The sequence below is a fragment of the Triticum aestivum genome, chromosome 5B (genome assembly GCF_018294505.1).
Source record: "Triticum aestivum cultivar Chinese Spring chromosome 5B, IWGSC CS RefSeq v2.1, whole genome shotgun sequence".
NCBI classification, from domain to species: Eukaryota; Viridiplantae; Streptophyta; class Magnoliopsida; order Poales; family Poaceae; genus Triticum; species Triticum aestivum.
The window spans coordinates 520989398-521061335 of record NC_057807.1 but is presented as its reverse complement, the minus strand read 5'-3'; the positions used below and the strand labels follow the sequence as shown (position 1 = coordinate 521061335).

The window sequence follows — 71938 nt, the reverse complement described above, 5'->3', positions numbered from 1 at the left end:
TATTACTAAACAGGAACAAAAAGCAAAGAACAAAAATAAAATTGGATTGCCTCCCAACAAGCGCTATCATTTAACGCCCCTAGCTAGGCATAAAAGCGAGAATAGATCTAAGTATTATAATCTTTGCTATTCAATTCTTCAATAGAACACTTATAGCCCTTAGGAGTTTCCCTCTTTTTAGTAATGATTAAACTCCTAGGCAAGAAATCAAGAAATTCTTGTGTAGCAAAAAGTTCCTTAATGATAGCGAAAAAATTGGGGTGAAAACTTATTGATTTGAGATCTGCATTTCCCTTACTAGAAGATTCACCCTTATATTTAGGAACATACATTAATTTGAAATTTTGGTAGTAGGAGGATTTCGAGTATTTTTCACGGAAGAAAAGGCAGATCCTAAGTTGGTAAAAATATTCTCAAGTTTACCGATTCTTGTGGAATCTTGTTCTATTCTTTCGTTAACTATAGGTTCCTTTTCTTTAAAAAAATTCAGAGTAACTCCAACCTTAGATCCATATTGGGTAATTTGGTTGTGGATCTTTTTATCCAAATTTTCAATTAACTCTACAGTGGCAACTTTATTTTCAATAATTTCAAGCCTTTGCATCACATGTTCCAAAGTTAAAATAGTTCCATTAACCAAAATAGGTAGTGGACCAAACAAATCTATCATAGCATTATAAGAATCAAAAGTATGGTTATCCAAGAAATTCCCTCCGGTAATGATATCAAGAATATATCTATTCCAAGGAGTAATGCCTACATAAAAATTGTGAAGAAGAATGGAAGTAGATTGCTTCCTAGTAGATCTATTCTGAGCATTGCAAATTCTATGCCAAGCATCTTTTAGATTTTCTCCCTCCCTTTGTTTAAAATTAAGAACTTCATGATCGGGAGTACTAACAATAATAGAAGGACTAGCCATGACAACGAACGGCAACACAAGAAGCATGCGAAAAAGAGGCGGACGGGAAAGAGAGGGCGAATAAAACGGCAAGGGTGAAGTGGGGGAGATGAAAACGAGAGGCAAATGGCAAATAATGTAATGCGAGGGATAAGGGTTTGTGATGGGTACTTGGTATGTCTTGACTTGTGCGTAGACTCACCGGTAATGGCACCAGAAATCCTTCTTGATACCTCTTGAGCATGTGTTGGTTTTCCCTTGAAGAGGAAAGGGTGATGCAGCAAAGTAGCGTAAGTATTTCCCTCAGTTTTTGAGAACCAAGGTATCAATCCAGTAGGCGGCAACACGCAAATCCATCGTACCTACACAAACAAATAAGAACCTTGCAACTAACATGATAAAGGGGTTGTCAATCCCTTCACGTCCACTTGCAAAAATGAGATGAGATAGAGATAATAAGATAAATTTTTTTGGTATTTTTATGATATAGATTGGAAAGTAAACATTGCAAAATAAAATAGATCGGAAACTTATATGATGGAAAATAGACCCGGGGGCCATAGGTTTCACTAGTGGCTTCTCTCAAGATAGCATAAGTATTATGGTGGGTGAACAAATTACTGTCGAGCAATTGATAGAAAAATGCATGGTTATGAGAGTATCTAGGAATGATCATCTATATAGGCATCACGTCCGCGACAAGTAGATCGAAACGATTCTGCATCTACTACTATTACTCCACACATCGACCGCTATCCAGCATGCATCTAGAGTATTAAGTTCATAAGAACAGAGTAACGCATTAGGCAAGATCACATGATTTAGAGGTATAAACTCAAGCAATATGATATAAACCCCACCTTTTTATCCTCGATGGCAACAATACAATAAGTGCCTTGCTGCCCCTTCTGTCACTGGGAAAGGACACCACAAGATTGAACCCAAAGCTAAGCACTTCTCCCAATGCAAGAAAGATCAAACTAGTAGGCCAAACCAAACTGATAATTCGAAGAGACTTGCAAGGATAAAAAATCATACATAAAAAATTCAGAGGAGATTCAAATATTGTTCATAGATAATCTTAATCATAAACCCACAATTCCTCGGATCTCGACAAACACACCGCAAAAAGAATTAGATTGAATAGATCTCCAAGAAGATCGAGGAGAACTTTGTATTGAGATTCAAAAAGAGAGAAGAAGTCATCTAGCTAATAACTATGGACCCGAAGGTCTGAGATAAACTACTCACACTTCATCGGAGAGGCTATGGTGTTGACGTAGAAGCCCTCCGTGATCGATTCCCCCTCCGGTGGAGCGCCGGAAAAGGCCCCAAGATGGGATCTCACAGATACAGAAGGTTGGGGTGGTGGAAATAGGGTTTTGTGGTGCTCCTAGATGTTTTCAGGGTATGTGAGTATATATAGGTGGAAGAAGTCGGTCAAGGGAGCCACGAGGGGCCCACGAGGGTGGGGGCGTGCCTCCCTACCTCGTGGCCGCCTTGTTTCTTTCTTGACGTCGACTCCAACTCTCCTAGATTGCGTTTGTTCCAAAAATAACTCTCTTGAAGGTTTCATTCCGTTTGGACCCCGTTTGATATTCCTTTTCTGTGAAACACTAAAATAGGCAGAAAAACAACAATTTGGACTGGGCCTGCGGTTAATAGGTTAGTCCCAAAAATAATATAAAAGTGTATAGTAAAGCCCATTAAACATCCAAAACAGGTAATATAATAGCATGGAACAATCAAAAATTATAGATACATTGGATACGTATCACTTCACCGGCAAAGAAACTCATCAGATTCCCTTATGTTCTCCTGAAACACATTTACTGGATGATGACTGGGAATGCCTTGTTCTGTACTAGTCCCGAATCAAGAATGTGGTAAGGTCTATGAGCTCATTTCTATTTTTAAGTACTATATTCTTGCGTCTTACTGTACTCTGTTCATGTAGAATAAGTGCCTAAACCTGAAGAACAATTGTTCTAATTTAAGATTCCATTGCTATCATGCATACTGCTTTGCTCTTGTATCACTGTATTTACTCATACAAACTTATTTTTAAATTGAAGGATCCAATCGAAACTCAAATGGCACAGCAGGTATGTTCACGCATGTTTGTTTAACAGGTTTGCTCTTATCAATAGCTCTGTTGATTTCAATTTCAATTGTGTATACAGTTGACTTCTCATATCATGCACATTACTAGCATCACAACAGAGCCAATAGTGTTGTTGTACATGTAGACCCGTGGTACTCATCTAAAATCTTGTTGTGCCATGTAGTTTTCCACGCTTTGTATTCTTTCATTGCTGCTTTGTCTTGAACTGATATTATTTGAACCGTGTCTCTATTTTGATTTGGCAAGACAATGCAGTGACCATAGGACATAGATATATGTTTGTTTGATGCTTTTATTATGTACTAGTACTTGGCAATAGAAGACTTGGTAGTTTAATCATGTCCACCTTACTAATGAACTGGTTCACCAATATGAGTTTCATATACTAGTACATGCTAAACCTGTTGTGTCTGCTTGTTTCTTCTTTTAGAATGCTGACAGAATATTGGGGAAGAGTGCCTTATTAAGCAATGGTAAAGGAAGTAATGAGGATAAGGTTCAGGATAGTGAGACATCCTTGTTGGTATCCAACAAAGCTGATAAAACAGCTAACGAAGACTATCTTGAAGACAGTGAGACAGCCCCAAAGTCCTGTCTTGGTTTAATATTCGAGTTACTGGCCACTACCGCTTGCACAAGCTATTCAAACTCACTGTCTGAATCAGTTCGGTTTCTTGAGTCTCAACTACAAGTTGAAAGACATTGATCAGCTGTGTCACGACAAGAAGCGGAAGGACTGCGGAAGTCCCTGGAGCATTCAGATGCATACTTTCTGGTGCAACAGCAAGTGTTGGAGGATTTTAGTGCCAAACAGGACAAAGCTAGTAAGCTCGCTAAGCTTATTGCCAGCATGGTGGATACCCAGGATAACATTTCTTGAGCTCTTTTGAAGTTGTTTCATTTATGCTCTTGTTTCGCTGCCGCGTTTATTTGCACTGGTGGCCAATTTTGACGGCCAGTGTATGTAATATGCTGCTTTGTTCCCTATATTTGCACTGGTGGTGAACTTTGATGCGCAGTGGATGTAATATGTGTAATAGCGGTAATAGGCTAGCGTTAGTTGCTTGCTTATTTATTTCCTTGTTGTATTGTTTAGTTGTTTGCTTGTAGAAATTGTAGTTCTTTTTCCATGTTTTTCTAGTGGCCACAATAACCTATTTTTGATAACTAGGCCAAAATAATCATGGAAACACATGGACTATTGTAACCATGGGCCTCCTGCGGGCCATATGATCCATGGGACTTCTACGGGCCATAGGATCCATTGGTCTTCTATACGGGTCGTAGGATCCATGGGCCTTCTACAGGCCATAGGATCCATGGGCCTTCTATGGGCCATACGATCCATGGACTTTCTACGGGCCGTACGATCCATGGGCCTTCTACGGGCCATAGGATCCATTGGTCTTCTACGGGTCATAGGATCCATGGGCCTTCTACAGGGCATATAATCATTTCGCCAATCATGGGCCATACTATTCGTGGACCATAACATGCAGTTAATAGGTCGTATTTGATAACTCTAAGAAAACAACCCAACGGGTTTTTTTGACATGAAAACGGCCCAACATATTAACAGGCCACAAACGGGCTGACTGTAACCACGGGCTGAATTTGGCCCACAAGCAGAAAATGACATTAACAGGTCGTAAGTAACCGAATGCAGGAAATGAGCCCAAGAATAAATGGGCTCTGAGAAGGATAAAAGATAGCATGGCTGGAAATGGCCCAATGGAATAATGGGTCGTTAATGGGTATAAAGTGATACACTATTTATTACGGGCCAGTTTCACCACGGGCCTTTAATGTGCCAAGAGTTACAAAGGGCCTCATATGGGCCGAAAGACGTCATGGGCCATACATGGGCCGGAAGTTAAAACGGGTTGGAATCATATTGGACGGCCCAGCTGACGCTACTGGGCCTAATTTGGATAGGTCTTAACGGGCCCTGGGTTAGTGGGTTGTAAATGGGCTATATGCAAACAGGCTTTCCGTGGGCCGGCCCGCCACCTTTTAACCAAGTCAAACGGGATGGCCTTTTCACAGGAATGGGCCGTGCCACATGTCGACGTATCATAGGCGCCTTCGGTCCAATGAGTGGATGACATCTGTCCTAACAGTGAGCCGACACGTCTTTCCTCCAGCTAATGATGATTTTACACGTGGAAAATCCCCATTGATCTGGGCTGTTAACGGGTTATCGGATCCAAAACCGGACCTGATAGCTTCACGGCATTCTTTACGGTGGATGCCACGTGTCAGTCACGCTTGACGAAAGCACTTATGTGACACGTGATTTATCGTCATGGAAGTGGACACTTCCATGATGATAATTTTGATAATGTCATGGAACACTTCTACGACAGCACATGTATGACTATCTTGATTCCGTCATAAAATCATCATGGATGTACATGCATGACAAAAAACGCGACCTTCTATGACAAACATGTATCATCACGGAAGTGTATTTTTTTTGTAGTGCATAGGCTTCGCCATCTCCTCTCTCCTTCCTGGCACGTCGTTCTTCGCCAACCACTTGCTCTCCAGGATGATGTCCTCGGTTCCTCCGCATCTTGGACGACCTGGACCCCATGATTATCTCGATCCCACCCCGTCTTTATCACTTTGTCAATTCATATGGCAATAGCTAAACACATCGTTCGAGTGCAGAAGTAATAACTTTTTTGAAAAGGAGAATGTACCCCCGGCCTCTGCATCTGGACGATGCATGTAGCCATTTTATTAATTATTCATGAAGACCATACAAAGTAATACATCAGTAAGCACGGAGCCACCATCTGGGCAACACTTGTTGCTACTCCTATCCCCTTGATGAAGGGGTGCCGAATGTCCGAGCCAAATATCAAAAAGACATCGCACCAAATCCTAACATCTAAAGCCGGATGCCCCAGCCCAGCTACATCCCACGAACTGGGTCACACACCAGACTAGCGCACTCACAGAGGCTGCCGCCGCCATCTTCCACCGGTCCATCTCCATAGCAGGAACTAACGCATCGACCTTGCATGGCCTACCGCCGACGCCACCATGGTGCCAGACGCCACCATCCTGCACGTATTCATCCACACGCGCCCATCACCGTACCTCTGCAGTGCCATGCCGCTGGGATCTGCCATTGGCCTTGCGGTAGATGTACAACGATCCTCCTCTTGTCCCCTCCATCCATCACGTGCTCCAAAATGATGCCCCCATGAGGGACAACAACATCGAAGGTGCCATCATCGTCTAATCCGGTAGGCCCAGATCAAGGGTTTCCCTCGGATGATGTGGACATAGATACCATAAATACATCTACAAATATTACACGAGACATCATTGACACAGTTGCACCTGGACCTATGACTAGAGCACGTGCGAGAGAAATAAATAATCAGGTTCTGTCCCTCCTTTGTACTTATTTAACTAATGAGAATATGATGTTACACTCATGTGTCAATTTTCTTGTACTCAGGAGAGAAAGTGATAAAGAGTTAGAAGATGAAAATCATTATGTCTTGAATCTACAAGCAGTTGTGCTAATTGCATACATGGGCTCAACCGAACCATCCATCATGCATGCTATGTCTACAAATAACAAGTGCAAGAGAAGCAAAGAAGGATTAGATTTCATGGACCAGAATAGGCCACGTGTCCTTGGATTTCTTTTGGCTGCTTCGGAAGTACACGCCGGCCCATTGCATCAATTGGATTCGGCCTTACTTGAAGGAGTCCACATTGGACACGACAGTGCGCAGTGCCGACCGACAACCATGGCGCCGTATTCAATAAATAGTTAGCGTTTGTTAGGGTTTAGACTCGGGTTTTGTTTAGATAAGTTTAGGTATTGCTACTTTTCTTTGTCTTCGCTCGTAGCGGCTAGTGCGACCGTTAAGACATCTATAGGAACCCCAATTTGTGAGATCTATTCATCTAGAATATCCGCAATTTAAGATTGCTTGGCTATTATTTTCTTGCATGTTCTTCGATTTGCTTGCAGGAAAAATCCTTCGTGGATAGGTCGATCGCGCCGTTGGCTCGGTCGATAACGCCGTGGAGTTGGTTTAGCGATTGTCATGGATATCAGTCGTGTACGGTTCTCCCTGTACGGTTGGTAGCCGGATTGTGAGGGTCAAGTCCCACCCAAAATCGTAGTTATCTCCCTCTCATCAAAAGATCGGGCCCCAGTTCACATCAAGTGGTATCAATTTTCAGGTTCATCGGTGAGAGATTTACAGTTTTATTAGGTTAGATTATTTTTCAGTCCTACAACCCACAAAAAAGCCAAAAAAATAGATTAGTTCATCTGCTGCACCTATCTTTTTAGCCTTTAGCAATTTTTGCATCTAGTATTTGCTTAGTTAAATTTTTGGTTACATTCATCTAATACTAGTGCTGGTCTAGATTAGTCCGAGAGGAAGTTGTCTACTAGATCGAACTTTGTTTTTGTCCAGCGTATTTTCCGCCGCACGCTCCTCTAGTCCTCTGTAATCTGGAAAGATACAGATAAAGGCAAGATTGCATCGATTGTTTCTAGGTTTGCAGATTCCTGCATGCAATCTAACACCGCATCGGTTACATCTGCTGTCCTATATTAAAATAAACAATCCTTGCTTTCCGCGCTTCAACATAGTACTGCGCGCACACCCCAGCCTTGTGCCGCTAGTGCCCAAGCATATCGTTTCCATCAGGACATCCAATACTTGATTCATACCACCGCTAGAAGCCCACGTCCCATCAGCAATCAATTTTTCTTTAGTGGATTAGCTATCATCTTTGGCACGTGACTTCTGCTTGCTACCGGCTTGAAAGAAAAAAGTAGGAAAGAGAAGAAAAAAAAGAAAAAAAGAAGAAAGAAAAAAGATAGAAAAAGAAGAAAAAAAAAGCAAAAAAAAATTTGAGAAACAAAAAAAAGATCAGGCCGACTAGCATATTTTTTGGACTGCTTTATTCTATTAGCTACTCTGGACATTATTTTTGTTGTGGTTGGCACTCCATCTATTATATCTTTTCCAGCTTTGTCATACACTTATTTGTACTTCACTTATATCTAGATACTTAGAGTTGTCACATATTTTCACCGGCTTCCACTCATTTGATTCAGTATCTGGGCTTAGATTATTTTATCTCTTTCTAGTCGACTGCCAGCACTAGTTAGGAGTTTGAGCAATTATTCAACTTGCATTGCTTTTTGCTAAATTGTGCCACTGATATTGTGAGTTGAGAAACCTTTGCCAAGCTATACTTTTTCCTACCAATAAGTACAGGTCCCGACACTACTGATTCCTGGTTATCGCTCCATCCAATCTTCATCGGTCGTTTGAAGCCAACTCCAACGCGCCGATCACCACCTGTTGCATTGGTAAGAACAAGTAAGAATTTGATACTAAGCTTGAGTGTGAGCAATTTTTCTTCACCACGTCCTACTAGTTGATAGGGATTATACACTTTGTGTTTTTTCTCTTTCGCTAACAATGGCACAGGATCAAGCCACACTTGAGGGTCTCACCGCGGATGTGAAAGTCACCAGCGAGCGGCTCGCCCAACTTGAGGGTGCTCAAATTGTGGCAGAAGAGAGGCTCAAGGCCATTGAGGATGCACAAGGTGTTGCCAACACACAACTACAGGACATCTTGTTACGTTTGGACGAGCTGCGGACTACACCCCATGTCAACAATAACGTTGTTCCTCACAATTCCATGGGTGTTGCCGCTACTTCGCGAGCTCGACGTGTGCCAATGGGTCATCCACATCACCCCGCTACTGCCACCGATGCTGCCACCATAAACCAGCACCCACAAATTCCTCCTCGCGTCCACGAGCGACATGGGGACAACTACGAGGAATATTCTGGTGACACCCAGGACGACCGCCACAATGACCGTGCTCATCAACAACTATGTTTCAACCGTCAAGGTATGGCACGAGGTCTACCCAGGTATGATGTTAGAGATTATGAACACTCTAGTGCCAAAATCAAATTTACTATTCCTGCTTTTAATGGTAAATATAATCCAGATGTTTATCTTGACTGGGAACTTTCTGTTGAACAAAAATTTGCATGTCATGATATTCCTGAGAACCAAAGAGTTAGGGAAGCCACTAGTGAATTTACAAACTTTGCTTCCATGTGGTGGAGTGAATATTGTCGTATTAATGCAAATAATATACCTACTACTTGGGATGCTTTAAAACGAGCTATGCGACAGCGTTATGTTCCTTCATATTATGCTCGTGATAAACTAAATGAATTGCAACGTTTAAAACAAGGTAGCAGCTCTGTAGAGGATTATTATCAAGAACTACAAACTGGCTTAGTGCGATGTGGATTAGTTGAAACCGACGATGCTATGATGGCTAGATTTTTAGGTGGTTTGAATCGTGATATTCAGGATATATTGGACTATAAGGAGTACAATTCTATTACTTGTTTGTTTCATTGTGCTTGTAAAGCTGAAAGGGAAGTACAGGGATGACACAACAAGGGACGAGGTAACTTTTCTGCAGGTCGTCACTCATCATGGACACACTCTCCAACTATCCCACCCACTACTGAGGCAACACCACATATCTCGAACAATGGTGCATTCCCAACAAGTTCAAAATCAGCTCCACAATACTCTGCGGCTTCGAAAGCAATATCTCTAGCACCCACCACCTCATCTGGACTCACAAGAGACATGAAGTGTCATATATGCAAAGGTGGCAGGCACTTGATGAGGGATTGCCCAAATAAACGTACATTCATTGTGCGACAAGATGGTGAGTACTCCTCCGCTAGTGATTTGGATAAAGAGACACATGCCATGCTTGCTGCTAATCATGCAGGTGACACGGAGGAGCATGAGGAGATACACATTAATGTTGATATGGCGGATCAATACCCTAGCCTTGTAACCACGCGAGTACTTAGTGCCCAAGTTGGGCATACTGAGATGCCTCAACGCCATAATCTTTTTCAAACTAAGTTTGTTGTCAAAGGGCATTCTGTTCGTGTGATCATTGATGGTGGAAGCTGCAATAATTTGGCGAGTATTGAGATGGTAGAGAAGCTTTGCCTCACCACTACAAGACACCCCCATCCATATTACATCCAATGGTTCAACGACTATGGTAAGTTGAAGGTAACATGTCGTGTCAGGGTCCATTTTACACTTGGTTTGTACCATGATTTTGTTGACTGTGATGTCGTTCCTATTCAAGCTTGTTCTTTATTGTTAGGTCGACCTTGGCAATATGATAATAGTTTCACCCATCATGGTAGAACAAATTCGTATACTCTCGCGTTTGAAGGAAAAACCATTAACTTGCTTCCCATGACCCCCGATGAAATAATTAATGATGAGAAGGCTAAATCATCGGATCGTACTACCTACACTATGCTTGCCATCAATTTTCAAATTTTTCCATTCAATATCCCAACTTGTGCTCTGGATATACCGTGCGCCCAAACAGTTAATTTGCATCCATATCATTCATATATAGACTATGTGTGGGATAAAATTTGACATGATATTCATAGTGGTGTTATTACAAAATTATCACACCCTGATGCGCTAATGCCTTTGCAACCGCCAATATGTGTTGCATCTATTTTTGCTTTGCTCTATGATGTGTTCCAGATAAATAAAAGCCGAGGACGGCTTTGTTTTCAAGAAAGGGGGGATGATGTGGACATAGATACCATAAATACATCTACAAATATTACACGAGACATCGTTGACACAGTTGCACCTGGACCTATGACTAGAGCACGTGCGAGACAAATAAATAATCAGGTTCTGTCCCTCCTTTGTACTTATTAAACTAATGAGAATATGATGTTACACTCATGTGTCAATTTTCTTGTACTCAGGAGAGAAAGTGATAAAGAGTTAGAAGATGAAAATCATTCTGTCTTGAATCTACAAGCAGTTGTGCTAATTGCATGCATGGGCTCAACCGAACCATCCATCATGCATGCTACGTCTACAACTAACAAGTGCAAGAGAAGCAAAGAAGGATTAGATTTCATGGACCAGAATAGGCCACGTGTCCTTGGATTTTTTTTGGCTGCTTCGGAAGTACACGCCGGCCCATCGCATCAATTGGATTCGGCCTTACTTGAAGGAGTCCACATTGCACACGACAGCGCGCAGTACCGACCGACAACCACGGCGCCGTATTCAATGAATAGTTAGCATTTGTTAGGTTTTAGACTCGGGTTTTGTTTAGAGAAGTTTAGCTATTGCTACTTTTATTTGTCTTTGCTCGTAGCGGCTAGTGCGGCCGTCAAGACATCTATCGGAACCCCAATCTTGTGAGATTAATCCATCTAGCATATTCGCAATTTTGAGATTGCTTGGCTATTATTTTCTTGCATGTTCTTCGATTTGCTTGCAGGAAAAATCCTTCGTGGATAGGTCGATCGCGCCGTTGGCTCGGTCGATAATGTCGTGCAGTTGGTTCAGCGATTGCCGTGGATATCAGTCGTGTACGGTTCTCCCTGTACGGTTGGTAGCCGGATCGTGAGGGTCAAGTCCCACCCAAAATCGTAGTTATCTCCCTCTCATCGAAAGATTGGGCCCCAGTTCACATCATCGGAGCATCATGAGTGGGCTGCCACGACCTGCAACAACGATGCCTCAAGAAGGGAATGACGTCACAGATGCCGCCATCGTTCTCCATGATCATAGTCGGTGCGATTTTCATCGGAAGTCATGGCCCCTCGATCTCACAACTGACTGGAACCGTACGGAGCTTCACCGTGAAGACGAAAGCCGCCGTCAGTACACCGGCAGGGAGCCTCCTGCCGCCCCTCACCGGTCCCTCCACACGCCGCTGGTTAGAAAAACCACACGGGGGCGGACCTGGACGGGGCTCTAGATCCATGACTTCCGCTGCCACCCATCTCCGGGCACAAAATCCACCAAGGGGAAGAGCACCATGCTGGCCATGGATCTGGCCGCTGCCGCACAGGCAAGGGGCGCCACCCTACCTGCTGCTCGCGGATCCAACATTGGAGTCGCCCCTGTCGCCTCCGGGAGATCTTGCAGCACCACCTGCCCTAGCGCTTTTGCGTCGGGCCCGCTGCCACCACGGACTTGGCCGGCGGCAGTGGCGGCTGGAGAAAAGACAGGAGGGGCCTAGCGGCGCTAGGGTTTGGGCCCCTTGGCGTCGCCCAGGGAAGGCGACGCGAAGGGGTGAGAGACGCGTGAGATGTGCTTCTGTTATGAAAATAAGTTATGTCACGGCGGAGAGGACAATGCAGAAGTAATAACTGATGTACGTAATGTCCTTGATCATAGCAAAGGGCAATGCACATAAACATTGCTCATCATCAGTGCTATGTTCCATTGCCCATGATCAGTGCTATGTTCATGTGCAATGAACGTGCCAATGGGGCATTGAACATCCCGAGCTCAACCTACAGTGTACGTATGTCCAAGATCCATCCATGTTGTGCTACTTTCATCCTAGTTCATCTGTCTCATCTTTTCTTCCAGCAAACTAATTAGCATATTGTAATTGTAATGATGGATATGTATAGGAAAAATATAGAGAGGACAAAGAGAAGTTGAATGTGGGAAGAAGTTGAAGATGGCATGTGGGTCCGTTGAGAGTAGTGTGGGATCCCATCCAAGATCATTCTTTTCACGATGTGGCAAACGAGCATTTAGCAGAAATCAACCGGCATAGACCGGATTAGAGAGTATGAGGTGTCAAATTCAGGGATTTTGATGTTATGGTTTGTTTCAGACCGAGCATACGAATTTAAGGTTTATTTCATACTCTTTGTTGAAAGAAAGGGGTTTCCCCCACCCCATTTTTATTGATGAGGTAACAGAGAGAAACATAACAACCTTGTTCTAGCATATCTACCAACACACCTTCGCAAACTTCCCAGGCAACCAAACGAATGTCTAGAGAAACACGCAAGCAGACCTCAAACTATTATAGATAGTACGAAACTGAAATAGCAACATCTTTTCCAAGCATTATTACAGACCCCAGAAGCAGGAGGACGAGGATGACTCATCTCACAGCGGGGCGGAGGTCATCTCCATGCGATCCGAAGAAGTTCCTGCGGTGCTTGCCCAATAGCAAAATGCAATGCGGGAGTAATGTCGCGTGCATGTTGTCGCATAGGACCACCCATGGAAGAAGGCCCCCCTTAGCTTGACAAGAAAGCCATTCAAAGCTTTTCTTGTACGTCCCAGAAAACAAAATTCATTCCGCAGTTTCCAAATGCTCCACAAGGAGGCGGTGATGATCATATTAAGCATAGGTTTACTCTTATGTAAATGCTAAACAACACAGATTTCATCAAAACATGTCATTGCTTAAATCTGGAAGAAGTTTGAAACCAAGGACCAAATACATTTGGCTACCACACATTCAAAGAACAGTTGTAGATCTGACTCATTTTCACCAGAACAAGCAAGAAATGTCATGTACATGCCTTCTTTTAGCCAGGTTGTCTCTAGTCAAAACTTTGTTGTACACACAAAGCAACAAAAAACATGAATGTTTTGGGGGCAGAAAACTTTCCAAAGACTATCTCCAACAGAAGATACCACACCCCCTGTCGTGGTTTTGTCACAACAGATGTCCTTGTGAAAGGCCTAAGTCTGGAGGCCATCACAACTAGGTGGTCGCTTGAACAGGGTTGATCGAGAACGAAGGACGCAAGTTTACCTAGGTTAAGCTCCTCACGATAGAGGTAAAGACCTACTTCCTGCTTGATTGATACTGTTGGAGATCTCGATTACAAGGATGCGGATTCTCTAACCTAGCTCTCGAGAGACTGCAAGTTAAGTCTTTTCGTCCTAGGGGTTCCCCTTTATATAACAAGTTGAGTCCCTAGGTTTACAAAAGAATCTGGATCATAATATCTAACTCGTGCCCTACTCTAGTTCCTATCTGTCTTGTCCTCCAAGTTAGGGAATCTCTTATCTGGGTCTTCTTTATAAGCCAACCTACTTACTTCTTCATGAGTCGGCCCGTCGCTGGGTTATGTTATGGGCCCGTAGCCCCTTCCTTGTTGCGCCACTTTGACCCCGGCAACAGGATGACCCATAGTGCCTTCAAGCCTTTGCCGGATCATACCCTGAGCCGGGTCTTGGTCGTGGGGAATATCCCCAACACCTTCCAAAGTTAATGGCATTAGAGGAAGTTTTAACAGATCATTTCCCCCTTTTGGATCCAACATCCAACTGGGAAAATCAGGTGAGTTTATTTAAAACTGAAGGACGTGTTTATGGTGTGATTATTCTTGGGTTCTCGCCGCGTACGTACCCCTCCCTTGGCTTTTTTTAACCGGGCTATCCCCTTTCCATTACTTAGAACGGAAATACAAATATCCAGTGCAGATAACGAGACCAAGAACAGGGAGAAGGGGAGAGCGAGTTCAATGCACTGCTAGGAAACCCACTGCAATCGCCCGCCGTCCGCACAAGTACTATGGGTGAAAATCTAAGCAACACCATTAAAGCACTAGTCCTATTACAAACCAGGCTGGATAACCAACAAAAGCAGAAGCAATAGTTATTCAGATACTAAGGAGTGAATCCACTCAATGAACAACTACCAAAAGGAATGTCGCACAACGAGCATTGTAACTTCACTTTCCGCCCTTGGACGCCTCACATGCCCTCATCAGCAGCAATGTCCCACTGTGGATCATCTCTGCACCCGCTCGAAGTTGCTTGACGTCGTCTCCCATTTGTAGACCTGCCTGATATAAGAGGAAATAAACCACCATAAAAATGATCTCAAAAGGAGTTTTGATGATTTTCTTCTCAAAGGTGGCTTTGTTACGAGCGAGCCAGATAGCCCAAGTAACTACTCCCAGCGCCACAGTATAAAAAGATTCATAACCTAGCAAGAAAGAGTGACACCAAACAAAAAACTGCCAGTAATTATGAGGACACAAGTCTGTCCCGAGGGTGACCCCCTATCGAACGCCAGACCACTTTAGCAACATCACAATCAAAGAACAAGTGGCGGGATGTTTCAATTTGTTTTTAAAAGTTTTTTTGTAAAAGGAACACACAAGGTTCCCAGGCCATTTACGTTGGTGCATCACCTGCCTAGTGAGCATCGCATCTTGAGACAGTTGCCAAAGAAAGATTTGGATCTTAAGAGGGAGCTTGGCTTTCCAAATCCATTTGTAATTGCACCCAGTGATGGGTTTTTCTAGCCACTTGTACATGGATTTAGTAGTGAACTTACCAATTTGATTCAGACTCCAGTAAAGAGAGTCTCTGTCATCTGACAGATTCATATTATGAATATTAGCTATCATCTTAGACCATTGCTCTTTAAGTTCGTCATCAAGTCTCCTATGAAATAAATTAGTACAGATCACAGATTCTAGTTTGTCTAAAGTGCAGTCCTGATTCACACAAATGTTGAACATGCGTGGGAATTGGTCCATGAATGGAGGCATCCCATTGATCGGATCTTTCCAAACCCGTGTCAGGTTACAAGACCCTGTATGGATCTTTCTGCCAATCATATATAGATCCTTAATCTTAAGGAGATTTTTCCAGCAAGGTGAATCAATGAAGCGGCGCCTGACAGTTGCAACTGTCTAATTACGCAGATATCTTGCTTTCACGATATCTTGCCAAATCCCTTTCTGAGTGTCAAGCTTCCACCACCATCTGAGCATCAGACTGATGTTTTGTTTGCGCAAGTCTTTGATACCAAGGCCACCCTTATCTTTGGACCAGCAGATTTTGCTCCATCTAACTAAATGATATCGGCGTTTCTTATTGCATCTCTACCAGAAAAATCTCCTCCTATGTTTATCAAGTTTTTCCACAAAAGTCTTGTTCATCAGCCACATGGACATGTGGTAGAGCGAAAGTTGCGTGACCACTGAGTCCAGCAGAGTGTGTCTCCCTCCCATGGAGGCAGCATTGCCAACCCATGCATCAAATCTAACCAGATATTTATCAACAATAAACTCCCAGTCCAAGTTCCTGAGAGCAATAAAACTCACTGGCATACCCAAGTATTTAAGAGGGAAATGACCAATGTCACAGTTAAACAACTCAGCATATGCCTCATTAATTTGATCACCACCACCCCCTCCCCCCCCCCCCCCAACAGTCAAGATCTCACTTTTATGAAAGTTTACTTTGAGCCCGGACATCATTTCAAAGGTGTACATGAGGAGTTTAAGATTCATAGCTTTTTCCATGTCATGTTCCAAACAGATGATCGTGTCATCCGCATACTGTAACACCACTACCCATTGGGAATCAAGTCAGCGGCTAACCCACAATAAGATTATTTTCCTGGGCATTTTTAATCATTTTTGTCAGGCGTTCCACATCAAGATTGAATAGGAAAGGTGAGTGGGGTCCCCCTGACGAACCCCCTTGGCACTCTGGAAGTATGGACCCACACAGTAATTATGTTTTATGCTGACAGTGCCATTGCAGAGGATTTGCTCGACCCAACCACACTATTTTTTATCAAAACCTCGAAGTTTATGGCACTCAAGCAAGAAGTCCCAGTTAACTTTGTCATAAGCTTTCTCGAAATCGAGATTAAGAACCACCCCCACCCTATTTTTGACATGGGTGTAATAATTGAGTAAGTCATGTAGGGCCAGAACCCCATCCATAATGCTTCTGCCTTTCACAAAAGCTTCTAGAGTAGTATAGATGGCAACAAAGACATGTGTGGCAGGGTCCAAGTCCACGGGAATGTTTTATTGGGCAGGCAAAGGCACCACCGTGGTGTACGCGCACCTTGACCCCTCACCCCTGACCGTTGTTCTGCCGTGTGGAAAACCTACACCACGTTGGTCACACGCCCTACATTGGAGACTGGACTCGACCATTATGCTCCTTGCTTCGATGTGATCATCATCTCCCATATGACCTGAATAAACTAGGTGACGACACACGTTGGGCAGGGCCGGCCCACCGGTGTGAACCCAGGACCCAAATCCCGTCATTGGATCGGCCTCGTCGACACCCCTTTTCAACCCATACATCACCCCAACCCCACCGCACCCCATCGCACCACACGGGAGAATCCCCCAACCCAATCGGAAAACCAAACCCCATCCCTCTCCGGCTCTCCCTCCCAAATGGAAAATCAGAAGGGGCCACGGCAGCAGTGCAGGCGCCGCTCCAGTCCAACGGAGGCGAAGATTCCAGCTCACTGACGAACACCCCCCATCGCTCTCTCTCCCTGCCCCCCCCCCCCCCGGGCCTCGCCGCCGCTCCCGCAGAGATCAAGCGGCCACCTCACCTCACCGATCATTCTTCCCATCTCCGGCAGCAGAGTAAATTGCAGAGAAGTACCACAATTGGGGCATTGGAAGCAGATTGGTACCGAGATTAGTAATTTTTACGTGTTAGTACCAAGATTGGGGCGAGCCATTGCAAAAAAGACTAAAAGTGCGTTTTATATGTATTGACAGAGAAACTGACCGGTTGGGCCCGCCCGTCAGGCACCACGCTGGCCAGTGCGCGCGTGCCCGCGCGCTGACTGGGCACTGACTGGGACGAGGCCTTTATAGTCTCGCTGGTCCGGACCGAGCCAGAACCCGACCCCGACCCGCTCGCGTTCTTCTTCCTTTCTTCTGCTCTCTGCCTCGCCGTCGCCTACACCCGCCACCGCCGGCTGCCACACCACGCTGCCGCATCCATGGTTCTGGAGGACGAGAGCAGCGATGACAACTCAAGCCTCCTGTACATGTACTCCGAAACCTCCACCGATGGGCTGAACCAGGTAAGTTACTCCATTGGAGCTAGGGTTAGGGTTAGGTTTAGAAATTTTGGGGATTTTTCATGTGTAGGTAGTCTTTGTCTTGAGGATTTTGTTTGATTTTCTTTGTCCTCGTGCTCTGCACATGATGGTAACTTGGATTTTGCTTGGGCAGGTGCCTTTCTCACTTGAGGACCCGGATTACAAGGGCCTTGAGCTAGATCTGATGGTGTTCTGCGAGAAGCATGGGAAGCCATCAGAGAGGCTTGTTGCATTTGAAGGAACAATGACTGGGAGAAGGTTCTTAGCATGTGCAGAGCCGGTATTTTTCTTGCCTTGTTGATTATGCACTGAATGTGTTCATTGAAAGTGGCAGAGTCTTGTTTTCCACCTGTCATTCAGTTATGTGCATGCTAAATTTGTTAGTCATATGTGCCATATTGTAGTCCTCATTGTGGGAATGCTCATTATTAAGCTCAATGGACTGCATTTGTGCTAAAATATATGCTCTTGTTGTGTGCACATGCTATTTATTGACACTTCATTCCAAATGCAGTGTTGCTCAATATTCAGTTCATTGCAGCCAGTTAGTTCATTGCAGGCTAGTGTTGTGTATTTAGCTGCGCAAAATAGTTCACATTGTATTGCTTATTACTGTTGACAGTAGGTAGTCTCAATGGTAGGAGTAATGGTGAGTACTCAGTAATGGTAGTGCACATTTAGGATTCCATTATATTAATGGTCAATTTTTAGCAACTGCTGTTGCTTAGCACATGGCGGCTTAGCAAATGTTAAGTTGAATGGAGTGTTACTCTTCTGCCTGGAAAATATATTGATCAAATGGCTGTGCAAATTCAGTTAATGTCAGTGCCAACATTAGGTACTGCCATGAAGTAACTGTTGGTTAGTCCTCTTAGTAGTTGTATTGTACTAAATGTTGCCCTTCTAATTTTTCCAGGAAGGTCAGAATTGTGGGTTTGTTCAGTGGGTTGATGAGCAGTGGCCCCCAACAATGGAGAATGCACTGTTGAAGCTTTGGTCAATGGTTGAAGAGAGCAAATGTGCTAAGGTGAATGATAATCTTGAAAGGGCTTTAACTATTCACCATTTGACAGAAGAAAAGAACAAGATGGATGCAGACTATGACAAGTTGGTGAAAGATGTGCATCAACTTGTGGATATCTAGGCTGATAGGGTTGTGGATTTCAGTTATCTGCAGTCCAACCTCACATATCAGCAGGAATGCAGAGTTGAGTTGATTGCTGGTATGAAGGCAGAAATGGCGCCAAAGAAAGATGCAGCTGCAGAGAAGGTTCAACAGAAGTATGAAATCCTGTGCAACCTGACAAGTGCTCAAGCAACTGTCATCCAAAACCTCAGGTTGAAGAATATGAAAGAGAAGGAATTGCTGAGTGAGGCTGGGATGAATTTGGAGTTGAAGAATGCAGAGTTCACACATTTTGAGGAGAAGCTCACCCAAGAGAAGCTAGAGTTGAAGTTCCAGGTTGCTGATCTGCTAAAGCTCAAGGAAAACTATAATGAAGAGAAGCAGATGCAAGAGTTTAAGATTACTGAGCTCATGAAGGCACGGGAGAAGCTGAAGGAGAAGATCAAGGGGATCCAGGCCATCTTGCAGAACTAAACAAGATGAATTGAGATTAGTGGGCATTGTAGACCTTTTGGCAAAGATGGATGTGCAATGACCTACTAACTTAGAATTATGGTTGTGTAATGTATGGTTCTAGTACTAATTGTGAACTCTGGTTGTTTATGTACCGAGTAGTTATGCTATCCATCTTTTTGTGAGAAAAGGATGGATTGTGCATTTGAACTCCACTATGTAATGTGAACAATGGTTGTGTATTCCTATAATGTGTTGAACTCCAGTTAGTATCGTTTGCTTTCAATGTTAGACTGAAAATGATGACATAGTGATGCTTATGTTAGACTGAAAATGATGACATACTGATGCTTATGTTATACTGATGGTTAAATGCTTAAATGCATTTGCAAAAGGAATAGTTACATATGTTAGAGTGATGCTTAAATTCTTAAATGCATTTGCAAAAGGAATAGTTTGTTATGTTACAAAGTTGATGGCTTTAGGTTGTTTTGTCGACCCCGAGCCACCCTAGACCAAAGTTGATGGCTTTAGGTGGTTTCGTCGACCCTGAGCCACCAAAACCCAAAATGATGTCTTTAGGTGGTTTCATCGACCCCGAGCCACCCTAGACCCTAGTTGATGGCTTTAGGTGGTTCCGTTGACCCCGAGCCACCCTAGACCCTAGTTGATGGCTTTAGGTGGTTCCGTCGACCCCGAGCCACCCTAGACCAAAGTTGACGGCTTTAGGTGGTTTCGTCGACCCCGAGCCACCCTAGACCCTACTTGATGGCTTTAGGTGGTTTCGTCGACCCCGAGCCACCAAAACCCAAAATGATGGCTTTAGGTGGTTTCATCGACCCCGAGCCACCCTAGACCCTAGTTGATGGCTTTAGGTGGTTCCATCGACCCCGAGCCACCCTAGACCCTAATTGATGGCTTTAGGTGGTTCCGTCGACCCCGAGCCACCCTAGACCAAAGTTGATGGCTTTAGGTGGTTTCGTCAACCCCGAGCCACCCAAGACCCTAGTTGATGGCTTTAGGTGGTTCCGTCGACACCGAGCCACCAAAACCCAAAATGATGGCTTTAGGTGGTTTCGTCGACCTCGAGCCACCCTAGACCCTAGTTGATGGCTTTAGGTGGTTCCGTCGACCCCGAGCCACCAAAACCCAAAATGATGGCTTTAGGTGGTTCCGTCGACCCCGAGCCATCCTAGACCCTGGTTGATGGCTTTAGGTGGTTTCGTCGACCCCGAGCCACCAAAGCCCAAAATGATGGCTTTAGGTGGTTCCGTCGACCCCGAGCCACCCTAGACCCTAGTTGATGGCTTTAGGTGGTTTCATCGACCCCGAGCCACCAAAACCCAAAATGATGGCTTTAGGTGGTTCCGTCGACCCCGAGCCAACCTAGACCCTAGTTGATGGCTTTAGGTGGTTTCGTCGACCCCGAGCCACCCTAGACCCTAATTGATGGCTTTAGGTGGTTCCGTCGACCCCGAGCCACCCTAGACCAAAGTTGATGGCTTTAGGTGGTTTCGTGGACCCCGAGCCACCCTAGACCCTAGTTGATGGCTTTAGGTGGTTCCGTCGACACTGAGCCACCTTAGACCCTAGTTGATGGCTTTAGGTGGTTCCGTCGACCCCGAGCCACCCTAGACCCTAGTTGATGGCTTTAGGTGGTTCCGTCAACCCCGAGCCACCAAAACCCCAAATGATGGCTTTAGGTGGTTCCATCGACCCCGAGCCACCCTAGACCCTAGTTGATGGCTTTAGGTGCTTTCATCGACCCCCGAGCTGCCAAGACCCAAAATGATGGCTTTAGGTGGTTCCGTCGACCCCGAGACACCCTAGACCCTACTTGATGGCTTTAGGTGGTTCCGTCGACCCCGAGCCACTCTAGACCCTAGTTGATGGCTTTAGGTGGTTCCGTCGACCCCGAGCCACCAAAACCCAAAATGATGGCTTTAGGTGGTTCCGTCGACCCCGAGCCACCCTAGACCCTGGTTGATGGCTTTAGGTGGTTCCGTCGACCCCGAGCCATCCTAGACCCTAGTTGATGGCTTCAGGTGGTTCCGTCTACCCGAGCCACCAAAACCCAAAATGATGGCTTTGGGTGGTTCCATCGACCCCGAGCCACCAAAACCCAAAATGATGGCTTTAGGTGGTTCCGTCGACCCCGAGCCACCCTAGACCCTAGTTGATGGCTTTAGGTTGTTTCGTCGACCCCGAGCCACCCTAGACCAAAGTTGATGGCTTTAGGTGGTTCCGTCGACCCTGAGCCACCAAAGACATAGACAACATATCAATAACTTTAGGTGGTACTCATCAACATATCAATCATAAAAAGGACCATTTTGAGTATTCCATTTTGTGTACTCATCAACATATCAATCATAAAAAGAACCATTTTGAGAATAGACAACATATCAATAACTCCATTAATATATCCAGCATATCAACATATCAATCATAAAAAGAACCATCCAAGCTTGCATAATATAATGAGTACTCATCAATAACTCCAGCATATCAATAACTCTAGCAACATATCCAATAATATATTGAGTATTCATCAACATATCACATGAAGATAGTCCACTCCAGGCATTCACTCATAAGTTGCATCCACATCAACAAAAGCCATGTATGGCATTGATTCTTAAAGTACACAACCAAAGCAAAGATGACATTGTATCATAGGATGCAAGAACACACACATGAAGTATCTAGTTACCACTTGCATAGAAGTAGCTCCCCCATCCACTATGTCTACCACCAGCACCTCTCCCAGCAGTAGATGTGGAGGGACCAGATTGCCTTGGGGCAGAGAATGAACTTCTCCCTCTCCCAGCACCTCTTGCAGCACCTAGTGCAGCACCTCTACCAGCACCTCTCCCAGCACCTCTCCCAGCACCTGCAGCTGCAGCACCTCTCCCACCACCGCTCCCAGCAGCTGCAGCTGCAGCACCTCTCCCAGCACCTCTTCCAGCTATTGGTGTTGTTGTAGGAGCTGCATGAGAGGTTCTTGCTGCTGGTGTAGTAGCAGCAGCACCACCATTGGAATTCCTTGCAAGAGGCTTGCATAAACAAGAAGGAAAATGAGTTAGTACTTAAAAAAATGGAATGTACAAGAAGTAAAACATGTTACTACTTATAAGAGGATTACCACATGTGTGTTCTTCCTCAAAGCCAGCTCAGGCTTCAACTGCTTGAGGCAGCTTGTGTACCTATGTCCTTGCAGTACGCAATTGCCACATGTTATAGTCCCCATTCTTGATGTGTCCTTAGGCTTTGGAACTTCAAATTTCCCCTTGATCCTCTTCTCTTTCTTTCTTCCTCTCTTCACTTTAAATGCAGGTGGGTCAATGTCTGGACCAGGGGTCTTTGTCCAGTCATGCTCACCAGGAACTGGATAGATCATTGGTTCATAAGCTGCCACATAAAATTCTTTCTTGAAGAACTTGCTGACATAATCCTCTAGTTTTCTTTTGCCCTTGTTTATTGTTGAGATGGCATGGTTACATGGGATGCCACTAAGGTCCCATTTTCTGCACCCACATGTGTGCATTTGCAAGTTAACAGCATGGGTTTGCTGCCCACTTGTAACTTGCCACAAGTCCACACCAGCTTGAATTGGTTTGCAATATTTGGCCCTCTCCTTCTCAACCTCTAGCTTCTCACTATTGAAGGAAATGTGCCCTAGAGGCAATAATAAAGTTATTATTTATTTCCTTATTTCATGATAAATGTTTATTATTCATGCTAGAATTGTATTAACCGGAAACATAATACATGTGTGAATACATAGACAAACATAGTGTCACTAGTATGCCTCTACTTGACTAGCTCATTAATCAAAGATGGTTATGTTTCCTAACTATAGACATGTGTTGTCATTTGATTAACAGGATCACATCATTAGAAGAATGATGTGATTGACTTGACCCATTCCGTTAGCTTAGCACTTGATCGTTTAGTATGTTGCTATTGCTTTCTTCATGACTTATACATGTTCCTGTAACTATGAGATTATGCAACTCCCGTTTACCGGAGGAACACTTTGGGTGCTACCAAACGTCACAACGTAACTGGGTGATTATAAAGGAGTACTACAGGTGTCTCCAAAGGTACATGTTGGGTTGGCGTATTTCGAGATTAGGTTTTGTCACTCCGATTGTCGGAGAGGTATCTCTGGGCCCTCTCGGTAATGCACATCACTATAAGCCTTGCAAGCAATGTAGCTAATGAGTTAGTTACGGAATGATGCATTACGTAACGAGTAAAGAGACTTGCCGGTAACGAGATTGAACTAGGTATTGGATACCGACGATCGAATCTCGGGCAAGTAACATACCGATGACAAAGGGAACAACGTATGTTGTTATGCGGTTTGACCGATAAAGATCTTCGTAGAATATGTAGGAGCCAATATGAGCATCCAGGTTCCGCTATTGGTTATTGACCAAGAATAGTTCTAGGTCATGTCTACATAGTTCTCGAACCCGTAGGGTCCGCACGCTTAAGGTTTCGATGACAGTTATATTATGAGTTTATGAGTTTTGATGTACCGAAAGAGTTCGGAGTCCCGGATGAGATCGGGGACATGACGAGGAGTCTCGAAATGGTCGAGACGTAAAGATCGATATATTGGACGACTATATTCGGAGTTCGGAAAGGTTCCGATTGATTCGGGTATTTTTCGGAGTACCGGAGAGTTACGAGAATTCGCCGGGGAGTATATGGGCCTTATTGGGCCATACGGGAACAGAGGAGAGAGGCCAAAAGGAAGGAGGCCTGCGCCCACCCCCCGCCCCTCTGGTCCGAATTGGACAAGGGGCGCAGCCCCCTTTCCTTCTTCCTCTCCCCCTCTTTCCCCTTCTCCTACTCCAACAAGGGAGGTGGAATCCTACTAGGACTAGGGAGTCCTAGTAGGACTCCACACTTGGCGCGCCCCCTCCTAGGGCCGGCCTCCTCCCCCCTTGCTCCTTTATGTACGGGGGCAGGGGGGCACCCCATGACACACAAGTTGATCTACGGATCGTTCCTTAGCCGTGTGTGGTGCCCCCCTCCACCATATTCCACCTCGGTCATATCGTCGCGGAGTTTAGGCGAAGCCCTACGCCGGTAGAGCATCATCATCGTCACCACGCCGTCGTGCTGAAGGAACTCATCCCCGACACTTTGCTAGATCGGAGTCCGGGGATCGTCATCGAGCTGAACGTGTGCTGAACTCGGAGGTGCCGTACGTTCGGTACTTGGATCGGTCGGATCGTGAAGACGTATGACTACATCAACCGCGTTGTCATAACGCTTCCGCTTACGGTCTACGAGGGTACGTGGACAACACTCTCCCCTCTCGTTGCTATGCCATCACCATGATCTTGCGTGTGCGTAGGAAATTTTTTGAAATTACTACGTTCCCCAACAGTGGCATCCGAGCCTAGGTTTTATGAGTTGATGTTATATGCACGAGTAGAACACAAGTGAGTTGTGGGCAATACAAGTCATACTGCTTACCAGCATGTCATAGTTTGGTTTAGCGGTATTGTTGGATGAAGCGGCCCGGACCGACATTATGCGTACGCTTACGCGAGACTGGTTTTACCGCCGTTCTTTGCACACAGGTGACTAGCGGGTGTCTGTTTCTCCAAATTTAGTTGAACCGAGTGTGGCTACGCCCGGTCCTTGCGAAGGTTAAAACAACACCAACTTGACGAACTATCGTTGTGGTTTTCATGCGTAGGTAAGACTGGTTCTTGCTCAGCCCATAGCAGCCACGTAAAACTTGCAACAACAAAGTAGAGGACGTCTAACTTGTTTTTGCAGGGCATGTTGTGATGTGATATGGTCAAGACGTGATGAGATATAAGTTGTTGTATGAGATGATCATGTTTTGTTGAAGTTATCGGCAACTAGCAGAAGTCCTATGGTTGTCTCTTTGTTGCATAAGATGCAAGTGCCAAATAATTACTTTACTTTATCGCTATACGATAGCAATAGTTGCAAGAGCAATAGTTGGCAAGACGACCATGTGACGACACATTGATATAGATCAAGATGATGAAGATCATGGTGTCGTGCCGGTGACGATAGAGATCATGACAGTACTTTGGAGATGGAGATCAAAGGCGCAAGATGATCATGGCCATATCATGTCACATATTTTGATTGCATATGATGTTTATCTTTTATACATCTTATTTTGCTTAGTTTGACGGTAGCATTTTAAGATGATCTCTCACTAATTATCAAGAAGTGTTCTCCCTGAGTATGCACCGTTGCGAAAGTTCTTCGTGCTGAGACACCACGTGATGATCGGGTGTGATAGGCTCTACGTTCAAATACAACGGGTGCAAAACAGTTGCACACGCGGAATACTCAGGTTAAACTTGACGAGCCTAGCATATACAGATATGGCCTCGGAACACGGAGACTGAAAGGTCGAACGTGAATCATATAGTAGATATGATCAACATAGTGATGTTCACCATTGAAACTACTCCATCTCACGTGATGATCGGACATGGTTTAGTTGATTTGGATCACGTAATCACTTAGATGACTAGAGAGATGTCTGTCTAAGTGGGAGTTCTTAAGTAATATGATTAATTGAACTTAAATTTATCATGAACATAGTCCTGGTAGTATTTTGCAAATTATGTTATAGATCAATAGCTCACGTTGTTGCTTTCATATGTTTATTTTGATATGTTCCTAGAGAAAACTGTGTTGAAAGATGTTAGTAGCAATGATGCGGATTGGATCTGTGATCTGAGGTTTATCCTCATTGCTGCACAGAAGAATTATGTCCTTAATGCACCGCTAGGTGACAGACCTATTGCAGGAGCAGATGCAGATGTTATGAATGTTTGGCTAGCTCAATATGATGACTACTTGATAGTTTAGTGCATCATGCTTAACGGCTTAGAATCGGGACTTCAAAGATGTTTTGAACATCATGGACCATATGAGATGTTCCAGGAGTTGAAGTTAATATTTTAAGAAAATACCCGAGTTGAGAGATATGAAGTCTCTAACAAGTTCTATAGCTAAAAGATGGAGGAGAATCGCTCAACTAGTGAGCATGTGCTCAGATTGTCTGGGTACTTCAATCGCTTGAATCAAGTGGGAGTTAATCTTCCAGATAAGATAGTGATTGACAGAGTTCTCTAGTCACCATCACCAAGTTAGTAGAACTTTGTGATGAACTATAGTATGCAAGGGATGATGAAAATGATTCCCGATCTCTTCGTGATGTTGAAATCGACGAAGGTAGAAATCAAGAAAGAGCATCAAGTGTTGATGGTTGACAAGATCACTAGTTTCAAGAAAAGGGCAAAGGGAAAGAAAGGGGAACTTCAAGTAGAATGACAAGAAAGTTGTCACTCCCACGAAGAAGCCCAAAGCTGAACCAAAGCCTGAAACTGAGTGCTTACACTGCAAAGGAAATGGTCACTGGAAGCGGAAATGCCCTGAATATTTGGTGGATAAGAAGGATGGCAAAGTGAACAAGGGTATATTTGATATACAGGTTATTGATGTGTGCCTTACTAGTGTTTATAGTAGCCCCTGAGTATTTGATACTTGTTCGGTTGCTAAGATTAGTAACTCGAAACAGGAGTTACAGAATAAACAGAGACTAGTTGAAGGGGAAGTGACGATGAGTGTTGGAAGTAGTTCCAAGATTGATATGATCATCATCGCACACTCCCTATACTTTCGGGATTAGTGTTAAACCTAAATAAATGTTATTTGGCGTTTGCGTTGAGCATGAATATGATTTGATCATGTTTATTGCAATACGGTTATTCATTTAAAGTCAGAGAATAATTGTTGTTCTGTTTACATGAATAAGACCTTCGATGGTCATACACCCAATGAACATAGTTTGTTGGATCTCGATCGTAGTGATACACATATTCATAATATTGATGCCAAAAGATGAAAAGTTAATAATGATAGTGCAACTTGTTTGTGGCACTGCCGTTTGGGTCATATCGGTGTAAAGCGCATGAAGAAACTCCATAAAGATGGATTTTTGGAATCACTTGGTTATGAATCATTTGATGCTTGCGAACCGTGCCTTTTGGGCAAGATGACTAAAACTCCGTTCTCCGGAACAATGGAACAAGCTACTGACTTATTGGAAATAATACATACCGATGTATGCGATCCAATGAGTGTTGATGCTCGTGACAAGTATCGTTATTTTCTGACCTTCACAAGATGATTTGAGCAGATATGGGTATATCTACTTGATGAAACATAAGTCTGAAATAATTGAAAGGTTCAAAGAATTTCAGAGTGAAGTGGAAAAATCATCGTAACAAGAAAATAAAGTTTCTGCGATCTGATTGCGGAGACGAATATTTGAGTTACGAGTTTGGTCTTCAATTAAAATAATGTGGAATAGTTTCACAGCTCACGCCACCTGGAACACCACAACGTTATGGTGTGTCCGAACATCGTAACCGCACTTTATTGGATATGGTGCGATCTATGATGTCTCTTATTGATTTACCATTATTGTTTTGGGGTTATGCATTAGAGACAGCTGCATTCACATTAAAAGGGCGCCATCTAAATCCGTTGAGACGACGCCTTATGAATTGTGGTTTGGCAAGAAACCAAAGTTGTCGTTTCTTAAAAGTTTGGGGCTGCGATGCTTATGTGAAAAAGTTTCAACCTGATAAGCTTGAACCCGAATCGGAGAAGTGCGTCTTCATAGAATACCCAAAGGAAACTGTTGGGTACACCTTCTATCACAGATCCGAAGGCACAACATTCGTTGCTAAGAATGGATCCTTTCTAGAGAAGGAGTTTCTCTCGAAAGAAGTGAGTGGGAGGAAAGTAGAGCTTGATAAGGTAATTTGTACCTTCTCCCGAATTGGAAAGTAGTTCATCACAGAAATCAGTTCCAGTGATTCCTACACCAATTAGTGAGGAAGCTAATGATGATGATCATGAAACTTCAGATCAAGTTACTACCAAACTTTGTAGATCTTCCAGATTAAGATCCGCACCAGAGTGGTACGGTATTCTTATTCTGGAAATCATGTTACTAGACCATGATGAACCTACAAACTATGAGGAAGCGATGATGAGCCCAGATTCCGCAAAATGGTTTGAGGCCATGAAATCTGAGATGGGATCCATGTATGAGAACAAAGTGTGGACTTTGGTGGACTTGCCCGATGATCGGCAAGCCATAGAAAATAAATGGATCTTCAAGAAGAAGACGGACGCTGATAGTAGTGTTACTATCTACAAAGCTAGACTTGTCGAAAAGGGTTTTTGACAAAGTTCAAGGTGTTGAATACAATGAGATTTTCTCACTCGTATCGATGCTTAAAAGTTTGTCCGAATCATGTTAGCAATTGCCACATTTTATGAAATTTGGCAAATGGATGTCAAAACTACATTCCTTAATGGATTTTTTAAAGAAGAGTTGTATATGATGCAACCAGAAGGTTTTGTCAATCCTAAAGGTGCTAACAAAATGTGCAAGCTCCAGCAATCCATCAATGGACTGGTGCAAGCAACTCGGAGTTGGAATATACGCTTTGATGAGTTGATCAAAGCATATGGTTTTATACAGACTTTTGGAAAGGCCTGTATTTACAAGAAAGTGAGTGGGAGCTTTGTAGCATTTCTAATATTATATGTGGATGACATATTGTTGATTAGAAATGATATAGAAATTCTGGATAGCATGAAAGGATACTTGAATAAGAGTTTTTTTTCAAAGAAAGACCTCGGTGAAGCTGCTTACACATTGAGCATCAAGATCTATATAGATAGATCAAGACGCTTGATAAGATTTTTCAATGAGTACATACCTTGATAAATTTTTGAAATAGTTCAAAATGGAACAGTCAAAGAAGGAGTTCTTGCCTGTGTTGCAAGGTGTGAAGTTGAGTAAGACTCAAGACCCGACCATGGCAGAAAATAGAAAGAGAATGAAAAGTCATTCCCTATGCCTCAGTCATAGGTTCTATAAAGTATGCTATGCTGTGAACAGACCTATTGTATACCTTGCTCTGTGTTTGGCAAAGGAATACAATTTTGATCTAATAGTAGATCACTGGACAGCGGTCAAGAATATCCTTAGTGAAGACTAAGGAGATGTTTCTCGATTATGGAGGTAATAAAAGAGCCCGTCGTAAAAGTTACAACGATGCAAGCTTTTACACCAATCCAGATGACTCTAAGTCTCAATCTGGATACATATTGAAAGTGGGAGCAATTAGCTAGAGTAGCTCCGTGCAGAGCATTGTGGACATAGAATATTTGCAAAATACATACGGCTCTGAATGTGACAGACCCGTTGACTAAGCTTCTCTCACGAGCAAAACATGATCACACCTTAGTACTCTTTGGGTGTTAATCACATAGCGATGTGAACTAGATTATTGACTCTAGTAAACCCTTTGGGTGTTGGTCACATGACGATGTGAACTATGGGTGTTAATCATATACAGATATGAATATTGATGTTAAATCACATGGCGATGTGAACTAGATTATTGACTCTAGTGCAAGTGGGAGACTGAAGGAAATATGCCCTAGAGGCAATAATAAAGTTATTATTTATTTCCTTATTTCATGATAAATGTTTATTATTCATGCTAGAATTGTATTAACCGGAAACATAATACATGTGTGAATACATAGACAAACATAGTGTCTAGTATGCCTCTACTTGACTAGCTCATTAATCAAAGATGGTTATGTTTCCTAACCATAGACATGTGTTGTCATTTGATTAATAGGATCACATCATTAGAAGAATGATATGATTGACTTGACCCATTCCGTTAGCTTAGCACTTGATCATTTAGTATGTTGCTATTGCTTTCTTCATGACTTATACATGTTCCTGTAACTATGAGATTATGCAACTCCCATTTACCGGAGGAACACTTTGGGTGCTACCAAACATCACAACATAACTGGGTGATTATAAAGGAGTACTACAGGTGTCTCCAAAGGTACATGTTGGGTTGGCGTATTTCGAGATTAGGTTTTGTCACTCCGATTGTCGGAGAGGTATCTCTGGGCCCTCTCGGTAATGCACATCACTATAAGCCTTGCAAGCAATGTAGCTAATGAGTTAGTTACGGAATGATGCATTACGTAACGAGTAAAGAGACTTGCCGGTAACGAGATTGAACTAGGTATTGGATACCGACGATCGAATCTCGGGCAAGTAACATACCGATGACAAAGGGAACAACGTATGTTGTTATGCGGTTTGACCGATAAAGATCTTCGTAGAATATGTAGGAGCCAATATGAGCATCCAGGTTCCGCTATTGGTTATTGACCAAGAATAGTTCTAGGTCATGTCTACATAGTTCTCGAACCCGTAGGGTCTGCACGCTTAAGGTTTCGATGACAGTTATATTATGAGTTTATGAGTTTTGATGTAACGAAGGGGTTCAGAGTCCCGGATGAGATCGGGGACATGACGAGGAGTCTCGAAATGGTCGAGACGTAAAGATCGATATATTGGACGACTATATTCGGAGTTCGGAAAGGTTCTGAGTGATTCGGGTATTTTTCGGAGTACGGGAGAGTTACGGGAATTCGCCGGGGAGTATATGGGCCTTATTGGCCATACGGGAATAGAGGAGAGAGGCCAAAAGGAAGGAGGCCTGCGCCCCCCCCCTCTGGTCCGAATTGGACAAGGGGCGCAGCCCCCCTTTCCTTCTTCCTCTCCCCCTCTTTCCCCTTCTCCTACTCCAACAAGGGAGGTGGAATCCTACTAGGACTAGGGAGTCCTAGTAGGACTCCACACTTGGCGCGCCCCCTCCTAGGGCCGGCCTCCTCCCTCCTTGATCCTTTATATACGGGGGCAGGGGGACACCCCATGACACACAAGTTGATCTACGGATCGTTCCTTAGCCGTGTGTGGTGCCCCCCTCCACCATATTCCACCTCAGTCATATCGTCGCGGAGTTTAGGCGAAGCCCTGCGCCGGTAGAGCATCATCATCGTCACCACGCCGTCGTGCTGACGGAACTCATCCCCGACACTTTGCTGGATCGGAGTCCGGGGATCGTCATCGAGCTGAACGTGTGCTGAACTCGGAGGTGCCGTACGTTCGGTACTTGGATCGGTCGGATCATGAAGACGTACGACTACATCAACCGCGTTGTCATAACGCTTCCACTTACGGTCTACGAGGGTACGTGGACAACACTCTCCCCTCTCGTTGCTATGCCATCACCATGATCTTGCGTGTGCGTAGGAAATTTTTTGAAATTACTACGTTCCCCAACAACTATAATGGGGTGTTATGTCCATCTAGCTATCTTTCCACTCTCCCTATTCCTATGCCACCTCATCATCTGCTTATCCTTTATTCCATCACACATTGTCCTAATTGGTTTCTTCCTAACATCTAGGACATACTTGTTGAACACCTCAGACAAATTGTTAACTACAAGGTCAGTCTTGCAGTTTGTGTCAAATGCATGCCTTGCCCATGTTTTCTTGGGTATTTGACAAAGCCACTCCCAAGCTTCCTCACATTTAGCTCTAAAGTCATTCATTGCAATGTTAAATTTGTGTTCACTATATGCATAGGCAGCATTATCCATACACTTCTTCAGATCTTCCCCCCTAAACCCAGCATTTTGGAAGTTTTGCATAGATATGCCTAAGGCAGAACCTTTGGTTGCAATTAGGAAAGACAACATTGGCTGCATTTAGTAGGCCCTGGGACACACAATTAAACTAGATAAGCTACTATATAGCACAAAACAACCATATAGGAACAAGGACATAAGATGCAAGCACATACCTTTTGTCTATCTGACATTATTGTATATGGACCAAACTGTCCCTCTTCTCCTCCTAGGCAGATTTTAAGTTGGTGTAGAAACCAACACCAGTTAGGTGTGTCCTCTTGCCCAACAATACCAAATGCTAGTGGGTATATATTGTTGTTGCCATCTCTACCAGTGGCAGCAAGTAGTTGAGCAACAGTAGTTAACTTAATGAAGCACCCATCAACACCTGAATGAGCAAGCAAATTCAATATTTAAAACATTCAAATGCATTTCAAGATGAAACAATATGTAACTAATGCACAAGGTGAACAAACTAACCAATGAATGGTCTGCACCCCTTGAGAAACCCCTCCCTTGCTCCATTGATGCAATAGAACATAGCATGGAATCTTGGACCTGGATGGGGGATTTTTTTCAGTGGGTGTTGGAGTTACAGTAGTGACTACTACTCTACTCCCAGGGTTTGTATACATCACTGTCTGAGCATAGTCTTTCAACCTAGGGTATTGCTTCTTGTGGTCTCCTAGCACAGCATCAATAGCTAGGTTCTTTGCTCTATATGCCATTGACTTGGGCACATCCACACCATACTTCTCCATGCAGGCATCAATCAAAGTCTGAATGCCAGTTGTTAGATCAGATCTAAACAGTGACTCATACTTCTATGCAAGCCACTTGGCACTTACCCTTGTTGTCTCTGTACTAATAGGGCAAGTGTGCTTAATTCTCATCTTCTTAATTACAAAAGTAGTTTCACCTTTTATAACTGCTGCCACCATAAAGAAGTTGCAATGTTTTTGGTTGCATTCTACAATTATTCTTTGATCTGAGTTCCTATGATATTTGAAGTTTCTACCTTGAGTGATGTGTAAGTTCAACAAAGCCTCTCTGAATTGATGTTGATCCAAGAAACACATCTTTAGACATAATTGCTCATGTGGTGCCTCCATTTTCTCATTGTACCATTTTCTAGGAGGCCTCTGCTTTGCTCTGCTCTTCCTTTTCTTTGGCAGCACAAATGACAATGGCTCAAAACCATCATCATCAGCCTCCTTCAACAATCCTTTCTCTTCTTCATCAGATGAAGTTTTGAAATCAGGTTCCTCCTCTTGAACTACACTTGAATGTGTCCTTGTTGTAGGCTCTCTCCTAACTGGAAGCTTCTGTTTCTTCTTCTTCTTCTCTTCATGTACAATTACAGTTTCTTCATCCTGTGAAACAACTTTGTCATCTTCATCCATTTGAAAAGGTTCCTCAACCTCTGTGTCACCCTCATAATGCACCAATTCTTCCTCCTCAGATTCTTCATCATTTGTTTCTTCCTCTTCTATTTCATCATACTCTCTTTGTTTCTTTCCCTCAGCCATCTCTATGTCATCAGCATCACCCATATAAAAAGGTGGTACATCACTGTCATCTTCACCTTCACAATCAGAACCACCACTGCCATCATATCCCTCTTCTTCTTCTATTTCCAAAACAGCTTTCAGTTTTCCTCTTACATTCTTGCTCTCTTGTGTGCAAACACCAGTACCATGAGCTACACTGCAGCTGCTACTCTGACTTTCAAAGGCAACTCCTTCTTCATCAACACATAGATGGGTGGCTCACTGAGATCATATAACACAGGCTCTTCATACACACCAGTGGATAATTCTTGCCTCTCAAACTGGCTGCAAGGAGGTGGACATGCCCTCACTAGCAAATTTAAGACCTTAGACTCCTCAACCTGCTTCTTTACTAATTGCAACTCAGCATTACACTCTACCATCTCCAATCCTTTCTCCCCTAAATGTGGATTCTCAATGTGAAATAGCAGATCATATTCACTAAATCCTTGGGTTTCCATCACTGCAATCATATTCAGGTATGTTACATCTGAACTGCAGAGCTTCAGCTCAAACATTTCTGAAGCATCAAAATAGAACCTAACATCCAAAATGTCATCATACAAACTGCAAAATGAAATAACAACCAAAAATGGTTAATAAACAATTTTACTTAGCAAATAGGCTAACATATAAACAAAGCTTTGTTTAAGTTAACATATAAACAAAGCTTTGTTTAAGTTAACATATAAACTAAACAATTACTACAAAATCAAACAATGTAAACAACTATCTCAATACAACCCTAATTACAGAGTGGGTACTTAACTCACAGCAAACTGATGGTTTGTATTTTCAGATAAGTAGTTAACAGAATTGTCCACTAATGGTGCTCTGCTCTAGTTAGGACTCATTTAATCCACTATGCTTCTCTGCTTTGCTCTGCTCTAGCTAGGTAACACCTAATGCTGCTCTGACAATTTGGACTAAGAAATAACAATGTAATCCACTAATGTTGCTCTGCTCTGCTCTAGTTAGGTAACACATAATGCTGCTCTGCTTTAGTTAGGACTCATGTAATCCACTATACTTCTCTGCTCTACTTAGGACTAGCAATTAGAGTGCTAAACATGCAGGCAGTAAACCCTAACCCTAATCCCCAATTTCAGTTTGCAAGAATGGAACAGTGGAACACTTACAAAACACCACCGAAGCCATGAGTCCAGTGATGGGCGGTGCTAGGGTTGGCCACCCAAATTCGCGCCATCTTCAGCCTCTGCTCCATCGACAACGCCGCTCCGCAAAATCTTCGTCCTCGCTACTGTACTCCGAGCTGGAGTAGCCGCCACTGCCATCGAGGCCTAAGCGGGGGAGGTCGCCGCCGCTCGCATCGCCCCGGCCATCGCCGCCTGCCGGAGTCGCCGAGGCCATCGTCGCCTAGGGCACAGCAGCCGCGGGGGAGAGGAGGGCGCGAGGGAGGAGCAGCCGCGGGGGAGGTGACAACGCCTAAGCAGTTCGATCCATGGCTACGGCGGCGTGGTGTGGCGGGTGGGGAGGCAGCCGCCGGCGAGGGCGCGAGGAGAAGGAAGAGGGCAGAGCGGGGTCGGGGTCTGGCTCGGTCGCACCAGCGAGACCTAAACGGTGCGAGCCGGCCTCGCCCCAGTCAGCGCACGGGCACGCGCGCACTGGCCAGCGTGGCGCCTGACGGGCGGGCCCAACCGGTCAGTTTCTCTGTCAATACGTATAAAACGCACTTTTATTAAGTTTGATGCTGACAGTGCCATTGCGAAGGATCTGCTCGACCCAACCACACCATTTTTGATCAAAACCTCGAAGTTTGTGACACTCAAGCAAGAAGTTCCCAGTTAACTTTGTCGTAAGCTTTCTCGAAATCGAGTTTAAGAACCAACCCCATCCTCTTTTTGACATAAGTGTAATTGAGTAACTCATGTAGGGCCAGCGCCCCATTCATAATGCTTCTGCCTTTCACAAAAGCTTCTAGAGTAGTATAGATGGCAACAAAGACATGTGTGGCAGGGTCCAAGTCCACGGGAACGTTTTATTGGGCAGGCAAAGGCACCACCGTGGTGTACTCGCACCTTGACCCCTCACCCCTGACCGTTGTTCTGCCGTGTGGAAAACCTACACCACGTTGGCCGCACGCCCTGCGCTGGAGACTGGACTCGACCACTCTGCTCCTTGCTTCGCCGTGATCATCATCGCCCAGCTGACCTGAATAATAAACTAGGCGACGACACACGTCGGGCAGGGCCGGCCAACCGGTGTGAACCCAGGACCCAAATCCCGTCATCGGATCGGCCTCGTCGACACCCCTTTTCAACCCATACATCACCCCAACCCCACCGCACCCCACCCCACCGCACGGGAGAATCCCCCAACCCAAACGGAAAACCAAACCCCATCCATCTCCGGCTCTCCCTCCCAACGGAAAATCAGAAGGGGCCACGGCAGCAGCACAGACGCCGGTCCAGTCCAACGGAGGCGAAGCTTCCAGCTCACTGACGAACGCCCCCCGTCGCTCTCTCTCGCTGCGCCCCGGGCCCCGCCGCCGCTCCCGCGGAGACAGAGCGGCCACCTCACCTCACCGATCATTCTTCCCGTCTCCGGCAGCAGGATAGATAGATTGATTAAATAGCGACGCCGCGGCCGAGCACCACCAACGCATATATTTTCTCCTTTCCTTCCCTCCATCCTCCCCGTAATAAAGGCGCGAGCTTTTTAAGCCGTGGGGGGGTGGAGACGTGGAGTCTAGCTTGCCTGCTCTGCTGCCGGTATGGCCGCGGCGGCGCGGGCTCTGCTGCTTCTGGCCCTCGTCGCGGCGGGGGCGGAGGCGCTGAGCCTGGACGTCCACCACCGGTACTCGGCGACGGTGCGGGGGTGGGCGGGGCTGCGCACCGGGCCGGCGCCGGGCACGGCCGAGTACTACGCCGCGCTGGCGGGCCACGACGACCTCCGGCGCCGCTCGCTCTCTCTCGCCGCCGCCCCCGCGCCGGGCGGCGGGCCCTTCGCCTTCGCCGACGGCAACGACACGTACCGCCTCAACGCCTTCGGATTGTAAGCCCGCCCCTCTCATCACCATCGTCGTCGTCAATTCATCGTCTCAATGATCCCCAAGAGAGGAGAGATTGGTAGCGATAATAACGCACCGATCGATCGATCGATTGGAGGAACTAGGAGGAGGTTGCTGTCACCCAACCCAGACGGCCAGACTGTCTGGCCATCTTTTTCCTCTCGCTTTTGTGCTAAAGAAGTTTGCGGTGGTGGTGGTGGTGGTTGGCTTTGGCTGTGCAGCTTGCACTACGCGGTGGTGGCGCTGGGGACGCCGAACGTGACGTTCCTGGTGGCGCTCGACACCGGCAGCGACCTCTTCTGGGTGCCCTGCGACTGCCTCAAGTGCGCACCACTCTCCTCGCCAGAATACGGGGTACGTACCAGTACCACCTTCATCTTCCTCCTCCCGCTTCGATTCGACGCCATTGCTCTGTTAATTTCTTACGATTCGACCTCGTGTCCGTCGATCCCAGAGATATTTCCGGGGGCTAATTAGTTAACTACCAGAAGATTACGGTAGTATTAGTTGTTGCACTTGCATGGTAGAGATGCAAAAAGTTGGTACTGCTACTACTAGTCGACATGCTTGCGAGATGGAGTTGTTGCGAGCATAATTCAGGGAAGAAAAGTGAAACAATCACGGAAGCACCACACGTACCGTCCTGCTTTAGGGAGGCCTCTGCCGGAGCATGACAGCCTCAGCTGGGGCCTGCCTCATGGAGCTTAGAAAACACTACTACTACTACTACTAACCCAGGGCTTTTGGCCCCTCTCTTTATGTTCTTGTACTGTAATCTTGTTGGAGGTTGAGATTGATGGCTCTTGTGACAGTGAAAATTATTTACGCTTTACACACGTTTGCTGAATCATGGTATCCTAATTGACGACCCTTGACAGTAAAAATTATGCATGTCTCTTCTTCATGTTCTTGCTTAATAATGTGTTAAATGTAACCGCGTTTCAATGGCGAAATTTTGAGCAGAATCTGAAGTTCGACGTGTACAGCCCGCGGAAGTCGAGCACGAGCCGCAAGGTCCCCTGCAGCAGCAGCCTGTGCGATCTCCAGACTGAATGCAACAGTGCCGCAAGCAAGAGCTGCCCCTACAGCATCGAATACCTGTCGGACAACACGTCGTCCAACGGGGTGCTCGTCGAGGATGTCCTGTACCTTGCGACCGAGTCCGGGAAATCCAAGATCACCCAAGCCCCCATAACATTCGGGTATGTCCCTTGTGATCTAGTACATGACAATGCGCAATTCTGAGTCACTGCTCACTTTTCTGTGCTGAATTTGAATTTGAATTTGAATTTGAATTTGTGTGCATTGTTAGCTGTGGACAGGTCCAGACGGGTTCATTTCTAGGCAGTGCCGCGCCGAATGGCCTGCTCGGCCTCGGCATGGACAGCAAGTCAGTGCCGAGTCTGCTGGCGAGCCAAGGAGTCGCCGCCAATTCCTTCTCCATGTGCTTCGGGGAAGATGGTCATGGCAGGATCAACTTCGGGGACACGGGAAGCGCCGACCAGCTGGAAACTCCGCTGAACATTTACAAACACAAGTATGTCTGTTTTCATTTCTCACAGTTTCACAAGCAAACAATATAGGTCTCTGACCTTTCATGACTTCTATTTCTGCAGTCCATACTACAACATTAGTATCATAGGAGCTATGGCGGGAGGTAAAACGTTCAGCACAAAATTCAGCGCAGTCGTGGACTCCGGTACCTCGTTCACAGCTCTCTCCGACCCAATGTATACCGAGATTACCAGCGCTGTAAGTAGATTTCCCACATTATACAAGTGGTTCCACAATGTTTTATATTTTCACAGTGATTTTCATATATATTCATTGACGTTCTAATTCAGTTCGATAAACAAGTCAAAGAAAAGAGAAATCAGGCCGATTCTTCGTTGCCTTTTGAATATTGCTACACCATAAGGTAAGTTTGTCTAGCAACAGTGCATGATATGTTGATATGTGAGGCACATTTTTACAAACCACTGCTCCTTTGTATCTGATGGATATGCTGCTGCTCTCTCCAGTGCCAAGGGAGCTCTTAGTCATCCGAACATAAGCCTGACGGCGAAAGGTGGCAGTATATTCCCTGTTAATGATCCGATAATCACCATAACGGACATTTCTTCGGTAAGAAAACTCGATGCATATAATTTCATCCAGCCATGTAAGCTAGCTGGTGAATTTAATCTTGCTGCTCTTTTATATGGAACAGAGCCCTGTTGGCTATTGCTTGGCTATTATGAAGAGTGAAGGTGTTAACTTGATTGGGGGTGAGCTCCTGTACTCTACACTGTTGCACTATCTAAAGTTGCCTTGTGCTCTGTTTTTTTATTAGATTCAGTCTGAACCATGGTAGTGACAGTTGAGGTGTGCAAAGAACCAAATTAGATTCTCTCTAACCCATCTAGTTTTGAGTTCCTGGATGGAGTTGTTAGCATGTGTTAGTTGCAAAGAACCAATGATTAATGAATAACTACTACTTTTCAGATGCCTTTGCTCATTTTCAGACCCGCTTTGCTAGCTTTATTTGTCAGTTTTATGTCCTCTTATATGCTATAAAACCTAGATATTTCAGCACTAACTATCCATGGGCAACATCTTTGTTAATAGCATTGTGCCCATAAAGGTTGTACGTACCTTTTTGCCTTGATGTGTCCTAAACCTCCTCACCGTCGATAATCCACGTCATCGTTCTTACTGCTGTCTGCTCACTTCCGGTGCAGAGAACTTCATGTCCGGGCTCAAGGTAGTGTTCGACCGTGAGAGGCTGGTCTTGGGATGGAAATCTTTCAACTGTAAGTACCTCGACTCGACATCCCCCGAAGCGGTTCTTCAGTTTCAATTTTGGTTACCGAGAAATATGCCCTTACACACCATGCCTGTCATCGTCATCATGAACCAGGCTACAGCGTCGACCACTCGAGCAAGCTGCCGGTGAGCCCGAACCCCTCAGCCGTCCCTCCGAAGCCCGCCTCCGGACCAGGCAGCTCAAACCCCGAAGCTGCGAAGCGCCCTTCGCCAAACATCACCCAGATCGACGTGGCCAAGCCTTCGTCCGGCTCGTCGGTCCACTTGCATTTCAGCAGGACCTTCTTCGCTGCCATCTCTCCACTGCTCCTTGCCATTCTTTGATCCCACCATTGCCTTGTATTGGTTTGAAGTTGACATGGATATACATGATCACACGCTCTCACACTCTTTTTTTTGTAGTTGCCGTAGGAGTTGGTACAGTACAGGATAGAACACACAGGATGAGTTGAGTTGCGTAGGTAGACGTAGGCCATTTTTACTTTGATTACTTCAGGTGTTGATAAGTGTACACTCGCAATAACGCGCTCCGCCGAGGGGTTTGTGACGAGATGGACGCGCATGTATATGTAGTGAAACCACAGAATAATGATCATACTCACTGTCGTATACTTTCGTGCATGCTGCTGTCTACTGTTTCTTTCAGCTACACAACTGTATCAGGTACTCCCTCTGAAGAAATATAAGAGCGCTTAGATCACTAAAGACGCTCTTATACTTCTTTATGGAGGAAGTAGGTTTGAACTTACATGGAGTCGAATCAATCAATTATGGAATCTCCCTGCACCGTGGTATTCATGATGCCAATGAGGGGAGCGTGTTTATTCATAGAAAAAGAACTTGTGGCACTTATCATTTGGGAAGGAAAAAACTGCCGTTTGTATAGGACTTCTAATTCTAAATTGACTGAGAAATTTTCATTTTCAGAGCGAAGTTCCTGGATGTGGTTCCATGTCCGATTAGGAAGTTGAAAGTTCCACTTGCACTTTTTGAAGGTTGCATGCAAATTTAGGTTTGGTAATAATGTGCAGCTGAACCGAACACTTGGACACTTCATGAACAATTTTCCGCTTCACGGCATACAGTTCTACCGACTTAGAAATAACACTCTCTCACGCAGATCAGACATAGCAAACCCGATGTATTTTTAGTGTCGATGCTTACGCATATCGAGCTCAACGCATATGTTCTTAACAAGCTGTACTTTTTTGGGAACCATGTTACAAGGTCAGTTTCCATGGGGAAAAAAACTTGTGGGATGGACAAGAACAAACGTAGATGGCTTCTTCGAACAGGTAAATGGGATGGACGAACAATTGGAGCCATCACTTTTAGAAGTGCTTGCAAGCACTCACGTTTAGATAAATTAACTGTTGTTGTACACAGAGGAGCTGATGTGGATGCAACGGTCGCGGATAGACTGGTTTGTAGAAGTGCATACTCTAGTCGATGCAATCAAAAGACCGATCTGATGGAAGAGATCTCCGTTAGGCCTAAAGGTGGACCAAAAATGGGCTGCAATTTAATTTCGTCAGCCAGGTCTTAAACTCAAGACCTCTTGACTCCAAAAGACCGATCTGATGGAAAAGACTAGGCAATACATTTATAGCCAACATGGTTGAAGGAAGAGGATCGTAACACACAAAAAATTGATGCAAGATCAGTATGGCGTGCTCGGAAGAATAGAATCAAAAAGCTAGAGGATGTGAATGGTACTGTACACACGGGGATCAAAGAGATGGGGGGTGCGGCTACTGAATATTTTGAAACTATTTTCACAGCCGACCCCACCATTGATCATTCACTCATTACTGATTTTTTGTTCCAGTTGTGAACCAGGAGACAAATGATGTTTTGTGTGGGGAGTTCTCTGGTAAAGAGATCGCAGATGGCCTTTTTCAAATTGGCCCACTGAAGGCGCAAGGGCTGGACAGATTCCCCGCGTGATTTTTTCAGCGCAATTGGACTACGGTGAAGGAAGGTATAATTTCTGCGCTAAAGGAATTCTTTCGCACTGGAATAATGCCCCCCTAAAGTTAATGATACTATTATTGTCATGATGCCGAAAATTTGTGATACGGTGAAAATTACGGATTTTCGGTCCATCGGTCTATGCAATGTTGTGTACAACGTGGTTTCAAAATGTTTAGTGAATCGCTTGCGGCCTTTTCTAGATGATATTGTTTCTCCTGCTCAAAGTGCATTTATTCTCGGAGGTATGATCACTCATAACGTCTTTGTAGCTTTTGAATGTATTCATCATATTAAGCCAGAGAAGGGTCCCCCGAGGAGTTATTGAGAAACAGTAAAAGAGAGCTAGCCACAAGCCCTCACAGCGATTTGATGTCCGAGCCATCCGATCAGAGGTACCAACGTTGCAGATTTCCCCGTCCTCCCACCACGCGCATCTCGCTATTTTTGACCCTGCCAATCGCGCGGCCCACTCGGCCCACGTGACCCGGCAGCCACTCCGCAAATCGACCTACCAATTATCTCCTTAATCGGGCCGATCGATGGTCAAAAGCGTACCTATCTCTGACAAGAGGAGTTTCTAAAAAAATCTGACAAGAGGATACTCCCAACCAGTCGTTCCGTGCTCTCTCCCACCGATGCATCCGTCCATCCCCGCGCGGCAGCGCACGCTGCCGCTGTCGTGCCATCCACTTCCGTGCTGGGCCAGGAAGGGTACACGTAGGGAAGAGAGCTAGCTGAGCCATGTTTGTGATCGCGCGCCACCGCAAGGATGAGCGAGTGCGAGTCCTAGACTCCGCTTGATCCATGTTGCCTACTCGGTACGGTTGGGAGGCAAGATGATGCTGGAGACGGTAGCATCTGGATCCGCCGGAGTTGAAGTGTTGCCTGGGTCGTACATGGTGCGTCCTGGAGGTGGCCGAGTCGACGGCTCGACGCACGGCTGCATTCGGCCACGTCGCCTTCCTTCACTCAAACGATACCCGTCTCCCTCTCCCTTTTCCTCCTCTGAAGTTCTTGGTCTCTCTGCTGCATGAAACCATGGTGGGCTCCTAGGCGATCAGTTTGTATGGTGCCTGAAAGATGTTAGTAGAATTTCTTCTTAGCTGTGCATTCTTCCTTTGTTCGTTCTTTTTCTTGTCGTGCTTCTTTCCTGACCTTTTTTTTTCAGATGAACAGGGAGGCCCGACGTGGATTTTGTATTTATTCGAATAGTTCGTAATCGCTGCGGTTATACTTGGATGCTAAATTTTGCAGGAATTTTATGTTTGTGCGTTGGAGAAATTATTTGGAATTGGAAGACCATCCTTGCCAGAACTCGACCCATCCTTGCCTTTTGACATTCAATGAAGCCAAGGTAGCCATAGATGGAATTTGCTTTCTGTAAAGCTTGATTGTTATGTATATTAGACAGTAATGTTAACAACGATTTACTAGAAAGGTAAAACAAGAAACTCATTTAATGATGTGAGATATTTTGTATCAGTTTAAAGATTAGTTTTTGTTAACTACTTTCCATGCTGTCATTTTAAAATTCAGTAGACTTCTGGTATTCGGCTGTATTTTTTTTCAAAAATGAGGTTAACCCCGGCCTCTGCATCGAGCGTTGCACACAATCATAATAATTCAGCTAATCATGCTTAAGAATTCCAATAAAGATTGTCAAATCATCTTGGCTAGGAAAGCCAACTTAATATATGTCAATTGCCTTTAGGTTTAGTCACACATAAAATATTTTTTAAACTTGATTAACTGGACAACATCATTGAATTCTCTGCTTTGAAACTGGAAATAACACCATTCATTTTGCATTCGACTATTAAATTACCTTATTGACCAAAAGCATAACTATGCAGATTTTTTTCCAGTCATTATCTCTATATAGGGAGAACGGATGAATAAAGTATATTGCTTACAATATACAAATGGACCATCATTTGTTCATTTCCTGTTGTCATTTTAAGTTAAATTTGAGAGTATTAGTTGTGTACTAAGTATGAAGTGTAGAGCATGAAGCTGGCGTTAGTAGAGCTCATGGTTTTATATGTGGTTTTTTCTCTTTGTTGAGGTGTTACAAGAATATAATATGAAATTGTGTTGTACGCAAGATTACTTACTGATATTATCTTCCATTACATAGTTAATTGGTGTTATTTTGCATTCCTATTTTTCAGTGTTGTCGCCAGCGAAGTTCATGCTTTTACCAAGGGCTGAGATCATACCTCTTGCAGGCTCATGACAACAGAAGCAGAGAATTATGCATCAGAATAGCACAACTTTGTTGAAAGTGTTAGCTTGCGACTATGCTTTACAATCGATTGTTTTTCTGCCCTCTGAAGTAAATCTTGTAATACTTCAGTGAATTTCACCCAGGTTATTGTATGGCATATTAGTCAGACGGAGCTTCATGTTTGAGGCATTGTGATTTCAACACCCATATTCAGTATCTATAACACTCATACTTAGTAGATATATTGGTACCATCTCAATTTTTGCAGATATTTCTATCATTTTTAGATTAAAATAGGCGGGGCAACAACGTGCGCCTTCATGTTCTAGTTGTGCATATAAGCTAGCTCTCTCAAAGGCTTATGATAGGGTGTATTGGAATTATCTTAAGCAAATGATGCAAAAGCTTGGCTTCGCTCATCGATGGATTGAATGGATAATGCCGTGTGTGGCCTCGGTAAGATACTCCGTAAAAAATTAATGGAGCATATTGGATTCGGTTGCACCGTCGCGTGGTCTTCAGCAAGGTGATCCATTATCCCCATATTTGTTCATATTTGTTGCTGACGGTTTTTTCTGCTCTTATCAACAAGGGTATTGAGTCAGTGGATTTGTCCTCGCTGAAAATCACAAGGAGGGCACTGGGAATTTCACACCTCTTATTCGCAAATGACACATTTTTGTTCTTTAAAGCATGTGACCAAGAAGCAAACTACATTAAAAGTATTTTGGAGGTTTATGCGAATGCCACCAGGCAGTTGATAAACCCCTCCAAATGTTCGATGTTGGTTGGGAGCTCGTGTCCGTAGGCAGTCATGGATAATGTGAAGAATGTATTGGAGGTCACTTCGGCGGGTTTTAAGGAGAAGTATTTGTGACTGCCCACTCCGGATGGAAGGATGTCAAAAGGCGAATTTCATAACTTGCAGGTTAAATTGACAAAATGTTTGTTCACTTTTGATGGCCACCCTACTCAAGCAGGTAAAGAAGTGTTTATTAGAGCGATTAGGCAAGCTATTCCCACATATATTATGAGTGTGTTCAAGCTTTCTTAGAAGTGTGTGATGATCTAAACCGCATGGTGAGAAATTATTATTGGGAGCAGAAAAAGGAAAAAAGAAAGACACATTGGTATGGCATAAAATGATAAGGCCAAGGAATCAAGGTGGTCTCGGCTTTAAGGAATTCCATCTTTTCAATCAAGCCATGTTTACATGTCAAGCTTGGCGGATCCTTGAGTACCCCACTAGTTTATGTGCAAGGTTGTTTAAAGCAAAGTATTTTTCCAATGGCGTCTTCTGGATACGATTTTCACTGGAAATCCATTGCCTACATGGCAAGCTATTGTCCATGGCTTAGAGCTCCTCAAGAAGGGCATAGTGTGGAGAATCGGCAATGGCCAAAACGTTTGTATTTGGCGTGATCGTTAGATTGCACATGAGCCAATTGGAGGATTAATCACTCCTAAAGGGAGGTGCCGACTAAAGTGGGTTTCAGAGTTCATAAACCACCGCGGAAATTGGGATTTGGACAAATCAATCAGTATTTCTTCGGGTGGATATAGTTGAAATTTGGAAAGTACGACTGTTTGCACGGCTTGATGATGACTTTGTTGCTTGGGTGCCGAAAAAACGGTGTGTTCACGGTCAGAAGTGCGTACAGATTAGCTAGTGATGAACTTTATATGGCGCAATTTAGCTCCCCCAAAAGTTCAATCTTTTGCTTAGCGGTTGGCCACTGATTTGCTAGCTAATTGGACAAATAAGGTCAAGAGAAATCTAGAGATCACTGCAACATGTCATGTATGTGGAAGTGAAGAGGAAGACTCGTTCCATGTTTTCTGTACCTGCAACCATGGCGTGCTTCTGTGGAAGGCAATGGCAAATGAATGGACTCTACCGGTACGTTCACATGTAAAACCGGTCGGCCGTGACTGGTTTCTACATCTTTTGTCTGAGTTGCAGGATGATGAACGAGTTCGTATTATGAAGCTATTATGAAGCTATTTTGCAGGATGATGAACAAATAACACCAGATTCTTGGCTAGTTATTTATCTTCCTTAATACCCCTTCGGTCTAATTCAAATGTGGATCCAATAAAAGGGAAGGCGGTAGTTGTTTTTCAATCAAATGCATAAGCAGCCCACATGCAATATAAAAGAATCTGGTGTTATTTGTTCTTGGACTAGACCGATATAGGGCAAAGTCAAGCTAAATACTGATGCCTCGGTCTTAGGGGATGTTGCTAGTGAAGGTATGATACTAAGAGACCATGAAGGATCTACAATATTTAGCTCTTGGAGATACATACAATCATGCAATGATGTTTTGTAAGCTGACATTAAAGGAAGGAATTTCGTTGGCATTACAATGGAGTAATCTACACATTCATGTGGAATCTGATTGCTTGGAGGCTGTAATGATGATCAAGGGAGTTATTGGGAATAAGTTTAAGTATGCTTTTATTATTAGAGAGATTATTAGTATTATGGAGGGGAGGAGTTCTTGCATTGATCATATTTGTCGGAGCTGTAATAATGTTAGTCATGTCTTGGCTAATTTTGGTAGGGTGCAACACCGAACTATGGTTTGGCTAGGCTCTGGCCCAGAAGAGGTCTTGGAACTTGTGGGACTAGATTGTAATACTTTATTTCGAGTAATGCGAGAATTTATTTCGCGAAAAAAATACTCGCATTTGAGCTCTCTACATGCACGGAAAGGTTGGCAGTACAACCCCACGAAGCATTCTTTCCACGACCAGCCAACCCAACCCCATGAACCATTCGCAAAAAAACACTCGCATTTATGACCCCAAGAATCTGAATATTCTGCAGCACCGACCGTTCTTTCCACGACAAGCAAAGACACATATGAACAATCTTCAAACCTAATCAAGAAGTGAAATCAATGTAGTACTATAGGAAGGGAGGAGGAGAGGTAGAGACCGATCATTATCAAAATAGTGTGGTTAGTAATTGGTTATTCAAGTTACTATATGACCGTAAAGTTTCTTTTTTCTACATAACAAAACAAGTTAGCAAAGTCACTCACAAAATGAAGACTATCTTTCCCGAAAATGAATTTCTTGAGACGAAAAAATTACTCCCTCCGGTCCGGTCCTTTTTAGTCTGCATGCATATAAAATTTGTCTGAAGTCAAAGTTCGTAAAGTTTAACCAACTTTATAAAAACAAAAATACTTGCGAGAAAAAACTTCCTGTTGGGTCGAAAACCCAGTAAAGGCCCATCAGGCCGCAACGTAAGTAACCATCGTGTGTTTTGTTATCGAGTCCTTGGAGGGCCCTTCCTCGGCCAAGCCTGCGCCGCAACGGAGAAATCCCAGCCGCACACGCGTCACCGCCCGCGAGGATCCGGCCGTCCAGAGGCCGTCCCAGACCCGCAAAACCCCGGAACGGCGAGGGGCAGTTCCGTAACTTGCGCCCGCAAAACCCTAGACGCCCGCGCGGGGGCGAGGGCGAGTCCGACCCGGTCCCGCCTCCCCGGCCCGAACGGGGGCGGCCATATAAAAGCCCTCACTCCCACCCCCGCCCGGCGGTTACCGCATCGTCGCCAGGACAAGCCGCCAGCCAACACAAACCACCGGACCGGAGCAGCAGCCGACGCCTCACAACCGCCGCCGCGCAGGCAGGTACGGCCTCCTCGCCTTCTCCCCGCTCGCCGCCGCCGCGTTTGTGTTCCGTGGATCTGAGACGGCGGTTGGTTTGGTCGCGCATTGCGGCGTCGCAGTCGAGCCGACCGGAGGAAGCCATGGATCGGTACCAGAGGGTGGAGAAGCCGCGGGAGGAGGTGCCCATCAAGGAGAACGAGATCCGCATCACCACCCAGGGCAGGATGCGCAACTACATCACCTACGCCACCACCCTCTTCCAGGTATCCGGAGTGTGCTTTTCGCCTGTTCAGCGCCCGCGCTTGTGGCCTGTTCGGCGATAAGCTGTGGGTTTAGTTTAGGTTTAGGGTGGTATTTGGAAAATTAGCCGAATGATTGCGCTGCACGGATTGCCGGACTTGCTATTATCCGCTAAGCGTGTGTTTTCAATGCGAGCCATTAATTCGAGGTAGGATTTGTTCTGATTTCGGCAATACTTGTGATGATAAAAAGTTAATGCTCGCAGCACTGTGGGCGATGGCTTTTACTGTGTGTTTGCCAAAGCTGAAAACGCGGTGTGGCGAATTAGGCATAGTTTTTGGATAAGACGCAATCGTACAGATAGATGTTGTACTCTCAGGGGGTGTGATTTGTCACTTCAAAAACCATTGAGCAATCTGATATCGTGTTGGGCCGCCAATGTGCCTGGTTGCCACTTTTTGTACGGCCAGACACTACTTTAGTTGATGAGTGTGGTGCACGGCACGCTACTTGAGTATATTCTCTAATAATTGACGGTGACCGTTAGTCACGTCCATGTTTTGATTATTTTGCCTGATGCGATTTATGAGTTTCTTTTGAATGATGGCTTTATTTATGGGTGTTCGATAAAACGCAAGTGCGCGTTGCGTGCAGTTTTGTTTATGTTCTGTGGCTGATGCTTTGCCATATATACATACAGGATAAGGGTTGCGATGAAGTTGTATTCAAGGCAATGGGAAGGGCCATAAACAAAACTGTGATGATTGCAGAATTGATCAAGGTACTTCTGACGGTGGCTGTGCATGTGAACTATGCATTCGACTTTATTCTAAATAAATTGTTTATTGCTCTTTTGGTGCACAGAGGAGAATTGTGGGTCTCCATCAAAACACTGCCACTGAGTCCACTGATATTACTGACACATGGGAGCCACTGGAGGAAGGCCTACTTCCGTAAGAATCGACTCAAAACATCTGAGCATATAGTAGTTGCTAGATATTTTTTCCCTTACTTTCAGATGAACTAAGCTGTGCTCTTGTGATGACATGCAATCTTTTCTCCCTGCAGGCTTGAGACAACAAGGCATGTGTCTATGATTACTCTAACTCTTTCAAAGAAGGAGCTGGACACGTCATCTGTCGGGTATGCTAGCCGTATATCTGATACTAGGAAAAGTATTTTAGTTTTAGATTAAGCAATCATCCCTGTGTTTTGTGGGCTACTTGGTTACATTGGAATATTTATTTGGGAATACCCTATTCAGTTGTCTCATGAATTGTTAGTTATTCAATTATGCAGTTCTTGTTATAGTTTTTTGGCACAACTATTAGCTATCTGGAAAAATATGTTGTAAAATTTCAAACTGGATTATTCTTCTGCATGTAATTATAGGTTGAGTTTCTTGTATGTGCAGATATCAATCTCCTCTGCCTGCTGACAAGGTGAAGCCGTTTCTTGAATACGAGAATGAAGAAGGTATTGGCCACGTTTCACTTTGTTGTCATTATTATCTCCGATTCTGTATGCTTTCTTATTTCACTGTAATTGTAGATGCGCACTCGCCTCCTGGGCGAGGAAGAGGCCGTGGCCGAGGCCGTGGAAGGGGAATGGGAAGGGGTAGAGGTGCACGTGGTGAGGCTAATTTGCTACTTAGTAAATCATCATTTTCAGAGTATAAAAATGTGCAGCTGTTCATTACATAAGTTACTTTTCAGGGAATGGATACATGGAGTATGCTGACGGTGGATGGGAAAATGAGCATGCTCCTGCCTATGCAGGCAATGGGTATGCTGACCATGGTCCAGCTTATGAGGGTAATAGGTATGCGCGTGGTAGAGGCCGCGGTTTCAGGGGCCGTGGCAGGAGAGGTGGCTATGGTGGTCAGCCTGGTGGCTATGGTGGTCAGCCTGATTATCAGCATGATGGAGGGTATTATGATGAGGCACCAGCGCCACCCCGAGGTGGGGGGCGTGGTTTCAGGGGGCGTGGCAGGAGAGGTGGCTATGGTGGTGGCCAGCCTGATTATCAGCAAGACGGAGGTTATTACGAGGAGGCCCCTTTTCCTGCACCAGCTGGAGGTAGAGACAGCTTCCTTCTACCAAATTGGTTGTATGCATCTATGTCCTTTGTTAATAAACCGCTGCATCTGTGTTGTGTTGCAGGTCGTGGTCGAGGCCGTGGCCGTGGGAGAGGCGGCCCAGCTCGTGGCAGAGGGCGCGGTGGCAATGCCAATGGCAACATGGTGTATGCCGCCGCTTCGGGCGCATAAGCAGTCCTCATCTCGCTGCTGTTGTTAGTTGGATGCCTGCTCCAAGCATGAATATGTATCATCTGTGTTGTTTATCTGTGATGACATATATACTTTGTATAAGCCTGTCATTCGTTGGGAATGAGGCCAGATTTTGATCTTTGACTAGATTTGTAGGGGTAGCGCCGTTATGATTGTGCTTTGTTTTTTCAAAGTAGATGTCAGACTAATTGTAGCTACCAGTTGGTAAAGGTTTAGAGCAGGGCATTCTTTCAATTTTTACATAAACGAAGTCTTGTTCTCTGTTACATTGTGCCAATTTCGTTTGGTGTCCTGTCTTTGAAATGTAAGTTCAATTTAGTGGTACTTACAATTTGATTTCTTTTTGCTGGGCGTCTGGTTGCAGGATTTTGAAAACCCTGGAATAGGGAAAACATAGCTTGTGTTATAAACGTTTTAGTTTCTACTCCAATTATTTCAATTATTTTTCTTTGAAGAATATAGTCTCATAGAGCATCTCCAGCAGATGATGTAAAAGTAAACTTAAGCATGATTCATTGCATATTTTGAAATTTTAAACTCTAATACAAAATGTTCAACATCACAGGGAGCCATCTCATTACCTTTCTGTAAATAAGAACTATGGGCCTGCCTTGTGGCAATCTAGGAAGACAGTATAATAATCTGCCATGATGACAATGCTATGGTTATTAACTGATAAAAAGGCAATCCAAAAGGAACTCGAGTTTTTGGCGCGATTGCTGAGGAAATGAGGATTGAATTTTACCAAAATAGTTTCATTAGCTCTTGGAAGTACTATAAATACTACTAGGCAAAATTTAGATCAAATAATTAATTTAGTAGATTGTGTTTCAATGTTTTTAAATCCAAAATTAAAAAAACATGTTGAACCTCGGCGCTGATACTGCAAGGTGATTCTTGTCTTCCTCTTGAGATTCTCGTCTTCCTTCCTCATGCGCTCCTAGTCTTTCTCGATGAAGAGCTCCGCCGCCATGAGGTCTGAATTGGCCTCGGTGAGCTTCTGCATGTATAACGCTTTCCTGGCCTCAGCGGTGCATTTTACATCGGCTAGGGGGTTGCCTAAGTTGAGCTTGGAACGGGGTCGGTCGTACCTCCATGCTATCGCGTCATACGCTCACGCGGTGAGCTTTGATGTCTCGCCCTCGCACATGATCTCGACGGCGTAATGGCGTGACGGCCGAAGCGGATGTCGCGGTAGGGCATGATGGCATCCTCGACGCAATGGTGTTTGACGGACAATGTATGAATCCCCGCAGAGCGGCGGTCGAATGGGTGCCACACGGCCGAAATCAATAGATTGGGGGATGAGGGCGTGGATTCGACGACTGAGGGCGATGGGGCAGCCGAATTTGGACGGCGACGGATCGGCGGTTGTTGCAGGTGGACTACGTCGATGCGGCGCGGATATCGACAATTGAGTGGATGTGGTGGCATGCGACACCGCTGGGCGGGGTGGCAGTGGCGGCCGAAATCGGCAGCGACTGCAAGCCCGAAGTGCCCTAAATGGTGAGTTTTTGGCAAGGTAGTGTTTTTACATCATCTTTTGAAGATACTTTAATTATTCAAATTATTCGATGTTTTATTAAAAAATGATGTTTGAAAATTTGCAACTACTATGATATTGGTTGCAAATATGTGAAGACACGAGTGGCAGTGCATTTATTCCATGGTTTTATGGCACTGCTTATTTTCACCTAGAGGCTGCGAGCAGAACTGCACCCCTATCCCTATGGCAGTCGCCGCAGGTGCTCCACGAGCTCGTCGACGTACTCCTCCTGCCTGGCCCGGTCGCAGAGCATCTCCTGGAACTCCCTGGCGTTGCGCGCGAGTGCCCTCCCTTCCTCGTCCTCCCGCGCCATCACCCGCCGCACCGTGCTGGCGAGGTCGGCCCGGCCGAACGAGCCGTCGCGCTCGTCCCTGGGCACCTCCAGCCCGACCGCCCTCGCCGCCATGACGCGCGCCGTGAGGCCCTGGTCGGCGAACAGCGGGAGCATCACCAGCGGGTGGCCGAACAGGAAGCTCTCCATGAGCGAGCTCCACCCGGCGTGCGTCAGGAACGCGCCCACCGCGCCGTGCGCCAGCACGCGCACCTGCGGCACCCACCCGGCGCGCACGACGCCGCGCCCGGCCACGCGCTCCTGGAACCCGTCGCCGGGGAGCAGGGGAGCGCTGGCCTCCCGCAGCGCCCAGAGGAACCGCGCGCCAGACAGCTCCAGCCCGGCCGCCAGCTCGCGCACGTTGTCCGGGGTCAGCGGCGCCTCGCTCCCGAACGCGACGTAGAGCACCGACCTCGCCGGCTGCTCGTCCAGCCAGCGCATGAGGCTCGCGCTCTCCTCGTCGTCGCCCTCGCCGCCGGCTTCTTGGGCGGCGCGCGCGGCGTCGTAAGGAGCGAGGAGGCCGGAAAGGGCGAGGGGCTTGCCGAAGAGGTCGGCGATGAGGGGGCAGAGCGCGCCGTCGACCTCGCGGCAGCTGCGCAGGATGAAGAGCGGGCATTGCCGCTCCGTCTCCCAGAAGCGGAAGGCGTCGCATACACCAGAGGCGTTGGGCCGGAAAACGTAGACCATCTGCTCGGCCTCGTAGAGGCGGTGGGCTATGGGGGTCGGGAACGGGATCCACGGCGGCTGGGCCGTCAGGTCCTCCGCCGTCACCCGCGGGCGCGCCTCGTTCGCCGCCTTGGTGCCGGCGAAGGCGATGAACACCGCCGGGAAGATGGAGAAGAGCGCGCACGGTACCTGCAGGCAGCATGGAGTGTTGGAGCCACGCCATGACCGGACGTACTACCTACTCGCCATGCCCATGGCAGAGACGTACCTTGTGCTGCTCGGCTATGGGTGGGAGCCAGTGGTGCGCGAAGTCGACGAAGATCCAGTCGGGCTTCTTGCCGAACCCCGTCGCGCCCTCGCCCTCCCCGCCGCCGCCAGCGCAGGCTCCCGCGAGAAAGCCGGCGAAAGGTGCGGCGAGGCCGTCGAACGCGGCCTTGAGGAGGTCGCCCTTCTCGGGCGGGACGTCGGCCGTGGACTCGGCGCCGTCCGGGAGGCCGTCGACGGTCGGCATTGGCAGGGGGAGGAGGCGGATGCGGGGGCGGAGGCCCTCGGGGACGGGCCGCAGCCGGGCGAGGTTCCTCGGCGCGGACACGAAGGTGACGGCGTGCCCGCGCCGCGCCAGCTGCTCCGAGAGCTCCATGTAGGGGATGATGTGGCCGAAGGCGAGCCACGGGAACACCACGACGTGGAGCGGCGAAGAAGACCGCGCGGTCGCGGTGGCCTCTCCGGTTTCCGCCATGGCCTCTGCTCTCGCTTCCTTGGAAGCAAGTGTGCTTCCGCTACAACTGAGCTACATCATGGCAAGCGTGGAGTGAATCCCCGGTGCACAGACGGAAAACAGACCATATTTGGTAAAAAAAGAGCTTCCTCGCACCTGCACAGACTAAGAAAGTCGGTAGTCCTGCTCCGATCGCCGGCGAGAGACGGAGAAGAAATGTCGACCCAGATCTGGTGGAGAGAGATAGGAATGGAATCGGGGAGAGATGGGACGTGACCCGAGATATGTTTATTGTTTTTTGAGATAGCGAACTGCTCATACAGCAGTCGTCACACGTGATATGAAAAGTATGATCGTGCCGTTATCTTTGGGGGGCGAACCTTCCTTTTCTAACGTCACTAACCAGTTAACCAGCGAACGCCAGTTTTTAAGCAATCCCAACGAACACCCTTAAGACCGCCGGATCCTGATCGAACGCACGGCAGTTCTCTGCACAACGTGGCAGTTTTTCCGTCTCTTTTGAGAAAAAGGGTTCCCCGCTTTGTATTACACATCAACCAACCGATACAACCGACGATAGGGGCTGGGACGGAAGCAGCACAAACACGCCCAAAAGAAAGGAAAGAGAAAAAAAGAAAAGAAACAAATGCCGATAACGGCGGATCGACAAAAACGACGAAGCCTCGAGACCGCTGCGTCCACCGGAGATCGCCCACCAAGCTCCGAGACTCCGAAGTGCCGGTACCCAACAACACCTCCAAGAAGGGACGCGATGATGACGACGCTGCTGCCAAGGGTTTCCCCCGGTACACGGCGAGGAGAGAGGAAGGGTATCCCCGACGCCCTCCAAGAAGGTCCGATGGCACCCTCAGGCGCCACCGCGTCGGTATCAGCCAAGCCAACAGAGATTTCTCCCGATCCCAGCCTCTACCTCAGGCACTCCGGAGCTCGCCACCAGACCGACCACCACCCTGCGCCAACACGGACACGAAGCTTCCACGTTGTCTCACCACGGCACCGCGAAGATGGTCTGCACAACGGAGAAGAGGAGCCGGGACTAGGGCAACAACACCGTCGGCATACGGGAGGGCCCCACCTCCACCGTTCACGACGGTAGCCGACCGGACGCCATGGCAGGAGCCTACCGGGCCCGTGGCCCCACAGGCCCGGCCGGGCCCTCAAAGACCCGGACAGCTCCCGCCTCCGCGCAGCAGCTGGTACGCCGTTGGCGTCGCTATCCCAGTCCAAGCCGCTCCCCTGCCTCCCCATACAGAGAGCGTCGCGGTCGCGCCGGAGCCGACCCGCAAGGACCCAGAAGGGACCCTACGGGCCCAGATCTGGGCCGGGGACGCGCCCCCGACCGACCAGCACCATCGGACCACCCTGCCGCCAAGAGGCGGCACCACCACAGCGAGCACCGCCGGCCTCCACACCAGGACGCCGGACCGCCACCGGCCGAGGCGCACCACCGCCGGCCATCACCGCCCGAGCAGGGGAGGACCGCGTGCGGGGAAGGGCAAGCCCACCGCCGCCAGCATCACGCGGCCGAGGACCGGCGGCGCAGGCTGACGACGGCGGGAGGAGGGATGGGCGCGGGGAGGGGCTGTAGGTGCGCGGAGGAAGGGCCCCCGGCCGCCTCGCTCGGGGAGGCGGCGCGGGGGTACGGGGGCGCGGAGGAGGGGTGGGGGGAGGAGAAGGGGAACGGGGGGAGGAGGGGGCTGGCGGCTCCGGCCACCGCGGCGGCGGCGGGGAAACCCTAGGGAGCGGGAGCGGGGGAGCGGGCCCCTGTCTCAATCCTGAAAAGGGAAGCTTCCAACAGTGTACCTGCAACCTCCGACAGCATGATAGCATGACAACTTTATCAGTTGAAAAGCATGGAAAATCCCTTACGACAGCATGACAACTTTATCAGTTTTTGCATGACAATTCTAGGCTTCTGCTGGGACATCTTAAAAAAAATCTGACGTTGGTTTTTTAACATCCCCGAAACAAGAAAAACATACAAGCTCCATTTATATAATATACTCATAGGGCCTCTTTGATTTGTAGGATTTTGAAAACATATGAATAGGAAAAGTATAGGGTTGGAGTGGCATGCCCACTTGAATCCTATAGGATTAACAATGAGTGTTTGATGGCACGGGAAAGACAAAGGAATTGTAAAAAAGAGGTTAGAGGGGATGTTATATTTCGTATGAAATGTAGTACAAAAGATATCATAGGAAAAATTCCGATGGGATTCAATCATATGAATCAAAGGACCAACATAGGAAGAAATCCTAAGGATTTCAATCCTCCAGAAATACTATAAATTCCTTTGAATCAAAGGAGCCCCTAGTAGGTAATGCCGCACTGGTTTTCTTAAAAATCAAACTTCACCAATTTTATAGAGAGAATTATCTTTACCTTTAATACTAATCCCTTCGTACTTTAGTGATCTAAACACTCTTTTATTTCTTTGTAGATTCTGGCGATACTGAGTTGATATTATAGCTTGATATATTTTTCTGTAAACTTGAACTAAATTTATTTATTTTGACTTTAACAAATGGACTACAAAGAAATTCTAAAGGCAACTAATATCATTGACCTACATATATATTAAAATATGTGCATAAGATACAATGTTCATCGATAAGCGTGCCATTATGATTGTGCTTTCTTTTTTTTGTTACATGCCAAATGAACAATTAGAGCATGTCATTCTTTCAAAAAAAAATACAAATCACTTGCAATTTTGTTTGGTGTTTGTCGATGTACCAAGACATGGGTGCCTTAGTACCCTGACTTGTGCACAGACAGGTGTAGCCTTCTTGACGGTAGGGCTTGCCGGAGGGCAGCTCCACACAAGACACAAGACTTGGTTAACAAAATCATGAAGAAGACTTCAAGGAAGGTCATCGAGAAGTACTAAGACAAGTACTGAAGATCAAGTATCAAGCCACCGACAAGCTCCTTGTCGACAGATGAAGACCCGGCAAGCCCCATGACGGGAAACCTCCCACTACAACTCCACCGCTCCACCTCAGCGACACGCTAGTCACCTGTCAAGTAGGTGTCGAGCGGGTAGGTTGTTTGATGAGCTCTGTCTGGGCACGTGTCGGCTCGACGCCGAAGAGACAACTTTAATGACGCCCGTCTTGGAGGTGTGTCAAGCTAATACTAGGTATTTGGACAAACGACACAGAAAGAGAGACAACTCTTGCCGGCAAGCATCACCAACACGACACCTCAACGACGCATTTAATGCCCTTGTCCGAACCCGTCAGAGTTAGGTATGATAGCACTGTAGCCACTATTTATAGTGTGTATTTACTGTTTTGCCACCGTGATGACCCCTTCATCTATAAAAGGAGGCCCATGGCTACCTTTACAAAGGTTGATACGTTGCTCATTTACACGCATAGCTGCACTTCCCGCGCACCTGGGCCGGCAAGCTACACTCCTTGTACTTGAGCTCAATAGATCCAATACAAATAAAGCGGGAGTAGGGTTTTACACCTCATGGTGGCCCGAACCTGGGTAAATCCTTGTGCGTGCTGCTAGTTCTGCTCTTTGTGCTTGTTGATCTCCCTAGTCAAATCGCAAATGGGCCTTTACCGGTCCCATAGATCGTCGTACAAACAACAGTGTTTTGTCTTTAAAATGTTAGTTATATATTTTTGCCATTTGCAATTTGATTGCTTGTCTTTATATGTATTGAATACCTTTTTTAAAGAAACTACGGGTTACCCGGTTCCATTTTATTAGAATGAAACCAGATATCATCGCTTACCACACTATAGTTGTGCTAGAATGAAACTGCTACCCAGACGATACTGTTGCACAACCTTTGCACGACGTTCTAATCGAGCGGTCGGTGCCCTTATCAATCATGTGCATGTCCGACTGGATTTAAGCATCGTGTATGAGTCGCGTGGGTTGTGCCGTGTGTATAGCACTGCTCGTGCTAGAGTAGTTGAGCACATGCATTAGAGATGAAGCGCCACATATTTCTCTTCTTTGTATTGACTTTTAGAATTATATATGATTTAGGGAGTTCCAATGCATTTCTTCTCTGTTTAGCTTTTGCGATGATATGTTAGCTAGATATGCAATCGATGTTTTAATGCGAAAATGGTGGTACGGTATGCATGATTTTGAGAGCATGATGCAGATTCAAATTGTTCAAATTATTTAACATTTTCTCTAGTGTATGCCTTAGTTTACTAGTTAATAGAATAATATAAGTTAATAAATGACAAGCTCACAAACACTAGCTATCTAATAAATGACAATCTGACAAAGACGACATATCCAACCCGGAGATTCTTGCCAGTAAGGAAGTTGTTCCACCCCAACGAGTTTAAAATAGTCTAACCGTCCATGTCCACTGCGTACGTGATAACCCACAAGTGTAGAGGATCAGTTGTAGCCTCTTTCGATAAGTAAGAGTGTCGAACCCAACGAGGAGCTAAAGGTAGAACAAATATTCCCTGAAGTTCTATCGACCACCGATACAACTCTACGCACGCTTAGCGTTCGCTTTACCTAAAACAAGTATGAAACTAGAAGGACTTTGTAGGTGTGATATGATAGGTTTGAAAGATAATAAAAAGCACGTAAATATGAACTAGGGGCTGTTTAGATGAAGACATAACTAAGTTAGTTTTAGTAGAGAGCTTTTTGTCACGAGAAAGTTATTTGTCCCTAGGCAATCGATAACTAGACCGGTAATCACTATTGCAATTTTATTTGAGGGAGAGGCATAAGCTAACGTACTTTCTCTTCTTGGATCATATGCACTTATGATTGGAACTCTAGCAAGCATCCGCAACTATTAAAGATCATTAAGGTAAAACCCAACCATAGCATTAAAGCATCAAGTCCCCTTTATCCCATACGCCACAACCTCCTTACTCGGGTTTATGCTTCTGTCACTCAAGCAACCCACTATGAGCGAATCATGAACATATTGCAACACCCTACAGCGGGAATCCCCCACGCTTGCGCGACACGCAGGGCACAATAGGACAACACCAGTAATAAAACATGCAACTCAAACCAATCACGATCATCAACTAACCCATAGGACAAAACGGATCTACTCAAACATCATAGGATATCCATACATCATTAGGAAATAATATATGGCGTTGAGCATCATGTTTAAGTAGAGATTACATCGGGTAAAAGAGAGGTTACACCGCTGCATAGAGGGGGGAAGAGTTGGTGATGAAGGCGGTGAAGTTGTTGGTGTAGATCGCGGTGATGATGATGGCCCCCGGTGGCACTCCGGCGCCACCGGAAGCAAGGGGGAGAGAGCCCCCCTTCTTCTTCTTCTTCTTCTTCTTCTTCTTCTTCCTTAACCTTCTCCCTAGATGGGAGAAGGGTTTCCCCTTTGGACCTTGGCTCCCATGGCGTGGGAGGGGCGAGAGCCCCTCTGAGATTGGATATCTCTCCCAGTCTCTCTCTGTTTCTGCGCTCCCAGATTCTGCCCTTTCACTATTTCTTATATATCTGGAGATCCGTAACTCCGATTGGATTGAAACCTTCGCCCAGATTTTTCTCCGAAAATTAGCTTTCTTGCGGCAAAAGAAGAGCGTCAACTGCCTTACGGGGTGCCCACGAGGGTCAGGGGCACGCCCCCTGCCTCGTGGCACCCTCGGGCACCGTCTCGCGTTGATTTTTCTTCACAAAAATCATAAATATTCCAAAAATAATCTCCGTCCGTTTTTATCCCGTTTGGACTCTGTTTCATATTGGGTTTCTGCGAAACATAAAACATGCAACAAACAGGAACTGACACTGGGCACTGGATCAATATGTTTGTCCCAAAAATAATATAAAAAGTTGCCAAAAGTATATGAAAGTTGAATAATATTGGCATGGAACAATCAAAAAATATAGATACGACGGAGACGTATCAGCATCTCCAAGCTTAATTCCTGCTTGTCCTCGAGTAGGTAAATGATAAAAAGATAATTTTTGATGTGGAATGCTACCTAGCATAATCTTGATCATATATCTAATCATGGCATGAATATTAAGACAAGAGTGATTCAAAGCAATAGTCTATCATTTGACATTAAGACGATAATACTTCAAGCGTACTAATAAAGCAATCATGTCTTTTCAAAACAACATGGCCAAAGAAAGTTATCCCTACAAAATCATATAGTCTGGCTATGCTCCATCTTCACCACACAAAATATTCAAATCATGCACAACCCCGATGACAAGCCACGCAATTGTTTCATACTTTTGACATTCTCAAACCTTTTCAACTTTCACGCAATACATGAGCATGAGCCATGGACATAGCACTATAGGTGGAATAGAATATGATGGTGGAGGTTGTGTGGAGAAGACAAAAAAGGAGAAAGTCTCACATCGACGCGGCTAATCAACGGGCTATGGAGATGCCCATCAATTGATGTCAATGTGAGGAGTAGGGATTGCCATGCAACGAATGCACTAGAGCTATAAGTGTATGAAAGCTCAAACTGAAACTAAGTGGGTGTGCATCCAACTTGCTTGCTCATGAAGACCTCGGGCGTTTGAGGAAGCCCATCATCGGAATATACAAGCCAAGTTCTATAATGAAAATTCCCACTAGTATATGAAAGTGATAAATCAAGAGACTCTCTATATGAAGAACTTGGTGCTACTCCGAAGCACAAGTGTGGTAAAAGGATAGTAGCATTGCCCCTTCTCTCTTTTTCTCTCATTTTTCTGTTTTCTTTTTTTTTGGTGGGCTTCTTTGGCCCCCTTTTTTATTTGGGTTTCTTTGGCCTTTTTTTTCATTAAGTCCGGAGTCTCATCCCGACTTGTGGGGGAATCATAGTCTCCATCATCCTTTCCTCACTGGGGCGATGCTCTAATAATGATGATCATCACACTTTTATTTACTTACAACTCAATATTACAACTCGATATCTAGAACAAAGATATGACTCTATATGAATGCCTCCGGCGGTGTACCGGGATGTGCAATGATCTAGCATAGCAAAGATATAAAAAAACGGACAAGCCATAAAAATATCATGCTAGCTATCTTACGATCATGCAAAGCAATATGACAATGAATGCTCAAGTCATGTATATGATGATGATGGAAGTTGCATGGCAATATATCTCGGAATGGCTATGGAAATGCCATGATAGGTAGGTATGGTGGCTGTTTTGAGGAAGATATAAGGAGGCTTATGTGTGATAGAGTGTATCGTATCACGGGGTTTGGATGCACCGGCGAAGTTTGCACCAACTCTCGAGGTGAGAAAGGGCAATGCACAGTACCGAAGAGGCTAGCAATGATGGAAGGGTGAGAGTGCGTATAATCCATGGACTCAACATTAGTCATAAAGAACTCACATACTTATTGCAAAAATCTATTAGTCATCGAAACAAAGTACTACGCGCATGATCCTAGGGGGATAGATTGGTAGGAAAAGACCATCACTCGTCCCCGACCGCCACTCATAAGGAAGACAATTAATAAATAAATCATGCTCCGACTTAATCACATACCGGTTCACCATACGTGCATGCTACGGGAATCACAAACCTCAACACAAGTATTTCTACTAATCCACAGTTGCCCACTAGCATGACTCTAATGTCACCACCTTTATATCGCAAAACTATTGCAAGGTATCAAACATATCATATTCAGCGATCTACAAGTTTATGTAGGATTTTATGACTAACCATGTGAATGACCAATTCCTGTCATCTCTCTAAATAGATATAAGTGAAGCAAGAGAGTTTAATTATTCCTACAAAAGATATGCCCACGCTCTAACAAATATAAGTGAAGCAAAAGAGCATTCTACAAATGGCGGTTTTCTATATGAAGAGAAACAGGCAATCCAAACTTCAAATGATATAAGTGAAGCACATGAAGCATTCTATAAAGCCATACTCAAAAGATATAAGTGAAGTGCAATGAGCATTCTATAAATCAACCAAGGACTATCTCATACCAGCATGGTGCATAAAAGAAAAGTGAAAACTAAATGCAAAAGATGCTCCAAGACTTGCACATATCGCACGAACGAAACGAATTCGAAAACATACCGATACTTGTTGAAGAAAGAGGGGATGCCTTCCGGGGCATCCCCAAGCTTAGACGCTTGAGTCTCCTTGAATATTTACTTGGGGTGCCTTGGGCATCCCCAAGCTTGAGCTCTTGCCTCCCTTCCTTTTCCTCATATCGAGACCTCCTCGATCAAACACTTCATCCACACAAAACTTCAATAGAAAACTCGGTAAGATCCGTTAGTATAATAAAGCAAATCACTACTCTAAGTACTGTTGCAAACCAATTCATATTTTTTGCATTGTGTCTACTGTAATATAGCTTTTCCATGGCTTAATCCACTGATAGAAATTGATAGTTTCATCAAAAGAAGTAAACTATGCATCAAAAACAGAATCTGTCAAAAACAGAACAGTCTGTAGCAATCCGAACATTCACCATACTTCTGTTACTCCAAAAATTCTACCAAAATTAGAAAAAAATTGTACAGCAAGACAGTGCAAAAAGTTTCAGAACCGTTTGACGTTCCAGTAAAAAATGTAAAATCGTGCACTACAGCCAAAGTTTCTGTCCTGCACCATACAAACCAACAAGCATTGTAAACATCCTAATGGCAAACCTTGGCACATTATTTTTATAATACAATGGAATTGTACAAGGGGATAATTATTTTTGTTGAAAAGTTTTTGTAATCAAGGGTCACAAAGTTTCCGTGAGCATGAACAAAGTTCAAGGCTAGCTCCCACTTTAACAATGCTCGTCTTTCTCACTTTCACTTTCCTTTTTGAAAAGTTTTGGGTTCCCCCTCTTTATTTTTGTGTTTTTAAACTATATAAAATCACTCAACAGAAATAAATGACTCTCTAAAACTTTCGGGTTGTCTCCCTGGCATCGCTTTCTTTAAAGCCATTAAGCTAGGCATATAGTGCTCAAGTAATGGATCCACCCGGATCCCAAGGTATATCAAAGCCAATTTTAATTAGCAATGATTTGTGGTTTAGTAGTGAGCACAAGGTAACATATATCAAGTAATGACGAAGTCTAACTCTCTTCCTATGCATCGGTATGTCATAAAAGAACAATTCATGCACACATAGTAAAGGCCAATGCATAGTATAAGCAATTTCTTGCAATTTTATCATATTGGAAACATAGAGAGGTGGAGATATAGTTCCTCTCTCATAATAATTGCAAGTAGGAGCAGCAAGCACATGCATATTATATCTATCAAAATCATCATGTGTAGTAGTAAAAGGCAACCCATCGATATAATCCTTAATAAGTGCAAACTTCTCCGATATAGTGTAGTCGAGAGAATTCAAAAAGATAATAGGACTATCATGCCTGGGTGCAATAGCAACAATTTCATGTTTAACATAAGGAACTATAACAAGTTCATCTCCATAAGCATAATTCATATTGGCATCTTGGCCACAAACATAGCAAGCATCATCAAAAAGGGATATTTCAAGAGAATCAACGGGATCATAACAATCATCATAGCACTCATCCTTCGGTAAGCATGAAGGGAATTAAACAATGTATGAGTTGAAGATTTACTCTCATTAGAAGGTGGGCACGGGTAGCTAATCCGCTCTTCCTCCTTTTGTTCTTCGCTCTCCTCATCATCTTTTTCATCCAATGAGCTCACAGTTTCATCAATTTCTTCTTCCATAGACTCCTGCAAAATATTAGTCTCTTCTTGGACAGCGGAGACTTCCTCAATAAATGCATCAATATCGGCATTAAATTCATAATTTTCATAGCAATATTTAAGTATAGCAAAAAATTTAGGTCTGTAAACGGCATCATAAAGATTTTCACAGGTTTTAAACAAAGATTCAATCTCATAAGCACCCATAAAAGCAACAAATTCTTCTATTTGTTCCACATCATAGTAATCATATATACCATTAGCATAAGAAGCCAAGGTTTCATTATCATTAAATTTGCACGAAAAGGAAAGGTGTGGAGCCTTCATCCTAGAGCAACAAGTATAATCATATCTCAAGCATAGTTCCCGAGCATACCAATGCAACATATGAATTTGATCCCATAATAGTTTCCCTTTTTGTGTCAAGCGACAATCCCTAAAGTATTCACGTTGATCCAACGTGTCTCCCATAACATAATTGAATGGGGTTTTCTCAGGATTATCAAAGTAGTACATAATATTTTTCACATAACCAACATCGAGGGTTTTAGGAGGTTCCCCATCTCCACGAGTAGCAAGTACACCTATTATTTTTTGATATTTCGTGTTCCATATCCATAACTAAAGATAGAGAACAACCAAGAACAACAAATAAAAATTACTTAGTGATAAAGCAAACAAGCACACACGAGAATATTCACCCCACACTATGACTCCCCAGCAACGGCGCTAGAAAAAGGTCTTGATAACCCACAAGTGTAGGGGATCAGTTGTAGCCTCTTTTGGTAAGTAAGAGTGTCGAACCCAACAAGGAGATAAAGGTAGAACAAATATTCCCTCAAGTTCTATCGACCACCGATACAACTCTACGCACGCTTAGCGTTCGCTTTACCTAAAACAAGTATGAAACTAGAAGGACTTTGTAGGTGTGATAGGATAGGTTTGCAAGATAATAAAAAGCACGTAAATATAAACTAGGGGCTGTTTAGATGAAGACACAACTAAGTTAGTTTTAGTAGAGAGCTTTTTGTCACGAGAAAGTTATTTGTCCCTAGGCAATCGATAACTAGACCAGTAATCACTATTGCAATTTTATTTGAGGGAGAGGCATAAGCTAACATACTTTCTCTTCTTGGATCATATGCACTTATGATTGGAACTCTAGCAAGCATCCGCAACTACTAAAGATCATTAAGGTAAAACCCAACCATAGCATCAAAGCATCAAGTCCCCTTTATCCCATACGCCACAACCCCCTTACTCGGGTTTATGCTTCTGTCACTCAAGCAACCCACTATAAGCGAATCATGAACATATTGCAACACCCTACAGCAGGAATCCTTCACGCTTGCGCGACATGGAGGGCACAATAGGACAGCACCAATAATAAAACATGCAACTCAAACCAATCACAATCATCAACTAACCCATAGGACAAAACAGATCTACTCAAACATCATAGGATAGCCATACATCATTGGGAAATAATATATGGCGTTGAGCACCATGTTTAAGTAGAGATTACAACGGGTAAAAGAGAGGTTACACCGCTGCATAGAGGGGGGAAGAGTTGGTGATGAAGGCGGTGAAGTTGTTGGTGTAGATTGCGGTGATGATGATGGCCCCCGGTGGCACTCCGGCGCCACCGGAAGCAAGGGGGAGAGAGCCCCCTTCTTCTTCTTCTTCTTCCTTGACCTTCTCCCTAGATGGGAGAAGGGTTTCCCCTCTAGACCTTGGCTCCCATGGCGTTGGAGGGGCGAGAGCCCCTCCGAGATTGGATCTGTCTCTCTGTTTCTGCGCTCCTAGATTCTGCCCTTTCACCGTTTATTATATATCCGGAGGTCCGTAACTCCGATTGGATTGAAACCTTCGCCTAGATTTTTCTCCGAAAATTAGCTTTATTGCGAAAAAAGAAGAGCATGAACCGCCTTACGGGGTGCCCACGAGGGACAGGGGCGCGCCCCCTACCTCGTGGCACCTGAGGGAGTCCTGGATTAGGGGGTATCCGGACAGCCGGACTATATACTTTGTCCGGACTACTGGAGCGTGAAGATACAAGACTCAAGACTTCGTCTCGTGTCCGGATGGGACTCTCCTTTGTGTGGAAGACTAGCTTGGCGATCTGAATATTATATTTCCTTCTTTGTAACCGACTCCATGTAAACCCTAGCCCTCTCCGGTGTCTATATAAACCGGAGAGTTTAGTCCTTAGAGACAGAATTATAATCATCATAGGCTAGCTTCTAGGGTTTAGCCTCTACGATCTCGTGGTAGATCAAGTCTTGTACTACTCATATCATCAATATCAATCAAGTAGGAAGTAGGGTTTTACCTCCATCGAGAGGGCCCGAACCTGGGTAAACATTGTGTCCCTTGCCTCCTTTAACCATCAGCCTTAGACGCATAGATCGGGAACCCCTACCCGAGATCCGCCGGTTTTGACACCGACATTGGTGCTTTCATTGAGAGTTCCACTGTGTCGTCGCTGCAAGGCTTGATGGCTCCTCCAATCATTAACAACAACACGGTCCAGGGTGAGACTTTTCTCCCCGGACAGATCTTCGTGTTCGGCGGCTTCGCACTGCGGGCCGATTCGCTTGGCCATCTGGAGCAGATCGACAGCTACGCCCCTGACCACCAGGTCAGGTTCGGAAACCTGAACTACACGACCGATATCCGTGGAGACTTGATCTTCAATGGATTCGCGCCTGCGCCAGGAGCGCCGGACAGTCACGATGAGCACGGCTTAGACCTACTATCGGACAATGCTCGGGATATCGCCCCTGCAGGAGCCCCGGACCTAAATCCGGAACATATTGCGTCGCCCGAGGACGGGTGGATGGACCCCACCCCGGAGGGCGCACACTCATCGGCTGTAGAGCCGAACACAGGCCTCACCCCCAAGGAAGCCTGTGACACCGGACCCTCGGACTCGTATCCGGTTGTAGGTTCCAGTCTGCGCACTCCCGAGCCGCCGGATCTGGTTGGGCTCCGGTAATGGAGTTCACCGCTACGGATATCTTCCAGCACTCGCCCTTTGGCGACGTGCTGAACTCGTTAAAATCTCTCTCTTTGTCAGGAGACTCTTGGCCGAACTATGTCCGGCTCGAGTGGGAAGCAGGCGACGAAGGAATTCGTTGCTCACCCACCACCCACTTCATTGCCACGGTTGATGATTTAACTGACGTGCTTGACTTCGACTCTAAAGACATCGACGGTGTGGACGACGGTGCAGGAGAAGAACAGGAACCACCGCCCATGGGGCGGTGGACAGCCACCTCCTCATATGATATATATATATATATATATATATATATATATATATATATATATATATATGGTGGACACTCCGAAAGAAACCAATGGCGATGAGGCAATTGAGGATAACCTATCAAGGAAGAAGGCAAAGTATGAACGTCATCAGCGCCGCCTCAAGCCCTGCCACAACAATACCGGCACAGCAGTCAAAAACAATCCATACAGTGCCAAAGATGAATACAATCCCGACCAGCCTGCCTTTGAGCAGGCCAGACAGGCGGCGGGCGGATACTTGGAAAGGGACAACTACATGCCCCCCTCCGAAGACGAGGTGAGCCTCGGCAACGACGAATTAGGCATGCCTGGAGACCCCGTGAAGCAAGTTCGCTTTAAGCGATGGCTCATGGCCACGGTGAAAAGCCTACAAAAGAAACAACACCAGCTCAAAGCCGACCAAGAATTGCTCACAGACAGATGGACTAGGGTCCTGGCCACCGAGGAATACGGACTCGACCGCCCCACCAAAAGGTACCCAAGGCACAATTCGCTACCTCAACCTAAGAAGGAGAATCTAAAGCCCACACCCCGGCGCCAATATACCACGGTCCGAGACAATACGCAGGAAACACGAGGCAGCATCCATAAACCTCGACACAAAGCGTCATAAGCGTCAAGTCAAGGAAGTTGGTACCGAATTCAGCAACCCCCAGTCCGGTCAGTGGAAAAAGAACAGCTCAAGCCCATCCGGCCCGAGCAGCATACTCAGTCAACCATGTGAAATTCATGGTACCCCTAGAAGGACGGCCAAGCATACCAATAGAGAATGCCGGATCCTCAAAACAAAATGGCCGGTCGTGCGCCGGAAACAATGAAGGGAGGTTTCCAACAATGAAAGACCAATCAAACATGGAGAAGTCCAGAGAAGATCCTCCATAGTACAAAAGTACGACCAATCTTCACCGATCACATTGACCGTCCGGACAACATCAACCATAGCAATTTAATTGCACTCATTATCGACCCAATAGTCCGGGGGCTCCATCTGACATGAGCCCCCGCAGGCATGAAACTATCAATAACATCTCCTAAAAGATGCCAGGTGCAAAGGCCAAGTTTTATTGGCCCACCACTCTAACAGTTGTCTTTGAATCACTAAACAAATACCACGCCGAAGAATAAGTCTTCGGGACTGTCCCCTTATACAGTGATTACCACATACTACCGGGACAAGCCGCGTTGGCTAGATTCAACGGGGTACAACATTAGGCAAGTCCCGCGTGACATAGTCACAATTATGGGTAGGGCCGAACCCCACCCTTAGAGTGGAAATCATAAAGCTGCTGGAACAGCGAGGCGTGCCTGTTTATCAAATTTTGATTCGGCAGCCAACTACCCGGACACCAGATGAGGAGTCCGCGCTATTTTACGGCATGACAACCTGGTTCAGCCAGGCTCCGATCAGGCACCCGTGGTTCAACCACAAGAGGACATGCATCTGCCTTCAAGCATTTGTCTTCATAGATTAACTTTGGCGCAGAACAGGACTGGCGACGTGGAATCAGCTCGGACACACAAGGGCAGGAACACATAAGTAAATCCCCCCCCCAAAGGAGGCAGTCCGGATTCACTTCAGATCCACACACAGCCTCCTCCAGTCCGGCCACGACAGGTTCCGCCAAAAACACCTCTTTTCATAATCATAAACCGTACTCATATGCATAGACATGTCATCCTACTACAGTGCGTAGATTTAAATAACACTTACCGGCTGTCATTCTTCATTAACGCCACTTTTTGCCATAAACGGCACCCGTACATCGTATTATGCCCCACGATGCCAGGGGCTTCATAATACTCATAATACGGCAACAAAGTCCAGCCACCTTTCCGGTCGCTCGGCACCCCGAACTTATAGCATTATATGCATCAGCTCCGAATCATGTCTTGGGTCATTAGTTGGGTTTGCCCGTCTCCCATGTTTTGGTACCTTACATTCTGCTCTATCGGCTAAGGTAGCACTGGGAGAACTACTGCCATTGTTTCCCGGTTCTTCCAGACGAGCACCTCAGTAGAGAAAGCCGAAAACTGACTGTCATGATACGGCGAGAGCTGGTCAGCTGTTTGAGAGGTTATAAAATCTCTAAAGATTTATTCCGCACAATGCCATTATAAATGCAAAGTGCGACGAATCGGTCTCCCGATCAGGCGCCGATAGAGCCCCTAGTACGGTCTTCCGAATACAGGGGCTGCGACCACCATACTCGAATTCCCATGGCTAAGTGAGAGTGATAAAACCCTATAGTCTGATTGCCTGGTTCGTGGTGAGGAACACCTCCTTAAAAGGACCCAACAATGGGATAAAGAGTGTTCAGGCATGTCCCGAACACCCCCGTACTTTTCACGTGGGGGCAGAAGCCGACAACTAGCCAACTCTCAGGTTTTATATACACTAAACGGCCGCACAGGAAGAACAAACGTTCACACAAACAGGCAATAAATAATAAAAGTGCCATTATCCCACATTACAAAGAAAGGCATGACTGCCTTCAGGGAAATATAGTGTCTTTGGTACACTGATCCGCCACAAGGCGGGCTCCTTTCAGGACACCTTCATAGTATAACTCGGGCTTGCGATGCTCCTTACCCTCCGGTGGTCCCTCAGTCATCAACTTCTCAACATCAAGCTTCCCCCAGTGCACCTTCACACGGGCAAACACCATGCGTGCACCCTCTATGCAAACCGATCGCTTAATGACATCGAGCCGAGGGCAAGCACCAACAATCCGCTTCACGAGTCTGAAGTAACTGCTTGGAATTGGCTCTGTGGGCCACTGCCGGACAACCAAGTCCTTCATGGCTAGTTCGGCCGCCTGGTGCAGTTCGACCAGTTGCTTCAGCTGATCGATAAAGGGCACCGGATAATTCGGCGCCAAATACTGCGACCAGAAATCCTTCTCCGCAGACTTCTTCTCCTCAGTACGGTAGAATTGGGCAGCATCTGATATGCTGCGTGGCAGGTCTGCAAACACACCTGGAGAAACAAGAATTCAGCTTGTCGCTTAGAGCCCCCATTACTATGAAAAAGTGGCCTTGAGTACAAAAGGCCTTACCAGCCGCAACCTTTCGTGCCTCCTGAATGGCCTTCAGAGCACCTCGGGCTTCTTCCCGAGCATCCTCCGCGGCTTGGAGAGCTTGGGCGAGTTCGGATTCTTTCCCTGCTAAACTATGCTCCAATGCCTCACTTTTCTTCACAGCCTCCTGAAGCTCTCGCTCGGCTTCAATGACCCTGGCCTCGTGTTTCTCACGAAGATCCTACTCGGCGGCGACCTTCTCGTTGGCTTCGGCCACTGCCTTCTTCAGTGCCTCAAATTCGACACTCGCCCCTAGAGCATACAATACAAATATTTTTCATCAGGAACAACTACTCATCCGTGCCGAATTTAGGACAAGGTTTCGACATACCTTGCTTATCCTCCAATTGCTTCTTCACACAGCCAAGTTCCTCTTCGGCCTGGTCCAGACTCTGCTTTAGTCCGGAAACCTCCGCATTATGAGCGGCGGTCGTCTCTGCAGATGCTTGTTTTAAAACAAAGTGATACCCGTCATTAACTGAGTCTCCTGCAAAGCGGATGATTTGATCCCCTGTCCGGCTTTCTCTCTCTTTCGCCGAACAGTGCATCAGGGGCTACTACTCACACTGTCACAATCTCCAAAAGGTTTCTAAAAACATACCTCAAAGCCCTTTATAAGGCCAAGGCAGGACTCATTCAGTCCGCGCTCGGCGGACTGAATCTTTTCAATCACCGCACCCATGAGGGTCCGATGTTCATCGATGATAAACGCGCTCCTTAGCGCTGTCGATAGGCCACCCGACAGCTCTGCTTGGACAGAGGTTGCTGGCGGAGTAGGCAAGACCCCCCCCATCAAAGGTGGCTGCTCGCCCGATCCTCGAACTTTAAAGCTTTCCAGGACCGTGTCTGGCTGCGGTCCGAACCTAAGATCGCCCCCGCTGTCGACACGCCCGGGAGCCGCTGCTCCCGTGTGTCCGGCCCCAGGGATATGCCCCCTGGTCCGGGTCCCGCTGAGACGACACCTCGGTGTCGCGCCTAGGCTTGGGGGAACGGGCCTCTGGAGGCGTCTTGCTCGCCAGGGCATCCGAGCTCAGTGAATCCTCCGATGAGGACTGTCCGGCGTGGGACCTCGCCGGGCTGCACAAAATATGGCGACGGTTAAAACTACTACATCCTAACAACTCCGGGCGCGTATGTGTGTTTGGATTTTGTATACTTATGACTTTTCCAGGGGCTGGACCCTGGGATCCCACTCCGAGCTGCGATCAGTAGCCATGGTGGACGCCTCTGGGAGGGAACCTTTCCCCCTCTTTGGCGATTCGGCCTCCAGGGATGAGGAAGCCGTCCTTTTCTTCCCACCCCCTGCGGGGGACTCATCTTCCTCCTCCTCCTCTTTGTCTTCGGAGGAGGGATGGTCGCTGGAGTCTTCGGATTTTGCGTCCAAAGCATCACGACGATGGAGGCCACTCTGGGTCTTCTTGACCTTCTTGGAAGCCTCTTTCTTTGGCACCTCGTAAGGCGCTAGGACCAGCATCTTCGTCAGAAGTGGTCCGGCCGGTTCCTCCGGCGGCGGGGCAGGACAGTGTATCCGCTCCACCTTTTTTATCCATCCCTGGGATTATGGTAAAGCATGATAAAAGCGTCTCCCTCAGGACATGCCAGCTAAAGCATGGATGGACAGAGCACAACAATGACTTACCAGACTTGCAGAGTGGGATAGTTGATACCCACGGTCCTCGGCGGAGCCCGGCCATGATTTGCCGGACTTAAAGAGCACCTTCCAGATATCCTTGTGGGAGGAACCATAGAGCTCCCGTAGGGTCTGGTGCTCGGTTGGGTCGTATTCCCACAAATTGCAGGCTCGACGCTGGCAAGGGAGAACCAGGCGAACTAACATCACCTGGACTATGTTGACAAGTTTGACATCCTTGTCGACCACACTCTGGACGCGCGTTTGGAGCAGTGACAGCTCATCGGACGAGGACCAGTTCAGGCCCTTCTTGGTCCAGGACGTGAGCCGCAGTGGGGCTCCGGATCTGAACTCAGGAGCAACAGCCCACTTTTTGTCGCGCGGTTCGGTGATATAGAACCACTGCTGCTGCCACTCCTTGACGGAGTCATTGAAGGCGCCCGTCGGCCATACAACCTTGGGCATCTTGCTCACCATGGCGCCGCCGCACTCGGCGTGCTCGCCACTCACCACCTTGGGCTTCACATTGAAAATCCTCATCCATAGGCCAAAGTGAGACGAAATTCGGAGAAAAGCCTCACACACGACGATGAATGTCGAGATATTAAGGAAAGAATTGGGGGACAGATCATGAAAATCAATCCCGTAATAATACATGATACCGCGAACGAATGGGTGAAGGGGAAACCCGAGCCCGCGGACAAAATGAGGAAGAAACACAACCCTCTCGTGGGGCTCTGGAGTAGGGACGATCTGTCCCGCCGGCGGAAGACGGTGGCCGATCTTCTTGGCCAGGTACCCAGCCTCTTGGAGCCTTTTGATATCCTTCTCCTAGACGGTAGAGGCCATCCATTTGCCTCTCGCTCCAGATCCGGACATCTTTGGAGAACCTCTCTCCAGCGGAGAAGAAGAGTGCTTGGGCGCTAGGGCTCGAACAGAGGGGAATGGACTAGCGGAAGGAAAAGGTGTGGGTAAAAAGGAAGAGACCTTATCTCTTTATAGAGGCGGTAAAAGCTTTTGCGCCTCCCCACTTGTCTGGTGTAACCCGCTCGTTCCCCACTCGCCGCAATTAGCGGTGCGGTTGGGCTGCCCACACCCATATTGATGAGAATCCCGTGATAAGGGGACACGATCTCTGCTTCGGCAAGATGTGCAGAGGAAACCGCCTCGCAATATGCGCTGTGGCTGGTTATGGGAAACCGGTCCGAATAATGACCCGACCGTAGTGTCATGTCACATTGTCTAAAAATTGTCAGCAGATTACATTT

The 71938-nt window shown here is 45.9% G+C and overlaps 3 protein-coding genes across 4 annotated transcripts; 2 read left to right on the top strand and 1 right to left on the bottom strand.

Annotated features, from left to right (window-relative positions):
• The first annotated feature begins 36120 nt into the window (after positions 1 to 36120).
• Positions 36121 to 39980, top strand: LOC123112902 (aspartyl protease family protein 1). The gene is made up of 10 exons (XM_044534001.1): positions 36121 to 36538; positions 36776 to 36908; positions 37518 to 37756; positions 37867 to 38091; positions 38171 to 38306; positions 38399 to 38472; positions 38576 to 38678; positions 38764 to 38821; positions 39275 to 39346; positions 39454 to 39980. Exons 1-10 carry the CDS (start codon positions 36258 to 36260, stop codon positions 39681 to 39683), a joined length of 1551 nt encoding a protein of 516 aa, XP_044389936.1. The 5' UTR covers positions 36121 to 36257; the 3' UTR covers positions 39684 to 39980.
• A 7026-nt stretch (positions 39981 to 47006) lies between these two features.
• Positions 47007 to 50040, top strand: LOC123112901 (glycine-rich cell wall structural protein 2). Its single transcript, XM_044534000.1, has 9 exons — positions 47007 to 47207; positions 47306 to 47449; positions 48127 to 48207; positions 48291 to 48379; positions 48495 to 48569; positions 48841 to 48902; positions 48978 to 49058; positions 49142 to 49504; positions 49589 to 50040. The coding sequence occupies exons 2-9, from the start codon at positions 47327 to 47329 to the stop codon at positions 49693 to 49695; spliced, it is 981 nt and encodes a 326-aa protein (XP_044389935.1). The 5' UTR covers positions 47007 to 47207; positions 47306 to 47326; the 3' UTR covers positions 49696 to 50040.
• A 1229-nt stretch (positions 50041 to 51269) lies between these two features.
• Positions 51270 to 53326, bottom strand: LOC123116714 (putative UDP-rhamnose:rhamnosyltransferase 1). 2 transcript variants are annotated; one of them, XM_044537635.1, is made up of 3 exons: positions 53134 to 53326; positions 52528 to 53049; positions 51270 to 52448 (listed from the first exon to the last, which is right to left on the bottom strand). In XM_044537635.1, the coding sequence occupies exons 2-3, from the start codon at positions 52996 to 52998 to the stop codon at positions 51444 to 51446; spliced, it is 1476 nt and encodes a 491-aa protein (XP_044393570.1). In that variant the 5' UTR covers positions 52999 to 53049; positions 53134 to 53326; the 3' UTR covers positions 51270 to 51443. The 2 variants fall into 2 exon arrangements, with proteins under 2 accessions (XP_044393570.1, XP_044393571.1); XM_044537636.1 differs by having other exon boundaries at positions 52528 to 53044; positions 53134 to 53325.
• Positions 53327 to 71938: the final 18612 nt, after the last annotated feature.

Coding starts and splice junctions, on each gene's coding strand:
- LOC123112902 (XM_044534001.1), top strand. CDS start 36,258: ATGGCCGCGGCGGCGCGGGCTCTGCTGCTTCTGGCCCTCGTCGCGGCG. Junction 37,757..37,866: donor CAAGCCCCCATAACATTCGG/GTATGTCCCTTG, acceptor GTGCATTGTTAG/CTGTGGACAGGTCCAGACGG. Junction 39,347..39,453: donor GGGATGGAAATCTTTCAACT/GTAAGTACCTCG, acceptor ATCATGAACCAG/GCTACAGCGTCGACCACTCG.
- LOC123112901 (XM_044534000.1), top strand. CDS start 47,327: ATGGATCGGTACCAGAGGGTGGAGAAGCCGCGGGAGGAGGTGCCCATC. Junction 48,208..48,290: donor TGATTGCAGAATTGATCAAG/GTACTTCTGACG, acceptor TTTGGTGCACAG/AGGAGAATTGTGGGTCTCCA. Junction 48,380..48,494: donor CTGGAGGAAGGCCTACTTCC/GTAAGAATCGAC, acceptor TTCTCCCTGCAG/GCTTGAGACAACAAGGCATG.
- LOC123116714 (XM_044537635.1), bottom strand. CDS start 52,998: ATGGCGGAAACCGGAGAGGCCACCGCGACCGCGCGGTCTTCTTCGCCG. Junction 52,449..52,527: donor CCATAGCCGAGCAGCACAAG/GTACGTCTCTGC, acceptor TGCTGCCTGCAG/GTACCGTGCGCGCTCTTCTC.